Source organism: Vicia villosa, linkage group LG1, assembly GCF_029867415.1.
Source record: "Vicia villosa cultivar HV-30 ecotype Madison, WI linkage group LG1, Vvil1.0, whole genome shotgun sequence".
In the NCBI taxonomy this organism is placed as follows: Eukaryota; Viridiplantae; Streptophyta; class Magnoliopsida; order Fabales; family Fabaceae; genus Vicia; species Vicia villosa.
The window spans coordinates 222,050,097-222,122,185 of record NC_081180.1 but is presented as its reverse complement, the minus strand read 5'-3'; the positions used below and the strand labels follow the sequence as shown (position 1 = coordinate 222,122,185).

The 72,089-nt window shown below is 36.2% G+C and overlaps 1 protein-coding gene and 1 long non-coding RNA gene across 2 annotated transcripts; one reads left to right on the top strand and one right to left on the bottom strand.

Moving 5' to 3' along the window:
- Positions 1-33,285: 33,285 nt before the first annotated feature.
- On the bottom strand, positions 33,286-34,463 carry LOC131595424 (macrodontain-1-like). The gene is made up of 2 exons (XM_058867772.1): positions 34,034-34,463; positions 33,286-33,946 (listed from the first exon to the last, which is right to left on the bottom strand). The coding sequence occupies exons 1-2, from the start codon at positions 34,461-34,463 to the stop codon at positions 33,345-33,347; spliced, it is 1,032 nt and encodes a 343-aa protein (XP_058723755.1). The 3' UTR covers positions 33,286-33,344.
- A 7,961-nt stretch (positions 34,464-42,424) lies between these two features.
- LOC131622920 (uncharacterized) lies at positions 42,425-43,599 on the top strand. The gene is made up of 3 exons (XR_009290041.1): positions 42,425-42,492; positions 42,945-43,069; positions 43,325-43,599. It is a non-coding gene; the product is annotated as an uncharacterized LOC131622920 (long non-coding RNA).
- The last annotated feature ends 28,490 nt before the right edge of the window (positions 43,600-72,089 follow it).

Genomic DNA, 72,089 nt, shown 5'->3' with positions numbered 1-72,089 from the left:
GGCAGAAGCAATAAACACTGCATGCTATATTCAGAATAGAATCTCTATCAGACCTATTCTAAATAAGACTCCCTATGAATTGTGGAAGAATAGAAAGCCCAACATTTCATATTTCCATCCTTTTGGATGTGTATGCTTTATTCTGAACACTAAAGATCATCTTGGTAAGTTTGATTCCAAAGCACAAAAATGTTTCCTTCTTGGATATTCTGAACGCTCAAAAGGCTACAGAGTATATAATACTGAAACATTGATTGTAGAAGAATCAATCAATATCAGGTTTGATGATAAGCTTGGTTCTGAAAAACCAAAGCAGTTTGATAATTTTGCAGATTGTGATATTGATATATCAGAAGTTGTTGAGCCAAGAAGCAACGTATCAGAAGCAGAGCTTCTCAGAAGCAAAGAATCGGAAGATCAAGTATCAGCTTCTCTGGAGAATCTAAGCATTTCTGAAGAACCATCTGTCAGAAGATCATCCAGACTCATCTCTGGTCATTCAGAAGATGTCATTCTTGGAAAGAAGGATGATCCAATCAGAACAAGAGCATTCCTTAAGAACAATGCAGATTGTCAATTAGGTCTTGTATCTTTGATCGAGCCAACTTCTGTTGATCATGCTCTAGAAGATCCAGACTGGATAATTGCTATGCAAGAAGAACTGAATCAGTTTACAAGGAATAATGTTTGGGATCTTGTTCCTAGACCAGATGGATTCAATATTATTGGTACAAAATGAGTCTTCAGAAACAAGCCCAGAATTAGAAGATGAGAAGTTCTTATATATGGGTATCTTCTGAAATGAAATCTTTTTCTTAAGAAGTTCTGATTAAAATCAATTAGAAATTGTGATTCAGTTACCACTAACGTTTCATTGTCTAAGTTGATTCAGAATCTCTTTAAAAGCAAAACAGCTGTAACTGGCTATCCGGATGGTAAACACGTGTTCACTACTCCTGGACAAGCGTGCGTGCAGTTGAGGGGACGTCTACTTAGGTAACTGTGCAAATCACGTTTTTTGTCTTTATTATCTCTCCTCATGTCACGTAACATTAAATGCTTTTCATCATTAACTCCCTTTCAGTTTTCTTTTTATATTCTTCAAACGTTTCTTTTCCCTCTTATATTTCTCTCACTTTGCATACAGTTTCTTTTTCGTTCTCTCTCTTTGCTTTCATATCATAAACCCTAGCAGTTTCCAATATCTGCAAATTCATCATGAATCCATCGTCAAACTCTGGGAATCAAGATAATGATCGGAAACAAAAGAGAAAGGCAACTGTCGAACCAGAAACCAAACCAAAAAGAGTAAGGATCACTCCCTTCTCAAAGACCTCCACCACCTCTTCCTCCTCATTCACCCTCTCGGAACCACCGTCTTCACCATCTGATATCTCCTCCCCTTCAACCCTTCCATCAGATATTTCTTCATCTCTCTCACACCCTTTTCCCACCAGAACACCTAATCCCTATAGTGTTGTTCTTCCCGACTCAAGGTTCACTGTCAACCCTCCAACCCCTACCACTCAATCATATCTGGAGCTTTTACATTCTGATGTAAATGGCTGGTTGGAGATTCTAGGTGCTGCTCACCTTAACCATCTGGATGAGTATGCTACAAACAACCTTTGGAATACCTTTCGTCAGGATTTTCTGGATAAGGCTACAGACACTCAGAGAAGGATTATGTCTGAAGCTCCTGGTGTTCGTGGTCTCCGGTTGGAAGTTGGTGAGAGCAGCCATCACCATCTCATCAGGAACAGAAGTGTTCTTGAAAGGAAGATACCAGCAGATGAGTTGGAAGAAGAAAATCTCTGCAGAGACATCGTGGTGTGGAGACCATGGTTTCCTGTGCTGACTGGAGATTTTCAGTGGCTGTTCAACTGGTTCAGAATGAACCCTTCTGAAAAAGCACCTCACATGGTCTTTCCAGTAGTGGTTTATCGTGCTGAAGTTGCTGGTCCTACTCCTCCAACAAACCTAGCAGCTATTCTTCAAGCGTTGGAAGCTGGAACTTCTGAGTTGCCTGAACCAGAATATGCTAAGGCTACTTCTGAGTCAGACTCAGATGAGGAAATGGTAGATGCACAAGCTGTAGATCTCCCAGAAGATCACCCTGCTGAGATTGTTGTCCCTCTTGGCAGAAATACTGGTGCCTCTTCTTCTGGTGAAACCTCAGCTCTGATGGAGACCTTGGAAACTCTTCATCAGAATCAAGCTATGCTGGCTTCTTGCTTGGACGCGCAAGAAGCAGCCAATGCTGAGTTTCGCTCCTTCATGACAAGGCAAGCTACAAGCACTGACGGGATTCATGATGTTCTGGCGCGGATTTTGCGTAGGCTAGGATCTTAGTCTTTTGGTCTTTGTAGTTTTCTTTCCTTGTTGCATCTGTTTTCCTGCATTCCTCTCCTGTAATCCTTCGTTTGATTATCAATGAAATATTTCCTTGATTTACATTCCAGTAATTTTATTTGTCGTTTTATTCATCTGAATCTTTTGGAATATTCTTTTTGATGTTTTGACAAAAAGGGGGAGAAGATAAATGATAAATGATTTGATTAATCTATCAGTTGCTGGGTAAAGCTCCCACACATTTTCTGACAAGAACTGCAAGTTCTATATGGTTTAAGTGTTTTGCAGGTATAAAGAAGTGAAGAGAATCTTCAAAGCAAACACAAGAAGCAAAACCATGGAATCTGAAGCAAGCTGAGTGCTGTCAAGCTTCAGAGATCAGAAGCAAGAAAGAAGAATGAATCAGAAGCACTGATAATAGAATTTGATCCATATTTGTCTATTTGATCTGACAAAATTCTATTTGCTCTGATACATTATTTTAGCCTATATGGCTCTGATACATATAATGTGTTCGAATATACATTTTATGTTCTGACTCGTTCATGCTGACTTTTGTCGTTTAGTTTTTGTTCTGTAACATTTCAGGATGTAGAGATGCTCAGATGATGCTCTGGTACATTCAACAATGTTCTGATACAAATCTAGCATGAAGTGATGTTGGTAGAAATTCAAAGCTCTGAAGCTATCCGAGGGAAGCAGAAATCAGAAGCTGCGAATGTTCTAAAGATCCAGAAAACTCAAGTTCTGAAGCTGTCCTGAATGGAAGCAGAAGTCAGAAGCTGTGAATGTTCAGAAGATCAAAGAAATTCAAGTTCTGAAGCTGTCCTAGATGGAAGCAGGAATCAGAAGCTGTGAGTGTTCTAGGGATCTAAAGAAATTCTAGTTCTGAAGCTGTCCTATGGAAGCAGAAGTCAGAAGCTATGAATTCTCTGAAGACAGAAGCTTATATGATCGTCTCTACCGAAATAATCAGGGAAGTCTTTTATTAAAGTTCTTCGAGTATTTATTTCAGGGGGAGATTATTTATCTCAGGGGGAGATTGTTAATCTCAGGGGGAGACATATTCATATGCTTATGCTATAGCTGTGTAATTTGTCTTTTGCCGTCTGTTCTTTCTGATCGCAAATTCATATCATTTATATATGTTTTTGTCATCATCAAAAAGGGGGAGATTGTTAGAACAAGATTTGTTCTGATCAATTATCTTAGTTTTGATGATAACAATAATATGAATTTTGCTTAAGATAATATGGTACTCTAATCCAATGCAATTTCCCTTTCAGGAAATATATAAAGAGTACGCATAATTCAGCGCTCAGAAGCTTTGTCTCAAAGGGTTCAGCATGCAACATCAGAACATGGTCTGGCAAGACATCAGAAGATGGTCGAAGAAGAATCAGAACATGGGTCTATGGAAGCATCAGAAGAACAAGAGAACAGAAGCACTGAAGTTCTGATGGTATCACGCTCAGAAGCACTTCAAGGTCAGAAGATCAGAAGATGCTATGCACCAAGCTGTTTGACTCTGATGATATTCAAACGTTGTATTCACAAACATCAGATCAGAAGAAAGTACAAGTGGCAAGCTACGCTGACTGACAAAAGGAACGTTAAAAGCTACTAAAGGCTACGTCAGTAGACACAGCGTGAACAAGGCTCGAGGTAGTTGACAAAAGCGTATAACATTAAATGCGATGCTGTACGGAACACGCAAAGCATTAAATGCACTCAACGGTCATCTTCTCCAACGCCTATAAATATGAAGTTCTGATGAGAAGCAAGGTTAACGATTCTGCACCAAAACAACTCATATCAAACTTGCTGAAACGCTGTTCAAAATCAAAACTCAGAATCTTCATCTTCATCAAAGCTCACTACATTGCTGTTGTAATATATTAGTGAGATTAAGCTTAAACGATTAAGAGAAATATCACAGTTTGTGATTATCGCTTTTAAGAAGCATTTGTAATACTCTTAGAATTGATTACATTAAGTTGTAAGGAACTAGAGTGATCGTGTGGATCAGAATACTCTAGGAAGTCTTAGAGGTTATCTAAGCAGGTTGTAACTAGAGTGATCGTGTGGATCAGTAGACTCTAGAAAAGTCTTAGAGGGTATCTAAGCAGTTGTTCCTGGAGTGATCAGTGTGTGATCAGAAGACTCTGGAAGACTTAGTTGCTGACTAAGTGGAAAACCATTGTAATCCGTGCGATTAGTGGATTAAATCCTCAGTTGAGGTAAATCATCTCTGCGGGGGTGGACTGGAGTAGTTTAGTTAACAATGAACCAGGATAAAAATAACTGTGCAATTTATTTTTATCTGTCAAGTTTTTAAAGCTACACTTATTCAAACCCCCCCCCTTTCTAAGTGTTTTTCTATCCTTCATTTTTGTCTCTTTGGATTTTAGAACAGCTCATTTTATCCATGAGGTTCAAATTTTAGGGGTAGGTTCCCAGAGAGATCAGCTAAATACCAAGTCCTGCCCTCAACAAAGTCAAGCTTCGTATCAGACGTTTCCGGATATTCAACCCACTATGAATGGAATTATAAAAGACTCGTAAGCGATGTAATTCCCCTCTACGCTTAAATATAATTCCCACGCTTAGGTTTAGCAATAATTTATATATCCTCAAAATGCGATAAAATAGCACATATTCAAATAAATAAATATTTAATTGAATGAAATTGCGGTAGATAAATGTAATGGCTAATAAATAAATAAATAAAATTTAAATATTTAAATATAACACCATAAATCTTAGAAACTGTAAGTAAATATATAAATAAAAATTTGAATATTAAAATATAAAAAGAAAAGAAATAAAACCTAAATCTTACTCCAAAACCCTAATCTTGGCAAATTAGCCAAACCCTAAAAATTTCGCCAAAAACCTAAACCTTGCCTAAACCTATAGGAGCATAATAATTTACAGTTTTGTTATCACTATTCCCCAGCAGAGTCGCCAGCTGTAGCAACCTTCCCTAAAAATTAAGGTTTAGAGTTGCCACCTATTCTGAAGGGCGAATAGGAAATCCTACACAGTATAAAGATTCAGGGTAAGATTATTATAATCAGGTCGAGGGAAGGTGTTAGGCACCCTCAACCCTTTCCAAAGGTTTGATCTAAGATGAAGGTTTATGGAAAAATTATAGAGGTTAATAGCTAATGAAATGAGAAGGGCGACAAGTGAGATTTGAACTGAATGGAGGTTTTAGGGAAGGGGACTAGCCTTGTTACCAAGTGCCTACGTATCTCCTTATGGAGAATCAAAGTCAACGTAGTTCGGGCACAGGGTTGTACGCCTTTGAATTTGATTTGATATGGTTTGAAGGCTTTTGAAGGCTTTTTGAGTGGCCTATCGTAGTTTTGAAATACGAAGTTCGCAAGGTATTTTGAATTACCTTATCGTAGTTTTGAACATCGCAGTGTTGAAGAGATGAAAATCTGTAGTTTCGTGGTTTAGTGTATTTTTGAATGTTTGGGCGTACAACCCTGATTTAATATGTCACCGTTAGTTGCGATGATCAATAGGTTTGATCATTATAGTTAACAGATTGAATTGTGTATCGCTGGTTACTCTGACCAATAGATTTGATCGTCGCGGACAGCAAATGAAATGTATTTTAGTTTTGTAATTAAATTTTATGTTTTATTCTTTTATCTCTCGTCATTGCGACTAATAGATTTAGTCGGATCGAGGAGAGAATTAGTAAAGAATTGATTAAATTAATATTTGATTAAATGAATTAATTAGATGAATTTTATTCCTCGTTAATGCGACCAATAGATATGGTCGGATCGAGGAGAAAATTAATCGAAGGTTAATGTTTCGCCAAATGGCAGTGGGATTGGGCAAACCCTAATACTTACACCATTATAGAGTTTTTGTGATTTAATATTTAAAATTTATTAAATAAATTAAATCGAAAATAATCGAAATAATCGGGAGATAGATCCTAAATCCTAGTATTGGCCTAATCCTAATTTATTAATATTCTAATCCTAATTATAATATTGACTAATAATCTATTAATTAATTTTAAATCAATTACTTATTATAAAAAAAATAGATAATAAAATTTTTAAAGGAACCTGGGGAAGAATCCTGTGCGAATGATTTCTGAGGCTCCATGGTGAGCCTTCAGATTTGTGTACGTTGGTCTTGATCCTGATATGATCCTAGAGCCCCAGGATGAGGGTGCACCATGGACTCCTTCTGGCAACGCACATGGGATCTGCAAGTGGGTTAATTCAACAAAATATATGTTTGGGCGAAGGGTCGAACTCGTGCCCCTATCCTCATATGCCAGCTTCCTTACCAATTCACCAACGCGCCTCAATTGTTAATGATATGCACGCAAATTATAATATAAGAAACCTGGCAATTAAATAAAAAGACGCGCGCTGATTCAAATGACCGAATGGAGAGAGGCCACATATTGTCTTCTTCCCTGAGACTGTCGTTTTAGATACACAACTTTTACCCACGGCCGCCTTCCATAGCCATAGCCCCTGTACACAAGAATCTTGCAAATAATAAGAGAAAATTGACAAGAAGATAATGTTCCGATTCGTGTTTGCACCCTGAATCTAATGGTGATCTCCTTTTTAGCCAATTTTGCCTGCAAGAAGAATCCCCAATACGGAGATATAAACCCTAGCAATGGCATAATTCTATTCTTGCGGTCAATCATAAATTAAACCACCCAAAAACTTTCACAGCATCATGACAATCATAAAAACGCAATCGAAATAGCTTAATAAGGCATGAATGAATGGATTCAAACTCAAATAAAAGTGTGCAAACAGTGGCTATCTGAAGATGATTCTGACCGCCTCGGTGCTTTGCAATGATTTGGAAGGCTTCAGAGATGTCCAGGGAATATGTTTGGAACCTCAGAGTGCCCCGATTCCTTCTCTAACTCTAAATTCGATCTTCCCCTATTCTTGATATTTTATCCATTCGGTTAGGGTTTTGGAGGCTAGAAAGAACCTCCCCTTGTGTCTGCAATTGCTGTTGACTTATATATGATTGCATTAGGTCAAGAAAACTCAATCCAAATCCTTTGAAGAATCAAGATTTTCCTTTCATGGATTCCCCCTTGCCATTTTCACGTTTCTTCTTTTTTCTTGGAGTCTTTGGACTTTTAACAACAAAGCCCCTTTTTTTTTTATTTCTATAATTTTGTATTCTACTTAATATTTTAAATGAGTAAGAGAAATTAAATAATTATAAAGTAATAATGATAAATAACAATAATTGAAACTAATAGTAATAATAATCCTATTAAAATTAATACCAATCAATAGATATTAACCCTAAATAGTAATATTAATACTAATTCTAATAATATATAATTAATAAAACTTAGTTAAAAATAATAAGCCTAATTAATTAAAGCGTAATACTACCTAATAATAATCCTAATATTAATAAAAATTAATAATGCCAAATACTAATAGTTAGTCGATGAAAATAATAATAATCAAGACAAATATTAGTAAAAACCCAAAATACCCCCAAAAATGATACAACCCTTGTAATAATTGGGCCCAACGTTTGGGGTCCTAAACGCCTATTAATTACGCCTTTGTTTTAATTCAACCTGGTTTATAAGAGGGCGAGTTTGACAATAGGAATGTCAAACCCTATGACTCTAAAATTTTGAACCTTGATGGATTAACGGACGTAGATTTAATTTGGCAAATTTTGGGGTATGACAATAAGCATGCTCCCTAACCATTAGTAGACTGCTCCGACTTATTCTACTTCTTCACAGCACAAGGATCCACATTATTCATTGCACTACGACTGATTCATTATGCGAGGACACCACATAAGTGAACCCAAGCAATAAAGAGAAACTTCAAAAAAAACACCAGGACACTTTAATCCTTTTATCTCAGAACCGTGTTTCCTCATTGCTTCAGCTGAAATATCCATCCTAGGAGATTTGGAATACCTATAGTTAGTTAATGTGTTTCCAATGCTTAACATCCTTTGAAAGACTTTTCCAAATGGAAAATAGTTCCATCCTTTTAGGGACTGGATTAATGAACCATGCATGAGCATACGACCTCCACACTATTCATGAACACTACTACCAGACATATTGAGAAAAATAAATTCTCAATGAACAGAAGTCAGGACATTATGTCTTACAAAACCTTCAAGTTCTTCTAGCTTTAGATTAAGGACTCCCCCTTTATAATTGCTAGGAAGTACATGAGAACAGCAATCTCATATCTTGGAAATTGTAAGCACTAGATAAGTTTCCATGGTCATTACCCAGGTTTCATCAAATTGATTCCTTTGATCCAAGGAAACCTCCAGGCATAAGCTCATCCTTCATAAGGGCTCCAGTGGTGATGCCTTTATGAGTTCTTCTCAAGAGCTCGACTATTGTACATCCATATAACTTGTTCTAAAATAAACTAACACAGAGGTAGACAGCTGATCAACTTCCATAAATCAGATGTCTCCTCTTCCGGGTCAGGAGTAGGTTCCAAACAAAAATATTCACAACATTTTGTTTAGGACCCAAAACATCTGTTCTCCAACCGGTAGCTGCATACCGGCTGAAGTAATGTTCTAACATTCCATAGAACATCAGTTCCTTCCATACAACTGAACTTGGTGCTGAGAATATTACACCATCCTTCGACCAGATCCAATACAGACGGCCCAGCTATACCTCGAATAGCCAGATTCAGAGTTACATCCTGAAAGGAGTCAAGAGATATGAAGACTCTAATTGAGACCAACTTGAATGGTTTCAATCTTTCTTCATGTTACTTGTAGAAGCAACCTATCAGCCATACTAAAGTGCCTTTATCAATGGACTTGAGAATCATAACTCAAGTATTGTTGGCTACTTTGTTTGAACCAGCTTTGTTCATACCCTAGCATGAGTGCAGTTTCTGAGGAGATCAAACCCTAATGCTAAGAGAACCAGGTTTGAACGAGATACCATGCAGCAGAATTACCTTAACAGCTCCTCAACATCTTCTAGGCACAGTACCTTGTACCTAATCACCACATCCCATGATCTGCAGCACGACCTTAGGTTTGAAAATAAATCAAACCACCACCAAAACATATCGCAGCTTTCAATGCTCAAAATAGTCCATCCTCCACTTCAAGGGGCCATGTACACATCGACGTTCAAACAATTTTTCATTACAAACCTTCCTTGCCAAACCAGAAAGTAGCCTCCCAGGATCTCATCCAAAGACAGAACACGATGCCCGCTCTGATACCAATTGAAATTCTGGTGTAACAGACCCAGATGTCTTGAAAGATGTCGAGACATATGTTCTGTCAAGAAATATTAGCAAAGTATATACAAAGATTTATGCCAAAATGAAAGATAAATGATACCAGTAATTGTTGACCCAGTTCGGTGACAAACACACCTACTCTGGGGGCATACCAACCCAGGAATGAAGTCCACTATCAGCAGTATTAATTCAGAGCTAAACATCCCTGTTTACAACCCTTCACTTAATCCCTACCCAATGACCCTTCTACCTAGATCCTCTCTAGATATGGAATATCCCCATCCCACTTCTTATTACCACAGTAATGTTGTACAGTTCTCCAGTCCCAGGAGCTGTAGCAACGACCTAATTCCCAATGCATTCTGATCAGACAGACAAACATTTTGGAAGACATACTTCCATGACAATCCCTAGCCAAGATTCTTGACTATGAACAACAACTTGGAGTTACTTCAAAGCTTCCTCCAAGAACAATATTCCTCTTACCTACAGGCTTCGAGGATCACATGGTAACCTTCCCACAACCCCGAAGGTTTACCTTGACAAACCCTAATGATTACATCTTTGAATACTTGGTTGTCTCTTTTTTCTTAGGTTACAATGCTTCTATTTATAACCTATACCCAACTAGATTTGGGCTTCTAATCGCAACATATTTGCTGTTACAAACTAGCAGTAACTTCTGCTACAAACAAGGTCTTCAATATTTAGTTTCCTGAAATATCTCAATATTTAAAAACTATATAATCTTCAAATATCCTGACTTCATTCTTCTGATTGATTCCTCAAATCTTATTATTGATTCTTCTGACCTTTAGAACATATAACACCTTATATGATTTTCATAATATTCAGAGAATATTCTGCATTCTTCTGTAAATCAAACAGATTTAATTAACACTCATCACTTCAGCTCAGACATGATGTCGTGACATCCTGTTGTACCCCAATTTTTGACCACTGAGATCCCACCCTATTTGTGCATAGTAGGATCTTCATCATTATCATTATCATCATGCATACATCATTCGCTAAACAAAATACCAAAAATGTTGTTGTTTGTTGCTTGTGTTCCAAGACAAGAGACTTATCAAAAGGCCTAAGCTAGATTAGGGTTTTGAGGCCCACAAAGGATCCCAAACATTCTCATATGCCCAAGTGATTATCACCATCAAAATTAAAGCCCAAGGTTGGCTCAAATCAAAATCAACAACTTTCAAATTCATCTGGTGCCCAAATTAGGGTGTTGACCTAATTCACCTAGAGAGTTGACTTTTAATCAGGACATAGCTCCATAGCTCAAACTATGATCCAAGGGTCTTAAAGTCAACATTATAGTCCATTCATACCAATCATTTGAATAGGAGATCTAGATTCATGGGGAATCCCCAAAATTGCAATTCATTTGAAAAAGTCAATTGTGTGGGTCAACCTTTGACTTTTGAGAAAATTGGTCAACTATGGACTTTTGAGAAAATTGGTCAACCATGGACTTTTGAGGGTCAAAATCATCAATATATGATTATTAAAGTCATTTGATCACGAAAAAAATAAGAAAATCAATCAAAGATCAAAAAGTCAACAAAAGTCAAAATTAGGGTTTTAAGTGATTTTGACCTCATTTTGGGAACTTCAAATTTCACCTACAAACTCAAAAATCTCCCAAAATGAAAGTTGTAGATCTTGACCAAATAAGCAACTTTGTCACTAATAGCATTTCTTCAAAAAGTGATTAATTTGGAAGATAATGATCAAGAAGTTTATGTTCAAAAGACATAGAGAAATTTTAAGTGTTTAACATGGATTTCTTCCAACTTTATGGCAATTTTTCACTATGATCCAAAAGGAGTTTGAGAAAACTTTTAACAAGTGGATTAAATTATGTAGCAAGGGCTTTTCAAAGAGACCATTAGCATGCAATTTCATTACTTGAGCTATGAGATATGATTTTGCAACGAGGGCACCTTAACACTAGAATTCAAGCCATGAAAGTGAAGAACCACGCAAACTCACAAAATCTGCAAGATCCATGAATTACAGGTCCTCTAACTTGTTCAAGGCACCAAAATCAGAAGATTACACACTCTTTTGAGCCATTACCCAAGTGTTTCAAGCTTTGTCCAAGAATCCATTCCATTTCAAGACTAAAGTGGTGACTTCCATTCTTCTAAAGTGGCTTTAATCACCAACAACTCTTTCATTGAGCCTCTCCCATGTCTCTTCTGCACCAAAAGCAATTTTAATATCACAAGCAAGCCTCCCATCTACAGAAAAAGTCCATACAAGCATGCTTAAAGCCTTGTACCTTCCATTGGAACCATGGATTTCCTATTTCGTCACAAACAAGAAAAGTGGTACAACTTTCACATGTGACTTCCATTTGATTTTATTTTTCCCTCCATAAACCCTAAATTATGCCTATAATTAGAGAGCAAGGCTCATGGCATCAAACACACTAGAATTCTCCAAGTCACTACCCAACTCGAAAATTCTCATTTTTCCATCTTTGCATTCTTTGATTGATTTTTAGTTCCATAAATTCTAAGTGTCTAACAACCATCCAAACAGCTTTTATACATCATTTAGAAGTTGTTCATCATAATCACCACCCTCAAAAACCTCCCAAACTCAGAATCACCACTTTTACCTCCATTAACATACCTTTGAAGCCTTAAACTTCAAACTCTCATTAAACTCATACATTGCCCAAATTAATCATCCAAACACCTTCTATATACCATATAGAAGCAATCACAATCATCAAACAAGTCCTGTAACACCTATCATCAAATCCACCATCTCACATTTCTTGTTTTATAGGTGCTATCTGGTTTGAAGTTCCAGGTACTTTCAGTTCATTCCAGGCACTCAGTTAGCATCCCTAGGACCTAAGGAAGCTATTTAGATCATAACAATAGTTCTGTAACACCTCTAAGAAACAGTTCATTATCCATTTCCAGAGGTAAGGAAATCAAACTCGAGCTCTATGGTTTAAGCATCAATTGTTTCATTTCTTGATACCATTCCACTCAGAATAATGTAGGGATTAATAGCCCTAAGGTTTTAGGGAATGATTGTGTACATTCATCATTTAATTTTTGTTTGAAGTTTTAGGGTTCTTGATTGATTTCTAGAAATTCATGTGTTTTAGTTTGAATTGACTTTTGAAAGTTATGTGGTTGAATTCGTATGAAAAAATGACACAACTTTGATGTTTATATCTTTGAAAATGATTGTGTTCTGAAGAAGTTTGAATTTTGAAAAATCATTGTTGTTGTTGTTCCAACAAAGAAGATGAAGTTCATCTTCAATTTTTCAAACTTGTTTCATTTTATCTTTAATGCAAGGTGTGTTATTGTTGACTACATCGTTTGGCTAAGTTGGTTTGTGTGTGTGCAATGCGTGTCCATAAGGGTGTGGGTTCGTGAATTATTTTCATTTTTAAGCACTTAGAACCTGTCTTCATATATTATTTGCTGGAAGCGCCTTATGATCACACATAAGCACTTGGCTCAGATGCTAAGGTTTTAGCTTTTAAAGGTGAGGGCGTGGGTTCAAACCCCATTGACAACATTTCCTTAATTTTTAGTACTTCTTTATTTCAGTTTTTATTCAACTGTGATAATTTATTTGAAATAGCAAACTAAATCCTTTTGACTTGAAATTTAGCACACTCCTTATTTAAGTTGTGTATTTTATGACTATAATTTAAAATTCCAAAAATATTATTTATTTTATTATTTAAAAATTAAATCAAAAACAAGTCTTTTTATATGTTTAAAAATCCAAAAAAGTCATTTCTTTTTGATATTTTCACTAAGTAAGATCTTGTATATTTTTGTGCGAATATTTTTAGGGTTAGGATAATGTTTCCTTGACCATACCATATACCCTTAGACCTAATCTCTTTTAGAGTATGGTACTGTAATCATTAAAATCAACTAGGTTTAAATGTGGTTCTAAAACCATAATCTTCAAACCTTAATCTGAAACCCATGATCTTTAGCCTCACTTTGTTAATATTACTTGTTGCTTTGATCGTTGTCTTTGTTTATGTACATATACTTGTTGATTTTTATCCTTGTACACTTGTACTTTATTCATTGTATATATACTTTGTTTACTAACCTTATTGCATGAGATATTCATACATCCATTCATTTATCATCTCCATTCATACATGAAATGATTCCAAGGTATAAACATCCTTTTATCTATTTGAGTTTGCATTGATCTCTTTGTTATACTCGCTTGTTTGTCTTTAGTGACACATGTTATCACACACACACTTGAGGTATCCATTGATTGATTGCTTAAGTTATTGTTGAAAATCCAAAGGAATGGGAATGGTATTGACTAAAATTTTCAAGGTACTCAATCTCTTTTCCAATCTCTTTTACTTTGTGCTTAGTATTGTTAAAGCTTTGCACTTGTTTTTGAAAATGGTTTTGTATTGTTAAAGTTCAACCCTTTTAAAATCATCCCTTGGTTTTGTATTGTTAAAGCTCAACCAACCCCCTTCTTTAAAACCTTGGTACTAAGAGGAGACTTATTCCTAGTGAAACTACTCTTAGACCATTGGACCTTGTATTGTTAAAGCTTGACCCATTTTTAAAAAAAAAACTGTTAAGTATTGTTAAAGCTTAACATTTTAAAAACCCGTTGAATATTGTTAAAGCTCAACACCCAAAATGATTTTTTCCATTTGGCTCTTTTATTTTCCTTTTAAGAGGAACTACAAAAGCTCTGACTTCTCTATTGTTAAAGGGGTATGTAGGCCTAATATCCGATATCTTATCGTGCTCACTTTTAAAACCTTCTTTTCTCATCTCCCCACTCTATTTAAACAAAATCACATAAGCATTTTGAAAATAATAGTAACAGAAATAACAATATTTTCAAAGAGGTTCCTATGGAGTACCATATAGATGTGAGGGGTGCTTAAAACCTTCCCCTTGCATAACAAACCCCCCATACCTAAATCTCTGTTTACTTTATTAGTTTTGATCTTTGGGTTTTATTCGCTCTTTCTCCCATTTCCTTTGGAAACAGTAAAGCGCAGTGGCGACTCTATTTAAAACATATGAGCTAAGTCTATTCAATGGCTTTAGTCTCACAAATTTCACTGTTACACATCCCATGTGGCATGTTATTCCAGATGTTGAATTACTTCAACATAACATGTTCGATTATTTCAGTGGGACTTCTTTGTTGTACCTGTTCTTCTTTTACATTACATAACTGATACTATTATTTGTTTTACAAAAATTAAGCCTATCCTAAAAACAGAGAACTAACACTCTTTATTCATAGATTAGATGAAATACAAAGCTCAAATTTAAGAAAACAATGTAATCACACATTATGCTTCTTGGTTGTGTCACTTAAAGTCTTCCGAGTTAAGCTAGTGAAACCACTCTTCATCCCATTCAAAATCGGAATCATGCTCTTTAGCAACACCTTTCTCCTTCAAAGATTGTGACCTGGTCCTCATAGTGTGACTTATCTCAGAATGAGAAACGCCCTTAAAAGGTCCTTTCTTCTCCACAACACGAGACTTCAATACTTCAGAGGGTTTCTTGCCTTCGGGGTTGCCCATTTCTAAAAGATTAAAGATATATTTGAGAAGCAAAAGAACCTTACTCGTCCCTTTTATAATAAAAATGGGAAACAGGTTCAGCACAGGTAATATCGAAATGCATTAAATGCCTAAAAATTTATGGGAAACAACACGCACATAAATCCATGCATTAAACGCCTAAAAATTTACGGGAAACAGCGTGCACATAAATCCATGCTCAGGCCGACCTAAGGCTACCTACTCGAATAAAGTGTTGACTAAAAAATAATTTATAAGGAAACTGAAATTAAAAAAGGGGCAAAGACCCCATGATTGTGTATGTCACCAAGCCATTACCGCCAGGACGGTAAATAGTACTTACATCACCAAAAGGGGGGGCATATCCCCCCATCAAAGACAAAATCCAAAACAACATTGCACGCAGGCCAAAATCTTAAACAAAATTACTAAAACTAACTCAAGATGTTTCATCCATCTGCACGACTAGGTTCTCCTGGCCAGTGGACTCCTCAGCTCCGCTCTCATCCCCGAAGTCTGGAGACACGATCCAACCATTCTCAATCCTATGGAGAGACCCACTACCTTCGGTCACCAACTCCACCCCTGATTTTTTTATCTTCAACTTAGCTAGGGTCGAATCATAGGTGTCCTGACTGGTGGCAAGGCAGTCATCACACCATACAGGGTCCGGACGAGTAGAGCATGCTGCAAGCTCAGGTCCCTCAGAGCAGCTTCCTCCACGGTCAAAGCCTGGGCATTGGTCCCCTGTTCAGCTTTTACCTAATCCAGATATTCATTCTTGGCGGACAACACCCCTTTGTGGTCCTCCTCCAGAGCGGCCTCCTTGCCATTGTAGTCATCCGCGATCTTCTGCAGCGTATCCGCGGAATGGGGGGCAACATCAAAATACAAGACCGCCAGCTCGAGGACCTACATCACTATAGTAGCATCCTGGGCCAAAATCCTTCGCTTGACCGCCGCATCCATCCCCTCAATATGAAAAGACTCAGCCCGATGGATGGTGAGGGAGGGCCCGCCTTCTAAGAAGTTGCGCTGAAGGGAACCAGGAAGGCAGCCGATAGTGGTCGGGGGAATCATCCTAGGTCAGATCTACACTGTCCACAAACTCTGCCCGAGTGCGCTTCTTCTAGATCAGGACATCTCAATCGGCTTGCTGACGAGGAGGAGAAGGCTAAACAATGGGGGGCACAAGAGGAGACTGCTGGTCTACGGCCGGAAGAGGCGACTGAGCGCTTGCTGGAGAAGATGAGGAGGTCCCTAAGCTAGTTCCAGGAGAAGGTTGCATGTTAGCCAAACGACTGGTGGCGCCCCTCTTAGCCGCTTTGGCCTTAGCTTGGGCATGCTTCCAGACTCGGTCTTTCCTGCTCGCCGTCGATCCTAAAAAACAAACAAACAAGAGACTGGTTAGTAAAAAGCTCTAACGGGAAAATACTTCTGCAAAAGTTGCACAAATAAAGTAGGTACCCAGGAGAGACATGGCCTTCTCAACTGAGTTACACTCGACCAACTTCTTAACACTAATGTAACGAGGCTCCAGTTCTGGATCCCTGTCAGCATCAAACATCGGTCTCCCAGCCCGATCCATCTTTTGGACCTCAGAAAAGCTATACACAAAATCGAATAGCTCTTAAAAGCGGTCCGGTCATCCTCATCCAGCTCCTCAACTCTAGTGATGAACTAGTCAGTACTATATTTAAAATGATCCGGTGACCACTGAAACTAGAACATCCGCTTCCTCATCATCCTTGGGTCACCGATATCGTTCAAGATCGGATGATCACGAGCATTCATCATCGGCACATGCCAGAGAACCGAGTCCCGAGCTACCGTCGATTGAGGCCGGAGGAGAAACCCAGCCGTACCGCCCATGAGTCGTCTTGCGCTGCACGTGAAAACAGTAGAAGAGCAGCGAAACAGTGACCCCAATCTCAAGATATTGACACATCAACTCAAAATCCCGGAGAAAGGCGATGGAGTTTGGGTGAAGTTGGTTGAGCGTGAGTTCCAAGTGGTTGAAGACGGAAATTTGAAAATCTGTGAATGACACTCAAAACCCCGTCTCCCTGAAAACGATTTCATACATTGGGATTAGGTCCGGGGGATAGGTACCGGACACCCGTTCGTTTATATCGGGCACAGAGACGACCCACCGACATTAGTATGGACGTCCGAGCTATCTTTGGCAAAGTGACATTTTGAATCGAGCACCTGGATCGTCACCCAATCCTATACAGTTAATTCCCGCTCGGTTGGAGGAGTGGTCGAAGACGATGCTGAAATGGAGGTTAGCGTTCGATCATCTACTGGTTTGGCCATTATCACCTGAAAAGCAAAGGAAACAAATGAATTCGACGATAAAATCAAATCCACCCTTCCACCGCTGATCAAGTGAAAGGGTATAAAAATGAACTGGGGACGAAAAACTCCCGGTCATACCCTTACTCGAAAAGCCGACCACCAAGTCGTTTCTCTAGCCAAAACAAACGGCCAAAGCACACAACAATGCACCCGATCCCACCATAAAAAATGAAGATAAAACCTCAATGGTAACCCAGATTCCGATTGAAGTTCCACTGGAGGATGCATAACACCCATCAGATAACGCATGCAATCCATCAAAGGGAAGAACCTCAATCGGAATTCAACCAAAATCTCATAAAAATAGGGTCTAGAACACTATTCCTAACAGAGAACCTACGGTCTAACTCTAGTCGACGATGAAGAATACGACATCGCCGTTGTAAACCACCAACACATCGTCAGAAAATAACTGTCAATCACTCTAAGACTATCCTACCGCATACATTTCTAAATCAAACTTAAGAAATACATTAAAACAGAAAAGACAAGGGGTAAAACTAACTTGGAATGAGTGGAGGAAAGCATGAAACGTGGGAAGAGGAAGCACTTGCAGCGGAGATGACGGCGGAGGAAGCAACGAACTGTCGTAGAATACGAGAGTGTAGAGAAAGTGTAAAAGTTCAAATGAGGGAGGTTCCAGATATTTATAGGCACCCAAAACCCTCACGTGCCCTGCACGCTTAACTTGGGAAGGGGAAAAGCCATCATTAAACCCTAAACCCTATAGGCTAGGCTAGTCATCATGGCGCATTAAATGCAGCACAAAGCTCGAGGCAGACACACACACACGCTACCTCTCCACTTCCAAACAAATTGTTCATTTCCCCGTCCAACACCCAGTCCACTCGAGCACCACTATCCCGTCCGGCAATAGCAACACCCCTCCTCGGAGGGTCTCCTATGCTCGTTCCTGGCGACCTTAAGTCATCACTTCCATGATCAGAATCAACGACTTGGGGGGATCTTGTTATGGACTAGCCCAATTATTCCAATTGGTCTAATCCACTCATGGTATAAACCGGTCCAATAAGCATTGGGCCAATCCACATACATACTCCGATCAACTTTGTTGAATTAAATGAACAATTTATTTACTCATTTCAATGAATATAGTCTAATGTTAATGATGTTTTTATTTAAGGTTTTTGTATGACAAAGTGATGCGCCACGTGGATTGGAAGAAAGATTCGCTTTCTTAGCTCCCAACACTATCAAGTTAGGGTTAATTATATCAAAACCAGATGATGTCATAGCGTATGTAATCAGTTTATTTATGGCCAACAAAGATACATAAAAGTTGTTCTTTTTACCATATAATACTAGAAACAAGTTACATTTTCATCCTAACTTCATCTATTATAATTTTTTAGTTTTTTCACGTTGTGTAGAAACTTTCCATCTAACCTTTGTTTAATCTTACAGTGGACACTAGTTATTGGTTGCGATTAATCTTGTAAGAGAAATTGTATATTATCTGAATTCGTTAGATAATGATTGGACAACATACTCAGATTTGAAGACGATGATTGATATGTAAGTGAGATTGTTCTAAATATTCGTGTGTATATTTATTTATCTATGTGAGGTTTTTCTAAATAGTAGTTTATTTTTTATTATAGCGTTCTCCAAGCTTTTTGATCACAAAGAGATATTCAAGTACCAAAGAGTAGAGCCAACAACATTACATGGATCAGAGGCAGGTATATTTTCATAATTTTGATTATATTAGTGATGATACTTGATAAAACAAGTTAAGGGGTATATCCTGATATATATCTGTATTTTCTTTCCATGTGTAGTGTCCTAGTCAGCGTAATGGTATGGATCATGGTTATTTCATCTTGAGGTTTATGAAAGAAACTCTTCTTTTGGATCGAATAGAGATTCCATCCACGGTATGGATTTCTAAATTATTTTAATATTTCTCATAAAATGGCATAGTGTTTTAACTAAATCACATACTATGTTATATTATTATGTAGTACTTTGACGAATTCAAGTGTGCTCATTACTCAAAAGATCAATTGGATGAACTTATGGAGGAATGGTGTCAATTTATTATGGAGTTATGAATTTTATAAGGTATATTGTCTTTCTTTCATTTATGAGAATTTTGAGTATAACTTTCGAGTTTTAAGTATAAATTCGAATAAAGTTTTGTTTTATTATGGTATGAATTTCGATCTCTTGGTTTTGTTTCACGTTATAGGTGCAGATGTAGAAGATAGATCTAACAAGTTCATTGTTGTTATTTTTTAGAAATTCTCGAAGATAGTAATATGTAGATTTAACATCAATTTAGCATTTTATATTTTTCAAGTTGTATCATCAATTTTCAAGTTGTTGTTGTATATATCATCAATTATATATATGTAGATTTTTGGTATATGCAAATTTGGTGTATATTTATTGGATTGAAGCTACCAAATCTGGTGCAAAATATGGTGAAAACCTGGTGCAAAATATGATGAAAATTTGGTGCAAAATGTGGTGAAAACCTGGTGCAAAATATGGTGAAAATCTAGTGAAAGTTTATTGTATATATTGGACAGCGCTTTCTTTAAGTGAAAATAAGTTTTATATTTAAAAAATTTTGTGAACATTAGACAATGCGTAAAGAGAAAAACGCTGTCTGAAGTGGGGAAAAACGCTGCCTAAAATGGGAAAGCGCTGCCTAAAGTGGGGAATAGACAGCGCTTTCAAAGAAAAGCACCATCTAAAGAGAAGGCGTTGCTAAAGGAGTACTTTCCAAAGTGTTGTCTAAAGATAAAGGGGCGCATAAGAAAGCGCTTTTAAAGTCAAAGCGCTGCCTAAAAGGGACATATAGCAGTGCTTCTACATTAATCCAAAGCGCTGTCTTTACTTATAGCAACGCTGGTTTAGGCAACGCTTAAAAGCACTGTCTATGGCCAAAAAAAGCGATGTCTATGTGCTTGTTTGACATAGTGAATGACCATGAAAGTATAATATAATGTAAAAAATTGAGTAGGATCCAACGTTTTTCATCGCCAGCGGGTCCTATTTTCAATGTTGAAAGTATAATATAATGTAAAAAATTGAGTAGGATCCAATTAAAGAACTCAAGTATGGTTGATGGGTGTGGATGTTCTAAGAAAATCGGATTTGAAATTCTCAGCAAAACCATTCCACGAATTTCCATTTTCTCAGCAAAATCATTCCACGAATTTCCATTTTCTTGGACAAATCACTACAGACAAAAACGGAAATAAACTTTTACCAAAGGAATATTTGCTCACGCGTTTCCTCTCCATTCACCCACGAAGTCAGCTCCAAATCCTAACAAATTTTGATTCCCTCTGATCCTTACTCACTCACAATCTCTCTTTTACCCTCACCAGTTCTCATCTATAAATACAGTGCTCATTACACATAATTAGGGGGAGAAAATTATTGTTACTCTGCTGAAATATTTCTTCGATCTTCCTCCAAGCAAATCCTTCACGTTTTAGCTCCACAAAACTCATCAACCTTTAACCAATCCACTTCACTACACCAAATCATCTTCACGATCTGCAATCATACAAACCAACTCACCATCATAATCCACAAATTGGAACCGCACAGCCACCAACACCTTCATACCAACTGATCAAACCTTCATTAAACGCCACTGAACCAAGCAAATCGTGGTAGCTTCCAATCCGCGGTGTTCATCACCAAAAGATCACCGCAGCAACACCGATTCAGAGCTCCACTTGGTATCGATGATCAAGGCCAATCCTAACTTTTTAGAGGCCATGACAATAATAAAAATGGACCCATAATAAAAAATTAAACAATTAACTTTGAATTTTGATTTTATGAAAAAAAATTTAAAAATATTAGAAATTATTTTCAATTATTTTTTATGAATTAAAAAATAGTTTTAACATCTAATTATTTAAATATATTATTAAAAAATTTCATATAATCAAAATTTCATAATTATAATCAAAATCACATAACTTTTTACTATGATATTTCTAAAAAGTAATCTTTTATAACAAATTTATTTAAAATTACATTAAATTTAAGTGATATTTTAAAAATTAAAAATCTTAACACAAAATAATAAAATATTTAAAAATTAAAGAAAACTACACTTTATTTGTTAATTCTAGGATTCTATATTTTTAAAAGATAATTTTAAATAATTTATAAATTAATTTAAAATTTTAAAACAAACTTAAAATCTTTATAAAAGACATTAAAAATAAAACAATTATATTCCAAAATATAATTATATGGGAATTGAACTCAGGTCTTTCCACGTGAGAGGTTACTTTAAATTCCCTTCCGAACTGCACTGCCAAGCGCTGCTTTAGTATTGTCAAACATGCTTGCTCTGGCTCTGGCTCAGGGCCGACCCTGATGATACCGACGAAACTCAATGATTACGCCCAACATCAATTTCATTAACAATTTTCGGTTCCCTTTCCTTAAACTCTTGTCGCCGATTGGTTACTTGTATTGTACTGATTCTAAATCTCACGCCAATTGATTGATTGTGTTTCTATATGCCTGTCATTTTAGTGTTGAGGTTTTAGTTTTATTTCTGTGGTATTGAAATGGAAAAGAATAGAGGTCGAAGGATTTCGTTTTGTTGAGAGAAGGTTTGAGTGTTATTATTGAGAAATAGAGGAAATATTGTTTGATGAGAGTGAAACAGAGAGAAAACGAGAGATGTTTGAAGAGGAAGAAGAATTAAAACGGAGGAAGACCGAAATTGGAATAGGAGGCGGGTCACTATTTTGACTCTAGGGTTTTGTTAACTATTTTTTTTTTTTTGAATTTGGGGCTTGTGAACTAAAGCCCAACAGATCTCATTTCAGCACCCAATGCCTGATTCGCTGCACCCCTTTCCTTGGGACCATTTTAATGGTTTGGGCTTTCTGATGGCCCTGCGCCGTTTTATTATTTAACACCCCCATTTTCCTGCTTGTTTTAACCCCATTTTATTTATTTTTAGGTTAATTGTTTCTATTTAAAATTCTATTTTAATATTTGTTTTGTCTTCTAATATACTAAAAATACAAAAATATGCATGTGATTAATTAATTTTTCTTTGGTAAAAATAAAAAAAAATATTTTAGTTTAATTCCTCATATTATAAATACCAAAAATATTTTAGTTGATTCTCTCTTTAGAAATTAATAATATCTTTTGTTATTTTCTTTATTAATTGTTAATATTTCTTTATCATTTTTTATCCATTATTGTTTATATTCGTACTAACATTTTCTTGTTTATGTGAGGTATCTTGAGCAATTGGGCTTACTTGTGGACATTTATGTTAGACGCTGGCCTGAGGATCTAGAGGGGGGGTGAATAGATCTCACAGAGTTTTTCGGAATTATTTTGAACTAAAGCGAAAGCGGTTCTGAATCGACTTGCGTCTATTCCGGACCGTTATTGCAAGGGTCGTATATGTGACAAAACCACAAGATAATTGAGATTTAACGATGAAGTGATATGTTATCGAATCAATACGTTTCACAGCTGAAAATCAATTAACTTCTAAATTGACAAACTTTGGTTTGCAATGCAGTAATAATGGAATAAGCAAAAAAGACAAACACTTGGTGATAATGTTCAAATTGATGATGATTCAAGATGTGGTGAATTGTGATGTTTATGCAGAACCTTAATTCACAATTTTAACACTTGAATCGTTAATCAATTTAGCAATTATGACCAAATATGAACAAAACGTAAATGAAAAGATAAAAGCAACAAGAACACGATATTTGTTCAGGCAGTTCGTCGATCGTCCTCGCTACGACTACGTCTGCCCCCAATTCCAAATTGAAATTGGGAAATCTTCCATTAATGTTGAAAGTAGTATATACAAAGAAGAAAACAAAGCGATAAACAATAAACCGAATTTGTCGATCCTTTGAATCTTCTTCCCCCTTAATCTTGAGTCAGATCAAGGTGATCCAAGAGCTTCACTTGATCCCTTTTCTGCAGTGTCTTGAATTGCCTTGAACCCTTGTTCTTCAATCTTCACACTCAGATGGATCCTCGATGAAACCTCTTGATAAAAACCCCCAAGAAACACCTATCTTGGAGGACAAAACCCTCGGATTTTATTCACCAAAAACCCCACAAATCTTCACCCACTAGGAATCTTCAATTCCGTTCCATGGACGTTATCGAACTCGATCACTAACCCTCAACGCAAGAATGATTATGTGTAATTGTGTTGGAGATGACGAAGAACGAAGATGAGAAGCCTTTGTGTATCTTTCAGTCTTTGGTGTTCTATTCAATAATTGAACCTTGGACAATATATATGAGAGCTTATCAGTTGGAGCAGAGAAAACCAGAAATTCTAGCATTTTTTATCAGATAGGTCGACCTCTTGTGATGCTTAGGTCGACCTAACAGAGCTGCATATTCTTTTTGATCAGATAGGTCGACCTCTTGTGGTGCTTAGGTCGACCTAACAGAGCTGCATATCCTTTGGATGTTATTTGTTCCCAGGTAGGTCGACCTGTTAAAGGAGTAGGTCGACCAGAATCCACTTCAGATGCGTTTTGGGGACATTTCCTCAGATTAGGTCAACCTAGTTGATGTGTGGGTCGACCTAGCAGAAGTGTATGAGATTTTCTCCATTTTAGGTCGACCTGGGTTGACAGTAGGTCGACCTAGCTGCTGCTTTTCTGCATTTTTCTTGTTTTGCTTGTGTTGAGTCGACCTATATGCATAGTAGGTCGACCTGCTCTGTCATAAGTGACCAATGCTTGCTTTTCTTTTGAGTTCTTCTGCTTGTGCCTTGTTGCTTGTATGCTTGTTGAGTTTGCCATGAATCAAAAACATCTTTGTGAGTGTGATCTTGTATTCACATACTCCCCCTTTTTGATGATGGCAAACCGGTAGTGGAAGCTTTGGCAATGAGTAGTAAAAGCTCCCCCGTACACTCAGCATCTATTCACTCAGCTGAGCTCCCCCGTACACTCAGCATCTATCTCCCCCTTTGACAACATCAAAAGAGATACAAGAAAAACAGAAGAATAACGAGAGAAACATAGATAACAATACCAGCATTCATAGTAATAGATAAAATGTAGATAGCGAAACCATGAGAATCAAACATGTTTAAGGGTACACTTTAACATACATGATAATCCAAGAGATTAAAAAAAACACAGTACGACAATATGTAAGAACATAACATAAGGATGATGAAATGAAATGTAATAATATGATGATATGATGGAGAATGCATCCTAACGCCTGCCCCTTCTTCCTCTTCCTCTTTGAAATGTATGAGGACGATCCTCTTCAACTTGTTCCAACAGATCAAGCACGGAGTGGTTTAGAGTATTGAAGCTTTGACTTATATTTGCATGACGATTCAGTGCAGTCTCCTCAAGCTGATTCTGTCTTAGAGTAGAGTTTGATGCAAACGTCTCAAAGTCATTTTTGTGGTCTTGAACCAGGCTGTATAGAGATTGATATTGACGTTGTTGTTCGTCATATCGATCTTGTTGAAGTTGTTGCATGTTCTGGAACTGAAGCTGCTGTGTGTCAAAGTGTTGTTGCTGTAGGAGTTGCATATTTTCAAGCATGGAGATGATGTTGGACTGATCCGGCAGAGATGGAGCCGTGTATCCCCAAGGAATTTCTTCCTCTTGAGGAGGTACATATTGCCAATTTGAGTCCTTGTCATGAGCTACGTCTTCCATGGTGTGATCCTCATCATTTGCTATTTCTTGATCATTTCCTTCTTCATTCCCTGCAATGTGACCAAATTCCGTAGGATCATCATAGTTGTAGATGATCTTTCCGGTTCCCTTTTGAATGAGATAGTAGGTTTTCTTATTTGGATCCCAATGGTATCCCATGAGGGTTAAGGTTGTTTGGGAGAAGTCTTGATTCTGTTTCATGTGAATGTAGGACAATCCATCGAGTTTCATGCCGAAATGGTTCACGATTGTTTGAATGATTGAGCCATAGCATAGAGCTGTAGTCTTCTGCTTTACCTCTTCAAACTTGGCGGTTAGAAAGTGTGGCCAGTGCACACGTGTCCTGTTTTGAATCAGGTACATTAACACAACCTCATTTCGTTCAATCCTTGAGAATCCGCCTGCTCGTGGTCGAATGACTCTTGAGATAATCCAGTTGAGGAGCCTAGGATCTCTTTTTAGGTGACCGGCTGTGATGGATTCATTTTGCTTGTCAAAGACGGCAGGGTCTTTGAGAATAGATTTCATGTAGGCGACATGATCATAGTTGGCCGGAAAGTCACCGTCTTCTATACGAACTTCATCTCCTAAGAGTGTAAGACCAAAGATACTTATCCAGGCTCGTTTGTCAACAATATGGGATCTCGACCCCATCTTAAACCTAAAATTACAACCTTCCTCTCTTGTGAACCCTGCATAGAAAGCCCTAACAGTGTTTTCACAATACGGTGTGGCACACTCCAAAAGGGGGTGAACATTTTGATGCTGAACAAGACTGACAACATCAGGAATGTGCATGTGCTTAGCAACATGTTGATTATAGATATATTGCTTGACTACCTTCCTTTTCATTTGCCATTTTTCAAAATTTTCTTTGCAATCAGGATGAACAAGGGCTACAGCACTTACCGGTTGAGAGGATGATCCAGATGCGATTTCCTTTCCCTTTCTTGATTTTGGAGGCATTCTTGCTGATGATTTGTGTGAGAGGGATGATTTTTGACAACCTTTGGGTTTGAGGAATTAGGGTTGGCCGTACACAATGATGTGAGAATGAGTGGGAAAGAAAGGAGGAATGATTATGAATGAATGGGGATGGGTCGGGTCGACCAACAGACCCAAATTTGGAAATTTTTGACGCAGTAGGTCGACCTAAATGAAGGCTGGGTCGACCTAACAGAGAAGCCTTTAAAAAAAATTGCAGATTAGGTCGACCTAAAAAGAGGGTAGGTCGACGTAACTGGGCATTTTTGGTTTCTGCTGAAAGTTTTCTTCTGTAGGTCGACTCAGATGCAGGTTAGGTCGACCTAAGTTGCTTCAAATGTTTGAAATTCCTTAGGGATGTTACTATATGATGCATTTATGCTTAGTTACTTGCTTGTATGCCCAAAACATGATATGTTATGAATGGAGATGATAGACATATATATGTAATTGAGATATATAGATAAACATATATGAAGTCACTATAAGCATGTTAATTGATAGCATATTATAGTATCAATAAAATTTTTGGAAGTGAACAATAAACATGTTACTGCTTTCTCAATATGTAGGTGTTTTGTCATCATTGTGTGGAATCCTCTTGTCAGTGTGCCATACTCCTAGATTTGATGATGAATTGTCTTGATAGAATGTTTCATAACTTGATTGCTTGATTTTGCGAAAAACTCATCTAGTATCGATTACTTGATGATCTCCCGGATGCGGGACAGGGTCCCAAACATTATTCTGCTTAGAATAGGTTTAAATTTCCTTGCAATGCAACTTGCCAATTGCACATCAAGTAATGCGACCTTTGTGTTTTTCGGGTTAACTTGTATTTGTGATGTATCTTATACATTAGTGGTGGCCAGGTCACCTACATTTTCTTTGCCAAGTATAGTTCTTCGATTGCTGTCTTCATAGATGACATACCAAGAGTGATATGTCTTCCTTTATGTGTCTTGAGCATCAGCTATCAAGGGATCATCACCTTTCGGCGATGTCAAGACACTTTTCCTGCAAAATTAATTTAGAATGGAAGGTCCCCAATCTTCATTGGGTCCTAGGTGGTGAGTACAGAGGTTGTTGCACTTAGGCAACCATTGAAATACTCCTTTAGGAACTAAAATTCTCCTAAATTTGCATTTTTCAATGGTATGTCCCTTTTTGCAACAATAATGACAGGTAATATGATGAGAATATGCTGTTTTGCTAGTTGATACTTTTGGTACAAAAGTGTATTTACTATGTAAAGGAGTATACGATCTTTTGAACTTATTTGGATCAACCGCAAAGGTCACTTTTGGTTGTAGAGCCTTGTCTAACTTGGCTTTTAGATCTCTTACTTCTTTTTGCCAAATGTGATATGTCTCACAACCAAACCATGATGTAGGATCTATTTCAACTTTATCCTTTTGAATGTCTAGCATAGATTGTTTTAAAGCTTCCATATCCTTTTCGGTTTTCTCAACTTTTGATTCAAGATATGAAAAGATTTTCTTATTTGAGGCCAAAAGTTTGAAAGCTTTAATTGCATCTCTATGTAATTCTTCAAAAGCAAGTTTTAGTTGAGAATGAGATACCTTATCTACGAGTTCAGGTTTAAGATGACTTACAGCTTTCTTTTTCTTGTGTTGATGAGCCATAAAACATAGGTTTGCTGATTTTGCTTCATCGCTTAATGAGCTTTCACTAGATGAATCACTTTCCCATGCTATGTAGGCTCTCTTAGATTTGTTATGACCTTTTCTTTGGTTCTTCTCTTTTTCCTTCTCAAGGTATGGACAATCCGGTTTGTAGTGACCGGCTTTCCCACAATTAAAGCAAGGGCCCTTGATTTTTCCTTTGTTGTTGTCATCTTGTTTGAACTTGTTTGATTGCTTTCTATAGTTGATCAAGCCTTTGTCAGAATGTTTTGCTCCATTTTTCTTTAGATATTTGTTGTATCTTCGCACAAACAGTCCCATTTCCTCATCATCGGAGTCTTCGTCATCACTTGTATCACTATCCTCTAGCTCTTGTCTTGAGGTCTTGGAGCTTGAAGCTTTTAGAGCTATTGACTTCTTCTCTACCTCTTTCTCCATGTTCTTTTCTTTCTTTGCCCTTTTCTCATGCATGTCAAGGCATTTAAGGTGTTGTTCATGTTCCTCTAGTTTACCAAAGAGAGTGGTAATGTCTAAGGTGTTTAGATCATTTGCTTCCTTTATTGCTGTAACCTTGGGTTGCCATTCCCTGTTCAAGCATCTTAAGATTTTGTTAGTAGCAACTGCATTGGAAACAGGTCTATCAAGAGAATTTAACCGATTTTTCAGGTGAACGAATCTCTTCTGCATGTTTTCTGTAACAGCCCGAGCCTTCGGCGTTCCCGGCACTATTACCTCATGATCTTCTCTACCCCCCTCACTAGTAGAGTTTTTGCCTTCCGTGGGAATCGAACCATGTACCCTGGGGTTCAAGTACATGTTCATTCCATTCCCACTACCAATTGAGCTAGTAGGAATTGCTATGAATATGTACTTAACCCCTAGGTACATGGTTCGATTCCTGCGGAAGGCAAAAACAATATTTCCTGGGCAGCCGATAAGCGGACCTAGGGGGGATTATTGATTAAGCCGGTAACATGCTCGGTTGGCCGACACGGTTGATGCGTGCAGCGGATATCGTGGTGTTACATTTTCGATGGATTCACCATCTTCCATGTGGAAGAGTTCGAACTCTTGAGTTAACGTATTGATCCTAGCTAGTTTGACATCATCCGTTCCCTCGTGGGCAACTTGCAATGTGTCCCACATAGCTTTAGCGGATCTACAATGGGAAACGCGATAGTATTCATCAACTCCTAGAGCTGAGATTAGAATGTTTCTCGCTTTCCAATCGTATGCATATCTCTTTTCATCTTCAGCATCCCAAGTATTTTCTAGTTTTGGAACAACTGCACCAGCTGCATTTGTCATGGTGATCTGAAAGGGACCATTGACAATAGCTGTCCAGATGTTCCTATCAATTGCATTGATGTGGACACACATACAATCCTTCCAATAGCCATAGTTTTCACCGTTGAAAACTAGAGCTCTATTCTGAGCCCCTTTAGGTCCGGAAGCCATCTTTCCAATAAGTGTTTCACGTAGCATGGAATAAACCAGAGCTCTTGATGCCACTTGTTAGACGCTGGCCTGAGGATCTAGAGGGGGGGGGTGAATAGATCTCACAGAGTTTTTCGGAATTATTTTGAACTAAAGCGAAAGCGGTTATGAATCGACTTGCGTCTATTCCGGACCGTTATTGCAAGGGTCGTATATGTGACAAAACCACAAGATAATTGAGATTTAACGATGAAGTGATATGTTATCGAATCAATACGTTTCACAGCTGAAAATCAATTAACTTCTAAATTGACAAACTTTGGTTTGCAATGCAGTAATAATGGAATAAGCAAAAAGACAAACACTTGGTGATAATGTTCAAATTGATGATGATTCAAGATGTGGTGAATTGTGATGTTTATGCAGAACCTTAATTCACAATTTTAACACTTGAATCGTTAATCAATTTAGCAATTATGACCAAATATGAACAGAACGTAAATGAAAAGATAAAAGCAACAAGAACACGATATTTGTTCAGGCAGTTCGTCGATCGTCCTCGCTACGACTACGTCTGCCCCCAATTCCAAATTGAAATTGGGAAATCTTCCATTAATGTTGAAAGTAGTATATACAAAGAAGAAAACAAAGCGATAAACAATAAACCGAATTTGTCGATCCTTTGAATCTTCTTCCCCCTTAATCTTGAGTCAGATCAAGGTGATCCAAGAGCTTCACTTGATCCCTTTTCTGCAGTGTCTTGAATTGCCTTGAACCCTTGTTCTTCAATCTTCACACTCAGATGGATCCTCGATGAAACCTCTTGATAAAAACCCCCAAGAAACACCTATCTTGGAGGACAAAACCCTCGGATTTTATTCACCAAAAACCCCACAAATCTTCACCCACTAGGAATCTTCAATTCCGTTCCATGGACGTTATCGAACTCGATCACTAACCCTCAACGCAAGAATGATTATGTGTAATTGTGTTGGAGATGACGAAGAACGAAGATGAGAAGCCTTTGTGTATCTTTCAGTCTTTGGTGTTCTATTCAATAATTGAACCTTGGACAATATATATGAGAGCTTATCAGTTGGAGCAGAGAAAACCAGAAATTCTAGCATTTTTTATCAGATAGGTCGACCTCTTGTGATGCTTAGGTCGACCTAACAGAGCTGCATATTCTTTTTGATTAGATAGGTTGACCTCTTGTGGTGCTTAGGTCGACCTAACAGAGCTGCATATCCTTTGGATGTTATTTGTTCCCAGGTAGGTCGACCTGTTAAAGGAGTAGGTCGACCAGAATCCACTTCAGATGCGTTTTGGGGACATTTCCTCAGATTAGGTCGACCTAGTTGATGTGTGGGTCGACCTAGCAGAAGTGTATGAGATTTTCTCCATTTTAGGTCGACCTGGGTTGACAGTAGGTCGACCTAGCTGCTGCTTTTCTGCATTTTTCTTGTTTTGCTTGTGTTGAGTCGACCTATATGCATAGTAGGTCGACCTGCTCTGTCATAAGTGACCAATGCTTGTTTTTCTTTTGAGTTCTTCTGCTTGTGCCTTGTTGCTTGTATGCTTGTTGAGTTTGCCATGAATCAAAAACATCTTTGTGAGTGTGATCTTGTATTCACAATTTATAATTCATTTTAATTTTGTACAGATTATTCATTTATTTTCGCTTTTATTTTTATTTGGGTTTGTAATAATTCGTAGTAAGTTTCATCCCCATGCATTTAAATTTGTAATCCCCCATCCCGAGGTCATGTAATAACTTTACCACTTTATTTTACTATGGAGCATTGCATGCATTTAACTATTTTTTCAAAAAAAAAAATTAGGTTCTTAGCCGTTTTGTACGATAAGTATATCGCACTTCACGCATCGCCATCAACCGTACTTACACATACACACTTGCACAACTTGATTTCGGGATTTCTTACAGTGATACCTTTTCGATAGATCGTTCCGATTGATCGTTTAGAAGGATAGCTTTTTGCTAGTACACTTACACTTTTACTCCTTTCATGTTCATTCCTTTATGTTTGAACCTTTTATGCTTGTTTGTATGGGTTTTACCTGCATGAGCTTGTATGTTTTCATTTACTCCTTCCATCTCTTCTTTTTAAATAAAATATACCCCCTTATTACTTGGTTCACATACCAAGCCCCAACCAACTCTTTGTAAGTCGATTGCCTTACGCATCGCCATCGACCTGTTTTCAAAACTCTTTTCATAATAACACCTTGAATTTTATTGAGTGACCTTATTTAAACTTTTTTGTGCACTTGCACTCTTTCTCTTTTAAAACTGTTTTCAGTAAACCCTTTTTCAAAAAATTTGAGCAAAACTACAAATGCTCTTACTTCTCGTCTTACCGAGCAAACTTTTGTAAATAACATTAGCAAACAAAAATGGTTTTAACATAACACATATTTTCAAAAGGTTTCTGTGGAGTGCCACAAATGTGAGGGGTGCTAACACCTTCCCATTGCATAACCAACCCCTTACTCAGATTTCTATTTGTGGGTTTTATTGATTTTTCCCCTTTCCTCTTTTTTAGAAACAATAAAGTTTGGTGACGACTCTTGCTTTTTACGAGTTAAGTTAATAAATAGCTTAAACCCAAATTTTGCACCGCTACACCTTGCACTTTTTCTTTAAAAGCTCTGGAATTCCCAATTGAGTGCCCTATTGAATTGTCATGATACTCACATTAAATGTCCGGGACAACCCATTTTAGAGACGACTTCGATGGTTTAATTGGTTGGACAACCAATAGTAACTCCTACTTTAAGCATTGTAGCAATTGCATGTATGTCATGTGGACTAGGTCCAAACACATACGCTTTCCCTCTTGATTAATCAATGACTTGCACAGAGCTTGATTATGTCTCTGTATTTGGTTTCTCCGACCTAATTAAGGAATAGGAAAAGAGTGTTAGATGATGAGCAATGACAACATGTCATCATCATGGTAGCTCCTTTTGACCTAACCAACAACAAAGATCATAGACGATACTAGCTTGGAGGATTTGAGGGTTCTTCGAAGACACTTCTCAAATTATATTTTCTATTTTAACTTGTTGGTACGACTATTTGGATTTTGAATCACACGAGATTTGATTGCGGAATTTCACAGGAATTAGAAATTGATTCCCATAGATGGTGCCACTATTCTATCATGGAACAAGAACATATGGATCAACGCGATGAACTCCTGACACGATGGTACATGTTTTCAGAGCGGCAGCATGAGAATGAATTTGTAAAGTTAACACTTCAAAGATCAAGTTAATAATTTTTTTCACCAATGGCACTAGAGTGAAGTGTAAGAAAAAGTGAGCTTATCTTAGATCTCATATATGCCAATATATATGACAAATAACTATTGAGTCTTACACGGCTTGGACTTAAACCTTGAGAATAATAAATAAGCCTCTCTTACATTGGGCTCATGACAAGCCTAAAATAGTTTATTTTACTTTCTATGAGAATAAATATTAAGTCTTAATTGCTAAATTTATTGTCTCGAACATATATAAACAATTTTTTTAACAAGTAGATTGTAATATTTAGAAAGAAAATTATATAAGATATATCTTTATTTCCTTCTATATTAGTATTAGTATTGTTACAATATTGATTCAAAAGTGAATATTGATATTTTTATTTCTATAAACATCTTCCCCTGTTGATTTAAATAAATGAAATTTCATTATTTTAAATTTTTAATTTGTGGGCTAACATGATATTTAGCACCAAGCACTGCATCGACTCGGCCGACTGGTTCTAACCGTGATGCTTATATAAGTGTGACACGCATCACACAAAAATACGATTCATTACATATTTGCAAATTCATTATATATTTGCATATTTTTTTTAATTCATTCACTATAAATATAGGTTGAATCCCAATATCAATACAAACCAGAATGTATAAAGATATTTTATTTTTCTTTCATATATATTTTTTGAATCTCAATATCCATCCTCTAACTGAGGAAAAGAAGCATAATTAGCAATGCCACAATGACCTTCAGGTTTACCAGCTGGACCTTCTCTTATCAACCTCATGTAACCTTTCTCTCCCCAGCCTTGACCCCAAGAATTTTTAATCAACCAATATTTCACTCCATTTTCATTTACACCATAACCAATTATAGCAACTGCATGATTTTCCGTAGGTCCGCATGTTCCTGCATAAACCCCTCCAGCGTATTCTTTAAATTCCTGTCCGGCATGAACAGCAGCCGCAACTGGTTGTCGTGACACAGCTTGAAGTAATTGTTGTTCATCATTCTCTTTTACCATTTTGTAAGATTTTATATAAGCCTCAACATCATCTATATTTACTGGTTTACAGGGTTTTTCACCTTGTGTATATTGATATTGAGATTCTTCGAGAATACCAACGCTTCCTACCATGTATTTGAAGGCACTAACAATATCACCACTGGTACAACTCTCGCTATTCGTATCACAGTCAATTACTTGTTGTTCTGACAATCTGAGCAGCGTGCCCCTCTTTATTTTCCATAAGCCTTCTACCGCCGCCACAGCTGCAAACGCCCAACAACCTCCTACAACACAAACATCAATTAAATTAATGTTTTTCTTGATAAGCAAGTTATATTATAGAGTATAAGGAATAGAGTTATAATAGTTACCACAAAATCCTTGTGCTTTAATATCGGTAACTGCTCCATTGTCTCTCCAATCCATCCAATCTAAATCATCTAAATTTGATGTGATGTTGAAGAGTACTGAACTTGATTTTAGTTTGGAGGAAGAAACTCGGCTTGGGACATTGAGTCCCGTATAGGAAGCCATAAACTCTTCAGTAGTTAAATCAGAATATGGATTTAAGCCAAGCGTGTAACTCTTGTTACCAGAGTTATTAAACTTCTCTATGTATTCTAAATTCTCTTTGAATACCTGTAAACGTTTCTCCATCTCAAAATTATTTGAATATGTGATTCCATACTTCATCATCCATTGTTGGTGTGCTTTAACAACAGATGATTCATCCAACATTCTAGACATACTTTGATATGCATATGCCCACAAGATAATGATGCAAATACTAATAAGATGCATTTTTTGGATGGCCAAATAAAAAAGACAATGTAAATATAATATTAACACTGGTAGCACAATTTATAGTATTCAAATTCTTTGTATTAAAAAATAAAATCCATTCTTTATGATATTGGATTTGATAAATTTCCTTTTTTAAGATATTAATTAAAATAAAATTTCCTTGAATAAAATTTAATTATTTGATTATTTTATTGAATAAAATTTAAATAAAAAATAAGTTTAAAAAATCAGATTTGACATTGTATATAGAAATATTTTATTCGAAATAATTTTTAAAATATTTCATCACATAAATTATTTAATCACGGATATCTTACTTTATTTTATTGAAGTGGTATGTAAAAACATATTTTTGTATCATGTAATTGTGGTAGTAATTAATTATTTATTAATATTAATTACATGATTACACTTGGTTATTGTGGAAAAATCATCCCTGAGCATTAAATTTTGATTTAATGAATTTAATAAACTAGATTGATTTTTTTTTCTCAATAGTCCTCTTCAATATCATCACAAAAATTCAATTGACAATATATTTGATAACTTTTAAAAATAATGATTACCACATTAAAAAAAATATGTTTTTTAATTTCTTTAGGGATTTCTTATTATAATTATTTAATGGTATATAGTTATTTTAATTATATAATACAATGATAATATATATTTATAGATTTATTTTGAAATAAAAAAATTAAACTTTAAATACATAAGTATTCATGAAATTGAAAATAATTTTACAAAGATTCATGTTTTAAAATTAACATGTAACTATGTATTAGTGTGCTCTCAACAAATTAGAATAATATTATAGTAATTAAAAAAAAAAGTATTTGTTGATTAGATTTATCAATTAATAAATTATTTATTGATTAAAACTTTTGTTATATCCCAAAAATTTAAATTAATAAAATTACATTGTAATTATTAAATGACAAATATAACTTATATCTTTAATTTATATTACATTGTATCCCAAAGATTTAAACTAATAAATTACATTGTAATTATTATAATTATTAGATGCCAAATATATTTTATATATTTTTTTATTATATTATCATGATATTTTCAAAAGGAAACAATTGATATAGTTAAATATTAACATTTGTAATTAATTTAAATTTTTTCGAAATAATTTTTTGGATATAAAAATTATAGATATAACTGCTTTTGATTATTATATACTTATATTAATGTTTTAGGTCAAAATTATATATGCGTATTTAATTCTATTAACTATATTATTTAATACATAATAATATTTATGTCAAAACTAGACGTCTACCCGTGCGATGCACGGATAAGTGTTATTCAACAATTATTGATAAGTATTATATCATTTAAAAGTTAATCATGATATGTTAGTAAGATTTTTTTTCTATTGATAGTTTTCCTTATAAAAAAAATTATCAAAATGTAATAATTTATATTTCCAATACAATTTTAAAATGAGGGAAAGTATAAATATTTAAAAGACTAACATTGAGAAAGAGAAAAATACTAAAAATATTGTCCCTCTTACTATTGGTATAAAAAAATCACATATTAATCTATTTTTTACAAATGAGCTGATAATATTATAATCAACTATCTAATATCTTTATCATTTAACAAAATATTTATAGAACTGACCAATAAAATAATATGGCTTTAATCCAATCCTTAGATGAAAGAAATAAATACAAATAATATGGCTTTAATCCAACCCATAGATAAAAGAAATAAATACAAATAAAACATAAGTAGGAAAATAGATATAAACAATAAAATATATATATTAAAGTAAACAATATAAATGAAAACTATCATTACACCAAATGAAATTCTTCCATAAATGACATGTTAATAACTGGAAAAAAAAAAGGAAAATAAAGAAATGAATAAAAACATAAACACAAAATAAATAAATAAACAATAAAAGCAACAAAAAATATAACAATATAGTTAATTGATAAAAAAGAAATTTTTAATACATAATTGAAAAATATCTTATTGTCATGAGCAATTCCTCCATCCTTAACATGTTTATACCTGCAAAAACAAAAACAAAATGAAAATAAAACATGTATATAAAATTAGGGTCAAACAATAAAATAATAAACTTCATCCATAACAATAATCTTGAAAAATGATAGAATGAAATTTGTCAAATGAAATATTATTCCAAATATATATAAAAATAGAGGAGATATTATAAGAGTTTAAGTTATTTTATCATGAGTAAAAATTTATGAAAAGTTAAAGTTTATATTTTGAGGAATAGATGATTACTAAGTCATTAATTTCTCAAGAAAATTTGTTTAAGAATTTCTAAGAGAGAGAGAAGAAGATAGTCACTAACATGGGGAACGATTGTCAAAATAGAGATAGTGGAAAGGAGTTTTAAATGGCAAATTAGAGATGAAAAGTAATAGGAAATATAAACCACTAAGCCACGTTTTCTCCTACACTCCCCCACTCTTTTATTATTAGTTAAAAAAGAAAAGAAAATGAAATAAGTGAAAGGTGAATTAATTAATGCTTAAAAAGGTGATGATTTTTAGTTAGTGGAAAAAAATACTATGAAACAATAAGTAATAATGTATTAATTAATTAAAAATCAATAAAAATAAATAAAAAAATTTGGTGGGAAGTTTTTGGAGGAGAAGATTTAGGATTATAATTTAGTAACTAATTTCAGTTTTATATAATCTCTTATAATTTCATCTTGTAATCTTCAAAAATGTTGTACATCCTGGCCCTTGAAAAATAAAAAGTTTAAATCATGTCATACTTTAAAAGAAAAATACCACATAAATTCATGCTTAATATCACACACCATATCAATAAAAAAAATAATAGAAAATATAAGAAGCTTACATGATAATTTTATAATATTTAAACAACATTAGCAACATCAATGAGAATGCTAATGAAAGTTGTAGTTCCTAAGTCAACTCATATAAAAATTGTTGACATAATTTATTTAATGATAAAGTAAGCTACACTTGATTAAAATGCAGATTTCAATGGTGAAGAATTGCTAATTGTATCATGTATTGAAATGCTTGAAAGTAATAAACAAAAGAATATTATGTTTAGCATGTAACACCGATAAGAAATCAAATTAACATGCATTTGATGAAAGAATGTAAATATTTTTTAATTAACAATGAAATTTTTAATGAAAATTAGACTTCTCTAGGTAAGTACAATCGGACCTTTGAAAGACAATATTTGCTGTATTACACCCCGCTCTCACACATTCTTCAATAGGCATCTCCTGCAAATATACAAACAAAAAAGTATTATGTTTAGCATGTAACATCGATGAGAAATCAAATCAACATGCATTTGAAGAAAGAATGTAAATATTTCTCTATTTAGTGTCATACAGAAAGATGCTCACTTCTTATTATTTATATATTTAGGTAACTGGCCAAATTACATTACATGCAATGTTAGGATCCACGTTTTTAAAAACTTAAGATTTAGTGGGTGTCATGTCCACTACTTTAATTGATTTAGTGGGCTTAATCTTAATTGAATTATTAATTAACAGAAATTAAAAATAAATAGTTGGCATGTATAACAATGTATAGCAGTTACAAACTAAGTTAATTGGGTGTTGAAGTGGAATATGCATCTATTATAAGAAGAGAAAGTGGTGAGAATGAGATATGTTATGCATTATCTTTTATTTTTATTATTAAATTATTATTATTTAATGGAAAATAACGTGGGATTATTTGAAGAGGTGGGTTAATATTATTATTATTATTATTATTATTATTATTATTATTATTATTATTATTATTATTATTATTATTATTATTATTATTATTAATATTATCCTTATCATTATTTATTTATTTAATTAATTGAAGAAGTGGAGAGATCTATAGTAATTAATTAATTAATTAATATTATTAAATTAAATTTTTATTTTATGAATTGGTAAAAAATATTTGGCGGGAAATTTTGGTGGGAAGAAGTTATAGGATTATAATTTATTATTATTATTATTAAATTAAATTTTTATTTTATGAATTGGTAAAAAATATTTGGCAGGAAATTTTGGTGAGAAGAAGTTATAGGATTATAATTTAGTATGATTATACAGCTTTGAAAATAAGATTTGACATTATATATATAAATATTTTATCGAAGTATATGTTAAAATACTTTATTGTATAAATTAATTAATCACAAATAACATACTTTTTTTATTGAAGTGGAATTTAAAAAAAAATGTATCTGATTTGTGGGAGTAATTAATTATTTATTAATACTAATTAAATGATTATTTTTTTAGAACATTTTATTGAGGATTTCTGAGCATTAAATTTTGATTTAATATATATTTATATAGAGTTTAATGGTTATGCACTAACAGTGTAAAAAAGTTTTACAGTGTCATCCAATTAGAAAATAACGTTCTGCCATGTCATATCAGTTTTTTTAAATTTTCAGTCTGACTTGTCCTGATTCATGATCGTCATTGGTTGACAGTGTAAAACTATTTTATACTGTCAGTGCATATCCTTTTTTTCCATTTATATATTAAATTTGAAATTAAAAATTAGGGAAAAAAGAAATACACCGACCGTGTAAAGTATTTTACACTGTCAATCAATAAGAGACATGCATCAGAATAAATTCTATTTTTAATTATAAAAAACTGAAATTACATAACAAATTAAAGTGTTTTGATTGGTATAAAATTGTTTTATACTTTAAACTCAAAAAGTTAACCTTTAAATGCGTAAGTATTCATCAAATTAAAAATAATTTTACAAAGATTCAAGTTTTAAAATTAACATGTAACAATGTAGCAGTGTTCTCTCAATAAGAATAATCGTATAGTAATTAAAAAAGGTATTTATTGACTAATAAGTTATTATTTAAATAATATACAAATAATTATTATCATTATATATATATATATATATATATATATATATATATATATATATATATATATATATATATATATATATATATATATATATATATATATATATATATATATATATATATATATATATATATATATATATATATATATATATATATATATATATATATATATATATATATATATATATATAAAAGAGGGATCAAATTACACCCAAAGAGTTACACCACGAGTTTCACCTGCTCATAACTTCATTTCGAATAAATAATTTTTAAAACCAATCGTTGGATTGAAATATGTTATCATATAGATCATACATATAAAGTTAGAGATTAATCTATAATAATTTACTATGTCAATGAATCACATCAAAATTAACGTTATATGAAAGTTCATTTTGACATTAATCTTGATGGTATAGTAAATCATTATAGATTAATCTCAAACTTTATAGTGCAGGAATCAACGGAGTCGAACAGACAAGTGGTCGATCAACTCACTCATTTGTGCAACTTCCTGGGGGCACCTCAAATGTCTGGTCGACAACCCCCTCAAGCCCAAAGGCAAGTTGTTGTGCATACCCCTGCAGGAGAAGATCCAATGGATGATGAAACAGTGCAACAAAATCAAATTCCTAGACTGCGACCAAATCAAGGTGGAGTACGAGGAAGACACCAACAAGTCGTGATAGTGGGTCAACAATAGGACGCTGATCAGTTTGTCGAACAATATCAGCATGAAGAGGCGGCCATGGAAAATAATCTAACTACGATTATCGAAAGGATTATGGCTAGAAATGGACTGAATAGCCCACTACAAAGGCCAACATACTCTTCCCCGTTAGCTAAATACATTGTGCAGACAGAAAATCCTAAAGGCTGGAAAATACCTAAGTATACAAAGTTCGGAGGAGAAACGGGAGAATCAACAGCCGAACACATCGCCAGATATCTGACTGAATCAGGAGACATGGAGAACAACGAAAGTCTCAGAGTTAAACATTTTCCATCATCTCTCACTAAGGCGGCGTTCACGTGGTTCACCACGTTACCTCCAAATTCTGTCGACTCATGGCCAAAATTGGAAAAACTCTTCCACGAGCAATTTTATTAGGGGAATTCGAAAATTAGTCTGGTCGAACTGTCGAACATCAAAAGGAGGTTTGCAGAGATCATTGACGACTACCTAAATAGGTTTAGGTCACTTAAGGCAAAATGTTTCACGCAGATACTAAAACATGAACTAGTTCAGATAGCTGCAGGAGGTTTAGATTATTCCATTAGGAAGAAAATAGACCCAACTTTTGTCAAGAGTATGTCACAGTTAGCTGATAGGGTTTGACACCTCGAGCGCCTACGACTGGATGCATGCGGAATGTAAACATGATATGCAAGCATAAAGTAAACAATGCAAAACATAAACAATATATAAGCACACCCAATAAACAAACAAAGGCTAGGATTGACTCGCTAAGAATGGACCAGCATAGGTCTATCACATCCCCAGTAGAGTCGCCAGCTGTCGCACGCTCGCGAAATGATGAACAACAGAGTCACCACTAACATATCTATCCTAAAAATAAAGGAACTTCAGCAAACCTAAAACGAATAAGAACGAGGTCTTTCGACCAGAGAAAGGGTAAGGAAGTCGGTTACGCAAGGAGAAGGTACTAGCACCCCTCATGTCCATCGTACTCGATGGTATCCACCTATGTTTGTTGCTATCTAAAGAGTGTGTATTATAAATCTAAAGCTTAAATGCGAAGGGAATACATGCATAAGAAAGAAAAGGAAACACAGAGAAAATAAGGTTTATAAATAGTTGTGCTCGCTTAGGCTCCATGACCTAATTCCTATGTATCCTTTTGAGGAATTAGAGCGCCGTAGTTCGGTTGAATAGTTCTTGTTTGTTTGTGTTTTTTAGTGGACGAAGTTACATTCGTAATCTAGCATTAGGATAGCAGTTTGTTGAGTGGAGTCTTATGCGTTACCTGTCTGCAATCGAAAGGAAGCAACGTGTCTGATTAATGGGAAAGAATTCCCTGAAGGCAGGAGAGAGAAGAGAGAAATTTGTCGAGCATTTCAAGTACATCCCTTAAACAAGTGAGGTTTGAGCTACTCTTGTTGGTGCTTTTTATGGTTGGGAATTTCCACTCAAGTGATTCCCTTAAACAAGAGATACGAGAGCTTCCATTCCCTTTTTATTATTCTGACCTTTATTAGATGTTTTTTAAGGTGTTTTCTTGGTATTTTTTAAAGGGAATTAAATCAAATATTTTTTAAATGTTTTAAAGTTGAAAAGGAAAAGAAATGGGAAACTAACCTAATATGAATTAACTAGCCTAATGTTAAAATGAGAATTTCTAGATCCTAATGTTATCATGGTTTCTACCTAAAGCGTTAGGGTTTTAAATGGGGAAAGACTAGCCTTAGTGTCATGTGAGAATTATAAGTCCTAAAATCTAAAGGAATGTACAAAATAAAGTCACAATCATAAGCAAGAATTAAGTAACACAATGATACAAAAATTGACATACAAGCATATAGGTACAAGTCGAAATATAGCACAAAATTGAGTTAAAGAAGCTATTATTTTTGTGAGTTTTTTGTGTGAAAAATTACCTAAAAATCTAACAAAATTTTAATGGTTTTTATTGTCTTTAGAACCTAAAAAATAATTTAAGAAACTAGAGAAAAGAGGCCTAACTCTAATTAGAAAATAAAGTGAATCAGGGGGGTGAATATTGAAATTAATGGTCCATGAGTAATCTTGGGCGCAGGGCCCAATCAATGGCCCAACAGAGTTCTTTTTTGTTTCACAGATTTTGTTTGCCAAAAATGGATAGCATGGGCCTCAGGGGGGGGGTGTAATCAGCAGTGAATGTGTTCCTGGCCCAATGAGTTTTTTGTTTGTTTAGGTTCTTAACCCAAAAACAACTATGGTGCGCTGGGCCACTAGGGGATGAAAAGAAATCTGGCCCAAGTTCAAAGATCCGGATTGATTATTAGGTTCTGTTATATAGATGATTCTACTGCAGATTCAGTTACCAAGTGAAGGGATCTCGACCTTTGATTGGAGAGGTTTGCTACACAATAGATGGAGAGGATTGAATCTGATTCAGAGGTAAAATCTAATCCCTTGATTCTCTTTTTGTTAACTGAATGGTTATATGTAGTTAGAGTTTGTTATAGGTTAGTTAGGGAAATTAAGTGAATTAATTTTCTGTTACACAAACTGTTGGGGTTAGTTATAAAATTGGTGGTAACAGTTATAGATTGGTTTTTCTAACAGTTAGGTTAGTTATGAGATGTTTAGAAGTTAGTTAATAGTTGTTACATTCTGTTTTTTTGTTATGAACTGGGCTGAATCTTTTGAATGAATGAACTATGTGCTGAGTTTTATGTGAATCTCTGAGGTTGGATGGATAGTAGGTATGATAGGCAGAATTATGTGATGTGGTACTTTGGTCTTTTTAAGCATTGTATAGGACTGGATTTTTTGTGTTAATTGATAACTTGAGGCCTTTGTTTGATGCTTGCATGGTATGATCTGTTTCTCGTTTTCTCTTTTGACAGATTTTTAACAAATGAAGGTAAGGAAAGTGGCTGCAGGTTTGTTGAAAGATCTTGAACCGGTTCGGAACTGATGTGGGTCTTGAAGGCTGGTGCAGTAGGTTTTTTCAAGTGCAGAGAGCTTAAAGGTAATTGGTTAACTGATGTAGGGACTGTTAAAAAGACGGTTAGAAGAAAATTTTAGGCTTAATAAAACTCTGTTTGTAATTGCATAAATGTTAGAGGTTATATGGTTTATGTGCATGAAGTATTGGTGTTATTGGTATAGTGTGGATTGAATGAATATATGAATATGGAGTGTATTATCAAGGCTGTATGTATGTTGCAGGGCTATAGGTTGCTGCTCATGGAATGTTTGGCTGATTACTTTGTTTGATAACTAGTTAATGCAGGATGGACATGGCTATGGATAGACTTTGCACTGCAAGTGGCAGGTAGCCGTTTTTTGGGACTATGCTAATGGTGCAACATGAAATTATGATGGGAACAATAAGCTTTAGTAAGTAGGAATCTAATATACTTTTGTATAACTTTTCTCCTTTGCATTTGCACTTGGAATTTGTTATGGATTTGGATTTTTGTAATGAAATTTGTAATGGAATTTGCACTTGGAATTTGTAGTGGATTTAGATTTTTGTAATGGAGTTTGCACTTGGAATTTGGATAAATGTGAATGATGTTGAACTTGAATGATGTTGCCTTTGTATCTTGAATCTTCTTTTCGAATTTAGATTCACGGCCAAACTCATGTCCTTGAATAATTAGATTCACGAAATTGATTGAACAACCCTGAATCATGTAGCCTTGATAAAGAAATTTGGATAAATACCCCAAATCCAATTTTAAATCAATGGGATCTCAATTCTTCAAACTAGGTTAACTTGCTTGACAAGCAATTGATGATTGAAAGAATAATTATCAATTCCATAATAATACTTTGAAGAATCTTTGGAGATGAATCAGACTTGAAGTATAGAAATAATGAAAACTTAAAGTCCATCCTCCAATTAATGAACTCCAAACACACTTAAGTAATGATCCAAGAACCTTATCCTTCCTCGAGATACGCATTTAATCTCTTTTTTTCTTAGAGATCTTGATGAAGATGCTTATTGTAGCTTGATAACTTTGAATGGAGAGTCTCAAAACCATAGAGAAACCCTTATTACTAAGATCCTTGATCCCAATGCCAAGTTATTGATTAACGATGCATGATGTGTTAGATGACCTAATAGAGGTATGCAGATGAAATGCGAAGCTTAAGCTAGATAGTATCAAAAATTAGGAGGGAAAATTTTGGGGTGCAACAGCTGCCCCTATTTAATCATCTTAAACCTGAAGATGAGATTGGCGCTAGCCTTTCGAGCATTCAAGGTAGAAGAAGATTAAATACCCAAAGAACCTGAAAATTTTCCTGAATAAAGGTGAGATATGCTGGGAAAAAAGAATATTAACTCCACTGGGGAAGGAAGTATCAACTTTGGGTTAAAACGAAATAGATATCAACTCTGGGTTGACAGAGGAGGAAGATCAACTTTGGGTTGAAAAGAGATGGATATCAACTCTGGGTTGAAAGAGAAAAGGAAAATCAAATCGGGATTAAATAAGAAGCGACCGTACGTCAACTCCGGGTTGAGTGGGAAATAGGATTTAACTAGAGATAATCGTCAACTCAGTGTTGAGTGGGAAAAGAGAAAAGATAACCGTCAACTCTTGGTTGAGTGGAAAAGAGAAATCAACAAGAATCCGTCAACTCTGGGTTGAGAGGGAAGGAGAAATTCGAGAAGTCAACTCTGGGTTGAACAAAGGATAACCATCAACTCTGGGTTGAGTGGGAAAGGAGAAACAACTATAAGTAACTGTTTACTCTGGGTTGAGTGGGAGAAGACAAGAGATAACCGTCAACTCTGGGTTGAATGGAAAATGAGAAAAGATAACCATCAACTCTAGGTTGAGTGGGAAAAGATAAAAGATAATCGTCAACTCTGCGTTGAGTGGGAAAGGATAAAAGATAACCGTCAACCCTGGATTGAGTGGGAAAAGAGGAAAGATAACCGTCAACTCTGGGTTGAGTGGGAAAAGACAAAAGATAACTGTCAACTCTGGGTTGAGAGGGAAAGAGGAATTAATTAGAGATAACCGTCAACTCTGGGTTGAGTGGGAAAAGAGAAGGTCAAGGAATCAACTCTGGGTTGAATAAGAGATAACCGTCAACTCTGGGATGAGTGGAAAAGGGAAATCAATAAGAAATAGCCGTCAACTCTAGGTTGAGAGGGAAAGAGAAAGTAACTAGAGAGAGCCGTCAACTCTGGGTTGAGTGGGGAAAGACAAAAGATAACCGTCAACTCTAGGTTGAGTGGGAAAAGAGATATCAATTCTGGATTGAATAGGAGATAACCATTAACTCTGGTTGAGTGGGAAAAGATAAAGGATAACCGTCAACTCTGGGTTGACCGTCACCTCTGGGTTGATAGGGAAAATACAAAAGATAACCGTCAACTCTGGGTTGAGTGGGAATAGAAATTAATTTTGGATTGGGAAAAGGATAACCGTCAACTCTGGGTTGAGAGGGATAGGGAAATCAACTCTGGGTTTAACAAGGGATAACCGTCAACTCTGGGTGAGAGGGAATGAGAAACTAACTAGAAATAACTGTCAACTTTGGGTTGAGAGGGAAAAGACAAAAGATAGCCGTAAACTCTGGGTTGAGTGTGAAAGGACAAAAGATAACCGTCAACTCTAGGTTGAGTGGGAAAAGGAAAAGTCAATTCTGGATTGAATAAGAAATAACCGTCAACTCTGGTTTGAGTGGGAAAAGGATAAAAGATAACCGTCAACTCTGGGTTGAGAGTGAAAAGAAGAAAGATAACCGTCAACTCTAGATTGAGTGGGAAAGAGAAAGAGACTAGAAATAACCGTCAACTTTGGGTTGAGAGGAAACAAGGAATTAACTAGATGGGTTGAGATGGAGAGAGAAACAAAAGACAACCTTCAACTCTGGGTTGAGAGGGAAAGAGAAATAAAGGGTAGCCGTCAACTCTGGGTTGAGTGGGAAGATACGAGAGATAACCGTCAACCCTTGGTTGAGTGGGAAAGATAATCAATTCTGGATTGAACAAAAGATAACCGTCAACTCTGGGTTGAGTGGGAAAAATACTAGTATGAGCTAGGTAGTAAAACATGGGATACCAGTCTGGCCTAGGCTTGGAGAAAGATGAGCATGATTGACTTTGGAAGATGACATCACAATGGTAACTCTGAGTGATCTAGTGGAATATCAATCAAATGCTTTGTAGGGAACTCATTCGATGAGTTACTTGGCTTATGCTTCGCATGCAATGTTTGATTTATTTTATGCACTTCTAGAGATGCAATGCAATGAATTCTATATGCAGTATATTGGTTGGATGGTCAGGGTTTCTGCTTTTCGTGGAGAATAGATTAGACGAAGCTCTGGTACTCTGTTTGAGAATTAAGGTGGGGTGGATGCCCCTGCATTACTGGTGATTGAATTATTGTGGGAGATTGCCAATGAATTGGACTCTGGTGCACGGGGACCACCAATGATGGATCGGATTTTGGATTTATGAGAATGCGATGACATGTATGATGCGTGTATGATTATGGATGGAATGATTATTTCCGAGATATAGGAAATAGATGGCGAGTGCCTTTGCAGAAAGGTTATTGCTTGTGGAAATGTTGGTGAAGGTGTTTGGTTTGACTCCTCAACACATGTCTCGATATCTGACACTTGATTGAAGATAAGGAAATGAATTATTACTAATCTGCCCCAACTTGTAGGATCTTGAGAAAGAAATCTGATATGCTTGAATCATGGAGACTTGCAATGATCTGCCCCAGTGTCGATCATGAGATGACTGAGTGCCCCAGATTGAGAGGAACTATTCCACCAAATGGATGCTTCAGGGATTTGCTCAGTGGATGGCCAACCTTTTCCCTTGTAATACTACTCGATGGAATTTCAATGTTGAACTTTCCTTGGTATCAAGTACTTACTTTCAAGTTAGAGACAATTCTGTTTTGAAAAAGATAATGAGAATGCAATGCACATGTTAATCTCAAAAGAAAAGTTTTTATTTTTCTATAATGTTGTACTAACACTAACACAAATGACAAGCAACATCAGGAGTCGGTTTTTGACATGATTTTACAGTTTGTATGCTTTCAGAATGAATATATGAATATGGAGTATATTATCAAGGCTGTATGTATGTTGCAGGGCTATAGGTTGCTTCTCATGGAATGTTGGGCTGATTACTTTGTTTGATAACTGGTTAATGTAGGATGGACATGGCTATGGATAGACTTTGCGCTGCAAGTGGCAGGTAGCCGTTTTTGGGGACTATGCTAATGGTGCAACATGAAATTATGATGGGAACAATAAGCTTTAGGAAGTAGGAATCTAATATACTTTTGTATAAATGTTCTCTTTTGCATTTTCACTTGGAATTTGTAATGGATTTGGATTTTTGTAATGGAATTTGTAATGGAATTTGCACTTGGAATTTGTAGTGGATTTGGATTTTTGTAATGGAGTTTGCACTTGGAATTTGGATAAATGTGAATGATGTTGAACTTAAATGATGTTGCCTTTGTATCTTGAATCTTCTTTTCGAATTTACTAAGAGTCGAGTCTTAGTATCACGGCCAAACTCATGTCCTTGAATAATTAGATTCACAAAATTGATTGAACAACCCTTAATCATGTATCCTTGATAAAGAAATTTGGACAAATATCCCAAATCTAATTTTAAATTAATGGGATCTCAATTCTTCAAACTAGGTTAACTTGCTTGACAAGCAACAAATGATTGAAAGGATAATTATTAATTCCATAGCAATACTTTGAAGAATCTTTGGAGATGAATCAGACTTGAAGTATAGAAATAATGAAAACCTAATGTCCATCCTCCATTTAATGAACTCCAAATAAACTTAAGTAATGATCCAAGAACCTTATCCTTCCTCGAGGTACGCATTTAATGTCTTTTTTTCTTAGAGATCTCTATGAAGATGCTTATTGTAGCTTGATAACTTTGAATGAAGAGGAGGGTCTCAAAACCATATAGAAACCCTTATTACTAAGATCCTTGATCCCAATGCCAAGTTATTGATTAATGATGCATGATGTGTTAGATGACCTAATACAGGTATGCAGATGAAATGTGAAGCTTAAGCCAGATAGTATCAAAAATTAGGAGGGCAAATTTTGGGGTGCAACAGTGGGCACGTGCGGATGGAGTTGGCGGCAACCTTCTGGGTTTGGCCGGATCGAAGTAGACGGTTCTATCTACGGAATCAGCGGTGGCAGTGGATCGATGTTGGAATGAGTCAAAACAGTGGATCAAAGGCAAACTGAATTTGGGACATTGTTTATCGAAAAAATTCTCACCGAAAGACAGTGGATGAATCAGAAAAAGCACGATAAATGGTTGTTTCTCAATACTCTGGATATTATGTAAAATTATGAGAGAACAAGAAACATTTGAATAAAATTGTGTGTTTGAATAACCCTATATGCTAAAGTGTATTCTATTCTATTTTAGAATGAGGATAAAGAATATTCTATGAAGACTATGTGTGTGAGGATTTTTTATAAAGGGGAGGAGATGAAGAGGCTACCCTAGTGCGTAAAATAAAAGCTAAGGAAAGAAACGGTCTAACCGAAAAAGAAGCCAACACTTGGGATTAAGAGTCTAGGTAGATTTCTCATACTTTGGACTACCAACACTAAGCCAACACATTACCACTCGGGGATCTAGATGAACTTATCGACTTTAGCACAACTTTGCATTAAGCACATTACAATTCTGACGAAAATCGGGCAGAGTAACGACTGTTTTCAGGTAAAATCCTTATCTCAATGCCTTGGAATTAACCTTCAAGGGCTTTCGAGGAAATACCTGCACACACAAACAGACAAGAATCCAATGCCAGACAGACAGAATAACGACAGAGTAACAACAAAATAATAGGGTCTAGAGGTACTAAGTCCAAAAGTCCAAGTCTAAAAAATGCTCGGGATAGTAACCAATAGTCCATAGAGAGCCTAAGGTGTTTTTTTAGATTTTTAGTTATTTATTAGTGTTTTAGCACAAAAATAGAGTATGGTCCATATGGACAAAAAGAAAATAGCGGAAACATGAACAAAACGTCCAAATGGAGAAAGAGAAAATAGCGGAATGTAAAAGTCCAAATGGACAAAGAGAAAATGGGGGAATGTAAACGTCCAAATGGACAAAGCAAAAATGGCGGAAACATAAACATGATGAAATGATAAAATAAAGCAATAAAGCGAGAAATATAAAGAGCAATATAATAAAGTGAGGAAATTAAAGTTAATTGTTAGGTGTTAAAGATAACCATCTTGAAACTTGTCAAGTATGTTATCAAAGTTAGTAGTAAAGATCGATGGTGAGTGAAGGATGTTCTCAGATTTAAATTCAATGGAAATTTATCAGAAGCTTGATAAAATCATAGCGACTACACGATAAACTTCCATAAGTCTTAAATCAACCGCATACAATTCTCTTCCATGTTTGATCTTTTTTATTCGGGACACGAAATATTGCGCTATGTTAAGCAGATCGCCAAGTGGTTTATGTAGAAATCGCACTACAACGAGGCCGGTCAAAACTTTATGTGCTAATGCATGCGAGAGAAGTGATATATAGATCACTCTCCGAAAGCAATACCGCACGAAAAGAAAATAGGTAGCGATCTCATCTTTACCAAGAATCCATAAGAATTCTCAAGGTATCAAAGAATTTCATCAATCAAAATAAAAAGAAATAAAAGATGGAACCACATTCAAAAGCTCCTTTCATCTCTACGCTCAATCACTTAATATTGCGGATTCGAATTTTCATCCTATCGACGCCCTAAGTCCATTGATATTAGAGAGAAATTAGGCCTCTAACTTGTGATTCAAAGAAAATAACAAAAGAAGGGAGTAGAAGATGAGTTAGAACCAAAACAAGCTTTAAAAAAGGTAAAAAATACAAAATTCTGTCAATCGATTGTTGTTTTAGTGCAATCGATCGCACTGCCTAAATTTAGAGAAAAAATAGTTGGTGCCATCGATTGTTGTTTTGGTGCAATCGATTGCACCTTCTTCAGTTTTCAAAAACAGCACACTTTTACACCTCTGCAATCGATTGCAGCAAGAGAGCCACCGATTGCACCATGCATTTTTTCAAAAAAGCAGCAAAGCAAAGGGAAAAAAACTTGTTTAAACATAAAATGAAACACCTTGTGATCTTGGATCAATTTGTGCATGAAAATGTATCAAGTAAGCAAGCAAAACTCAGCAATGTAGCACCAAAGGTGCATCAAACATAAACAACAATGGATCACATCTTGAATTATGGAAAGGATCTAGAATTTTACCAAATCTTTCACAAAATTTGAATCTTCTTCAAGAATACACAAACACAAGCCTTGATCTCTCACAATTGATGAAGGAAATAGTGTTTAGATGAAGGTTTAGCTCAAATTTAGTGAGGTTCAAGATGTAACTCACTAACTTTTATGGAAGAAAAAAGCTTTGAGTGGGTTTGGGAGGGATAAGAAGAGAAAGAGCAAGATTTTCTTTGGCTTTCAAAGCTTGAGAAATGAAGAGGGGAAAGCCTCTATTTATAGGATTTAGGCTTGGGATTATTGGTGGTTTGGAGTTAGGATTGGAAAATAGATTTAGGTTTGGTAAGTGAGTATGGAGCCAAAATTATGATCCAAGGGTCTTGATGTCATCACATGAGGGCTTATGATAAGATGATGTAGGAAATCAAATATAAGAACTAAGTCACGCTTTCCATATTTGCAAATGATGTCATCACTTTCAAAAGATGAAAAATGCCTTCGTTTTTCCAATTTTTGCATTGGTGCAATTGATTGCTGTTTTGGTGCAATTGATTGCACTACCTGAATTTGGTGAAAAAACAGTTGGTGCAATCGATTGCTGTTTTGGTGTAATCGATTGGTATCTTTGTGCACTCGATTGCTTGCTGAAGAAAGTTAAAAAAATGCCTCTTTGATGAATATTTTGACTTGATACCTACAAAATACAAACATGCAAAAGCATAACGCAATATTTTTGATATTTTGGTTTAGTAAAACATATACAAACTAAAAAAAATATTGGTGCTCAATGATCCCTCATACAGATGAAATAAGCATAATACCATCAACAGAGCTTTAAGATGAAACTCTTGATTGATGATTGAGATGCAAATGATGTATGATCTTAGGGTCAAAACTTGGGGTATGACACTAGGAAGAAGCATCCTCCAGATGTGCTTTTTCTGTCATCAGCACTTCCAGCCCAGTCATCATCACAATATCCAGTCAAGACAGGGTCACTTCTGTTAGTATACAATATGCCATAGTCAGAAGTTCCATTTACATATTTGAGGATACTTTTGACTTGATTTAAATGACTTACTTTTGGCTCTGCTTGATATCTGGTACATACTCCAACTGCAAATGCAATATCTGGTCTACTGGCTGTTAGATATAGCAAGCTTCCAATCATGCTCCTATACAAACTCTGGTCAACACTTATGCTCCCTTTGTAACACCCCATATTTTCTAATATTAATTTAATCGGAAATTAAATTATTATTTAGAATTATTTAGTATTTTCGTGGAACTAATTGGACGAATTATGGAAGATTGGTCTTTGGACCAAGTGTGGTATTTATTAATGAGGGGGTGTTAAGTTGTTGAGCCCATTATTAAATAAGTTATATTATCATAAAACAAGGAAATCAGAGTAAATTGAGAAATAGAAGAGGAAAACCTAAGAGGGAGAGAAGAATAACTCATGGACAAGACCATTTTCGTATTCATGGTGTAGCCTTCACAAAACGAGTCATAAATTTCTGCTCGTAGCTCCAAGTAAGGTAATTCTTGAAGATTCGAATTCTACACAAAATTTACTTCGATTTGATATATTAATTCAAGTCAGGAAAGTTCTTGATGAGGGAGATAAGCGAGTTTGAAGATTGGAGATTCTTGCTGAATTTGGAGAAAAAAGGGCTTACGGGTTTTATGGAAAAGAAGGGGAAAAGTCCAGATTTTTGGCTAAGGTAAGGGGGGACTCTTCCTGTTAATTTCTATTGTGCGATTATAGGTAATATGATGGATTAACGTATGATTCGATTCGATTGGGTATATCAGGATTTAAAATTGTTAGGTTTAGGGAAACTTGATAAATTTGTATGAATTGATGATTAATAATATGTTTATTTGATGTTTGATGATATCTGATGATGTTCGTGATGATTGTATGTCTGTAAATAACGTTTGGAATCGATTTTGGGTGAAAGGAGTGTGAAATCGCATGTCTGTTGCAGAGATGAAAATTCTGCAAAATCGCACGTCCGTTAAGCGGAGGTAGGTTCGCTAAGCGGAGGTCCCAACGTAGTTCGCTTCTGTCAAGGGTCGCTGGTGGTCCGCTGAGCGGACCCTGCTGTGCAAAAAAATTTCTAAACTCCGAAATTGCATAACTTTTGATCCGTGTACTCTTTTTATGGGTCGTTTTGGGCGTTGCAAAGCTAATTAAATATTTTATAATATAAAATAGAAGTATAGGCGGTGTTCGACTTATTTTTAAAATTGATTCAATTGCTTTGTATAACAAAATATTATGCATATGTGTAATTGTGTGAATATGACATTGTTTCGGTGTGATGATGGACGAATTGCAATTATTATTATTGGGATGATTGTGTAAATAATTGAATGTTTGTGATTTATTTGGTTAATGTGACAATGTGATGAGGTCGTAATGATATAACTGTGATTTTGACGTTATATGTGGTGTGAATTATATATGGTATAATTGTAGATGAAGTTGAAACCGAATATATCATTCGGTGTCGCTTTGGTGAGTTATTGGTGATGACATTGTTCATTTTGATCTAGTAGTGATGTTGTGACTACATGATCATAATATTGATAATGTGTGTATAACATGATCATGTGGTGATTCTTTTGATCGTATGATGATGATTGATTTGTTTTGAATGATGCATGATACATGTACATACTTGTTGGTGATAACTATGGTGTGTTATGGTGAGATGATGCGATGCATCAGATCGGCGATGTTTTTAAGTATGTTATATGTGTGCATTCATTCATATGCATTTGGTGATGGATCCTGGTGATATTTGGATCGATGGTGGACATAATTCCCATTGTGAGGAATTTGTATCGGTGGGCCGTATCTCGATGAGACGTAGATCGGTCAGGTGGATTGATTCCACGGATTATGGTACCACATGCATAGTGTCAGTTGGTCATATGCATCTTTTTCATAACACGATTAAGTTGATTTCAGTGTTATGTTTGGTGTTGTATTTGTTGTGATTGATGAATGATAATTGAATATCTGAATATATGCCAAATTGGGTGAATGATATATTATGATGTTTTACTGCTTATGAGTGCATAACATTGACTAATTGAGAATGAGACTCACCCTTACTTGTTGACATTTTTCAGATTTGAGAAGTAGCGGCATAAGCGCTCGGTGAGGATGACTCGTAGAGTTTATCTGTGATTTTAGTTCGAGTCGGTGTCATGCTCTGATATTGTAACACTGGGGGAAGCGCTTGTATAGAGTCTTGATTATAACTCTATATATTTGTTTTGGATTTATTTTGTGGGATATTGCATAGATGATGTTATGCTTATCCGTTGAAGAATGTTCCGCTGTGTAGAAACATGATTATGGTAATTTGATGATTTGTTTCTAAGTGTAGCATGACAATTGACTTATGATAAATTGATTTATTTTAATTGTGGCACCCTTGTTTTTATGTTTTACTCTGAATTTTATTTAATTGTCGCGGGGTTTAGAAGAGTGTTACAATAGTGGTATCAGAGAAGGTCGGTCCATCCGGCCAATTGTCGAGTCAGTTGAGTTGCATGAGAGTTGGCTACTGTCGGCGTATTATCCCTTGGTACGCGACATGTGAGTGAATCACTATCGGTACTTGTTTGTTTTGTTGCAGGAGTTGGTTTGAGCGAAGTGGGGGAGAAGCTTTGCTTCTCAGAAGATGTTCAGTTGCAAGTTTGCAAAGAGGATTGCTGTCGTGATGCTTCAGAAATCGAACTTCGACGAAGGAATGTGTCGCTCAAGTTATAAGAAGTTTTGGAGCAAAGAGATATGATTAAGGGCTATTTGGAATGTGATTGAATTGAAGAGGATGAGTTTTGGAGCGAAATTTCCGTAAGCAAAACGCAGGAAAATTGCGGAATCGTTACGAAACTTCAAAAATTCATAACTAGAGTTTTGGACATCCAATTTGAGTTCTGTTTGAAGCTTCGGAAAGCTAACGAGATGAACTTTGTTATAAAAATGGTTGTAGAAGCTGTAACATATTTAATTGGGACAGGATGATGTTGGAAAGAGGTGAAGTTGCGGTTACGCTTATTCTTAGAACTAGACTTGTTGGTTGGTACTACACGAGATGTCAGTGTCAGAGTTGAACGGATTGAAGGAATAATTAAAATGTTTGTTGAGAATAAATTTTAGGAATTAAATGTACCATTTTACGAGTTTGGAGATATCGTTTAGAGTGTCGTTGCATGGTGTCGGTGTTGCATTTTCGGACAACGATTGAAAAATTCATATCTTGAGTTTCGAGTGTCGGATTAATGTGCCGTTTGAGGCTACGAAGAGGTGAAATTATGTTCTACCTTATGGGAGAGTTATAAATACAGTAGAGGTGATCCTATGAGTAGAGATTCTGAAGTCGGTTAATGAAGTGTGAAACTTGTTGAATAGGAATGCCAACTACCGCGATTGTTTGAAACGAAGTTGAGTGGAACATGTTGTTGATGAATAAGTTGATGAAATGTTCAGTAATAAAGATGATTTGAGTGCTGATGCATTTTAGTGAGGAGTGAATTAGTGGTAAAGGTGAAATAAATTTTAGAACAGTTGAAGTCGTTTTTGTGATGCCAAAGTTACGACAAGTATAAAAGAAGAATTGTACAGGATTTCTAACACCTATTGATGTGAGGAAAACTTTGTTGAAATTCCGATTGGAATGATGTTTGGGCGCGAAAGATGTCATGGAATTTGGAGTAAAACCACGACTTATAGATGTTGTCACGGTCTTTTGCTACGATGAGGATTTTGATTTGGAACAAGATGAATAGTAATGTACGAGTATATTAGTGATTCTAAAGTTGAGAAGTACCTAACAAGTGTGAGATGCTAAGTGTCTATGAAGCAGATTGTGTAGTATGTTTGGATGTCGGTGTCTCACAAACAAGATTAAGGGAGATGGAAGTATGCAAGTTGTAAAGACTCAAAGTGAATTATTGAGCTATGACGATGTTAATGAGTTTGGGTGCAAACTCAGGAAGGACACTATTATGTAGTAACGACAGTTTATGCTTAAATATGGTTGTCGGCTATCTATTGACAAATTGAGGACTTGATCACCCTTAATATCTTGTTGGTAGTAGACGAAATTATATAGATGGGATGAGCTTGCTTGTTACCTTAATGGTATAAGATGTGATGAATACTAAGCCGTGAGAATAATCACTCACCATATTGTGTGAAATTATGAAGAAGTGAATATAAAAGAGTGCAACATATTGGACGGTGACTTAAGGCGAGTAATCGGAGTCGCACAGTGAAAGTGTGATATGGAGTGGTGTTATGAGTACTGCTCGTGAACAGTGAGGAATTAATATGTCAGGAACCTACGTAGAGAACATGTATTGATCTATATGTTGGATTTAGAATCTAGTGGATGTAAGGATACCGTGTCAAGGAATTAGAACCCTTTTGAATAATTGTCGAGATGATGAATATGTTATTGTGGTTGTACATGGTTGACAAGTATGTATTCGGTGAAGTTAAGACGATGAGTTGATACTATATGATGCTATAATAATTTTGTGCTGTTGTAAAGTGTTATTGTAGATTTCCAAATATAATGAGGAATTATACTATATGAAGGACGAAGTTGATTTAATTCTTAGAGAAGAGTGGGACTCAGTTTGATCTATTTGTAAGCAATGGTATATTGAGGCTGATGAGTGTAATTATAATTACTTGTGTGTACTCGTTCTAATGGTTATAATGTTTAAATAGAGGAAGTAAATAAGGAATTTGTTTTTTTTTATGCGAGTAAGTATTGCTGAATGGTGAATTAGTACCGTGGATGGTAAATAATGATTATTGAACGAATGAGTAGAGAGAGCCATAATTGGGTAAAACTCAAATTCCTAATTGGTAATAATGATTGTAACCGGAATGTAACGGGTTGGATAATTGCTGGTGTGACTTGAGAGGAGTCAGGTAGTTGAAATTCAATGATATAGGAATATGATTTTCGAGTTTCTTGAAGGAAGCAGTTGGTGAAAAGTGTAAGTATTATTTTATCGCTCAGATGAATTTTGAGGATCGCCTATGGAAATGTTACCTGGGAATTGGAGAGTCAGAAGAAAGACTCCTATCTGAAACTTTTCACTTGAAGTATGTTTTCGAGGACGAAAACTCTTTTAGTGGAGGAGAGTTGTAACACCCCATATTTTCTAATTTTAATTTAATCAGAAATTAAATTATTATTTAGAATTATTTAGTATTTTCGTTGAACTAATTGGAGGAATTATGGAAGATTGGTCTTTGGGCCAAGTGTGGTATTTAGTAATGAGGGGGTGTTAAGTTGTTGAGCCCATTATTAAATAAGTTATATTATCATAAAACAAGGAAATAAGAATAAATTGAGAAATAGAAGAGGAAAACCTAAGAGGGAGAGAAGAATAAATCATGGACAAGACCATTTTCGTATTCATGGTGCAGCCTTCACAAAACGAGTCATAACTTTCTGCTCGTAGCTCCAAATAAGGTAATTCTTGAAGATTCGAATTCTACACGAAATTTACTTCGATTTGATATATTAATTCGTGTCAGGAAAGTTCTTGATGAGAGAGATAAGCGAGTTTAAAGATTGGAGATTCTTGCTGAATTTGGAGAAAAAAGGGCTTACGGGTTTGATGGAGAAGAAGAGGAAAAGTCCAGATTTTTGGCTAAGGTAAGGGGGGACTCTTCCGGTTATATTTGTCGCTACCGCAAAAATCAACAGAGTCGCCACTAACATATTTATCCTGAAAATGAAGGGAATGCCAGCAAACCACAAAACAAAACAACGGTCTCACGACCAGAGAAAAAGGGTAAGGGAGTCGGTTATGCGAGGGGAAGGTATTAGCACCCCACGCGCCCATCGTACTCGATGGTATCTACGCTTGTGTCTAAAACTATGGGTGTGTAAGCAAACTGCGCTAATCTGGACTAAAATGCATGCAAAATGTAGGGAAAAGAAAGAGTTATACTCGCACGAGCCCTACCCCGCTGCCTACGTATCCTTTAAGAGGAATCAGAGGTACCGTAGCTTGGCTAACTAGTTTCTGTTTGTTTTGTGTTTTTTAGGTGAACGAGTTACATTCGCACTCCGCTGCTCGACCTTTGGAGACATAGGCTTGGGAATGGAGCGGAAATAACAAGCTCTTAAGACAAGAAAATCAAAGAGTGTGGTTTGTGTTTTAAAGAATGCATGAGGAAAACCTAAGCTAAGGGGGAAAGCTTGCTACCTAATGTTATCATACAAAGGGTACAAGTATAAACTAAACTAGCAACCTACGAGGAAAAGGGAAAGCAGACAAGAGTATCACACAAACGGGCTCCGCTCGTAAATCAAACAAACTACTGGCACTGGCCAAGTAGTAGAAAAGCGGTCCCGCCATAACCAAGGGGAGCGGATCACCCGAGTCAACCAAGCATTAGACCTTGCAAAAATGATCGGGCCATAGACAAGAGGAGCGAGTCCCTCTCAGCAACCAAGCCGTCACGAATCCAAAAGGAAAACGGTGCGTGCATACACCGAGCATCAACGTCGGTCAACGCGACCTATAGGAAATGCGGGGGTCCGGTTGCATGAACCCTTTTCCTGACATACTCGATAACAAGATCTTGTGCAGGTTCGGAAGCAAGCAACTCGTAGCGTGCGCATACTGAACGAACTTGATGAGACTGGGTGAGGGTTGATTACTAACCCTCTCCGCATGCCTTCCAAGAGGACTTAAGGGAGTGCCATATAGGACTTATTACACCGTGACTCCCTGCCGTAAAGCACAAATGTAAACACACCAACAAAAACAGAGCCTCTTTCGAGGGCTTGGCCAGATGCATGTCTAAGTCCTACTTCTCGTGTTAAAGGATGATGCAAAAGGGCGGTAAAGTGCGAGAAAGATAAAATGAAACGGGATCAATACCAAACGGATTATGATCCGTAAACCGCAGCGAAGAGAGAAAGAAAACTAAGGATCCCGCGAGCGAGCTAGCAAAGGCAATAACAAATGGTCAGCACACCGATTATCCATGTAAGCAAACAAAGGTCGACATGTGCGTCGAGCATAATCACAATACACCTGCAAGAGGAACAAGCAATCCAAACTAGCAGATATAAAGTAATAGAAACGTGTCTCCAAGATGAGAACACGACACGAGTGAATGAAACCGTGTCCCGTAAATAAAACGGAACACTCAATTTATAAGCGTCGATCAGTGACTTTCCAAATGCCTTCCACACTAGCACACAAGTTAGAGATAACAAACACCGCAATCGGAATTGCGTTATTGCATTATAAGCTAAGAAAATGAACGATTAACGTAAATACGAAATGGAAACAAATGTCAAAGGGAAAACAAACATGAATAAACTAAAATCAATCAATACCAATCATCTCATGATATATCACGTTTCACAAGCTTTCCAACGATATAAAGAACGCACAAATCGGAGTTACGAATGAAAAGATATGAAAGATTAAAGTTAGGAAGTAAAACAAGCAAAAAACACCGCTATGCGTCGACCTGAACAGGGCAATGCTTCGACCTACTGGGTCGGCGTGCGCATACCCGAGACAGGCAAGAAGGATATGTGTCGACCTGCAGAAAGCATGCGTCGACCTACAAGAAACTATGCGTCGACATGCAGAAAGCATGCGTCGACCTACAAAGTGCATGCGTCGACCTGCAGGGTTGGCGTGCGCATACCCGAGGGTCACACGAAGGCAATAGGTCGACCTACTAGGGCCATAGGTCGAACTACACAGGCAAAAACAGCAAAAAACCCAAATTCTCGTTTGAGCAATCGGAATACAAACCACCACAAACGACCGTCATGCGAGCGATGATAAAACATGCAATTAAGGACCAAAATCCTTCATTTTGTGCAACAAATGAGATTCACCTTAAACATGAATAAACTACAAGAGATATGCCAACAATCGACGTGTCGGTGTCGCACCAAGAGCATGAATTAGCCTGTATGGGCATCGAAAGCAAGATCAAGCATTCAAGATCAACCATGACTTCACATATCAATGAGTGCACAATTTAAACACCTTGTTAACAAACATTTCATCCTTTGGCAAATGTAAACAATGGCAACGAGTCGACATGCGACATTCTAACATGAACAAGTATGGTGCGAGTGATGAAGAGAGATTTCAACCGATTTCGGACTTGATCATTATCAACAAGTAGCAACAATTAAGGTCCAAAAACCACAAGGCTCCGTGAATTCTCACTCAAAGATATCAATTAAGCATTTCAACAAACACTTATCATGCAAAAACTAAAAATTAAGCATAAATGCTTCAAACACTCAAATGATCCAACACTTAACATGCAATTTCTTGGATCATAAGCAACATGCATGTATCATCAACGACAATTCCCCGGTAAATCTCGAATTCAATCAAGTAATCAAGATCAACACAAATCAATCAATCAACAAGAAATTATCATCATCAATTATCATAGATCTATCATCCACAATCAAAAATCATCATGATCAATGTCGAATTAAGCAACAAAATCGATGATCTAGCAAGGTTTGTAGTGAATTTACCGGATCAAACAAAGAGAATGAGATCTGGTGAACACGAACGCGAACACGACGCGAACACGAACGAAATCCGAGAGATGTGAGGGAGAGAGTGTGTCGCAAGGCACTAGGACAGGGAGAGAGATGCGCGGTACTTCAATCGGAGGAGAAGATCTTGATTCGTGCTTCGATCTTCATTTGTTCTTGAGATTTGATCTTGAATTGATGAAGATTGATGAAGGTTTTGTGAGTTTTTATGGTTTTGATCCAAGAAAATTGAGAGAGAATTTAGAGAAAGTGTTTTTGATCTTTTGGTGAAATTGAAGTTATGAGAGAAAATAGAGGGAAAATTCTTATATAGTATGAGTGGTGAAATGTCCAAAACGCCCTTAATTATCTCTTTTTTGCTCGTTTTCGAGGAAACGCGAATTGGTGCGAAGTTCAGAAACGGGATCAACGTCAACTCGAAGATGACTAAATTTGTGACTCGTAGCCGTGAGAATCGTCTCAATCCGATAAGCGATGAAGAAATTACGCGCGTTTGAATGACGAGAAACGCCGATTCATCTGGCGCGATTGTGCAGAATTTTGTGCATACCGATCAACGAACTCGATAAAACTCCATCTTCGGCTCGAAATCTGAACAAGCATGTGTGACGAAGAATCGAAGCTAACGAAATTTCCAAGAGAATGCCGCCAGAATGGACTTCGTACAATAAAAATCGAAGAAGTTATGAATTTTCAAACTTGGCGCGACATACCCGAAAACACACTTTTTACCGAAAGATTACGACGTTCTTCAAAATGCTGGGAAGTTTCAATGCATAATTGGTCGACGGTCCTGACATATGAAATCTCGTTAATAATGGCACGGAGCTCCAGTTAAATTTTCGAGCGAATCCGATTGGCGGATTATGAGATATGAATTTTCGGAGATCCGAAACACTACATTTAGCACCTTTTTTCTCTATAAAAATGCAAGTAATTTGCCGATTCAACCACCTTCCTCAACGAACTAGCTTCCGAGCCGAACAAAAAAGTTGTAGATATCGTCGAAACAGACGGGGCCACGTGGAAATTCAGCTCATATCACTTTCCAAATAAGACTTGTGAATTTTCTCGTATTTTCACCGATTAAACCATTCTTCACGTCGCACTTCTTTAAAACCACAAGAACTCCTTATTGTTTTTTATTTGATTTTTGAATGACGAAATAAACGTATGATTCGATTCGATTAGGTATATCGGGATTTGAAATTGTTAGGTTTAGGGAAACTTGATGAACATGTATGAATTGATGATTAATAATATGTTTATTTGATGTTTGATGATATCTGATGATGTCTGTGATGACTGTATGTTTGTAAATGACGTTTGGAATCGATTTTGGGTGAAAGGAGTGTGAAATCGCAGGTCTGTTGTAGAGATGAAAACTCTGCAAAATCGCACGTCCGCTAAGCGGAGGTCCCAACGTAGTTCTCTTCTGTCAAGGGTAGCTGGTGGTCCGCTGAGAGGACCCTGCTGTGCAGAAATTTTTCTAAACTTCGAAATTGCGTATCTTTTGATCCGTGTACTCTTTTTATGTGCCATTTTGGGTGTTGCAAAGCTAATTAAATATTTTATAATATAAAATAGAAGTATGGGCGGTGGCCGACGTATTTTTAAAATTGATTCAATTGCTTTGTGAAATAAAATATTGTGCATATGTGTAATTGTGTGAATATGACATTGTTTCGGTGTGATGATGGACGAATTGCAATTATTATTATTGGGATGATTGTGTAAATAATTGAATGATTGTGATTGATTTGGTTCATGTGACAATGTGATGAGGTTGTAATGATATAACTGTGATTTTGACGTTATATGTGGTGTGAATTATATATGGTATAATTGTAGATGAAGTTGAAACCGAATATATCATTCGGTGTCGCTTTTGGTGAGTTATTGGTGATGACATTGTTCATTTTGATCTAGTAGTGATGTTGTGACTACATGATCATAATATTGATAATGTGTGTATAACGTGATCATGTTGTGATTGTTTTGATCGTATGATGATGATTGATTTGTTTTGAATGATGCATGATACATGTACATACTTGTTGGTGATAACTATGGTGAGTTATGGTGAGACGATGCGGTGCATCGGATCAATGATGTTTTTAAGTATGTTATATGTGTGCATTCATTCATATGCATTCGGTGATGGATCCCGGTGATGTTTGGATCGATGGTGGACATAATTCCCATTGTGCGGAATTTGTGTTCGTGGGCCGTATCTTGATGAGGCGTAGATTGGTCAGGTGGATTGATTTCACGGATTATTGGTACCACATGCATAGTGTCAGTTGGTCATATGCATCTTTGTCATAACATGATTAAGTTGATTTTAGTGTTATGTTTGGCGTTGTATTTGTGTGATTGATGAATGATAATTGAATATCTGAATATATACCAAATTGGGTGAATGATATATTATGATGTTTTATTGCTTATGAGTGCATAACATTGATTAATTGAGAATGAGACTCACCCTTACTTGTTGACATTTTTCAGATTTGAGAAGTAACGACATTAGCGCTCGGTGAGGATGACTCGTAGAGTTTATCTGTGATTTTAGTTCGAGTCGGTGTCATGCTCTGATATTGTAACACTAAGGGAAGCGCTAGTATAGAGTCTTGATTATAACTCTATCTATTTGTTTTGGATTTATTTTGTGGAATATTGCATAGATGATGTTATGCTTATCCGTTGAAGAATGTTCCGTTGTGTGGAAACATGATTATGATAATTTGATGATTTGTTCCTAAGTGTAACATGACAATTGACTTATGATAAATTGCTTTATTTTAATTGTGGCACCCTTGTTTTTATGTTTTACCCTGAATTTTATTTAATTGTCGCGGGGTTTAGAAGGGTGTTACACCCTTCATCTTTGTATAGCTTTTGATGTGTTGGTGCAGGAGTTCTTTTGTGACTTGCATTATCCATTCCCAACTTTTTCACTATGTTCTTGGTATATTTGCTTTGAGACAAGAAGATGGAGTCTTCCATTTGCTTGATTTAAAGACCAAGGAAGTAAGTCAGTTCTCCAACCATACTCATTTCAAATTCAAGCTGCATTTGACTAACAACGTGCTTTACCATTGTATCGGACATTCCACCAAACACTATGTCATCCACATATATTTGTGCAATCATGATTCTTCCATCTGTATTCTTTACAAAGAGGGTTTTGTCTATTCCTCCTTTCTTATATCCATTAGTGGTCAGAAATTCAGTTAACCTTTCATACCAAGCTCTAGGAGCTTGTTTCAATCCATAGAGTGCTTTTCTTAGTTTGTAGACATGATTAGGTAGATTTGGATCAGCGAACCCTTTAGGTTGTTCCACATATACTTCTTCATTCAGATATCCATTTAGAAAGGCACTTTTTACATCCATCTAATATAGCTTGAACTTTAGGATGCAGGGTACTCCTAGTAGTAGTCTGATTGACTCAAGTCTTGCTACAGGTGCAAACGTCTCATCAAAGTCTATTCCCTCCACTTGAGTGTATCCTTGAGCTACTAACCTGGCTTTGTTTCTTGTTATGACACCTTGTTCATCAGACTTGTTCTTGTATATCCACTTGGTACCAATGATATTCGTTCCTTCTGGTCTAGGTGCCAAATCCCATACTTCATTTCTTTTGAACTGTGCAAGTTCATCTTGTATGGCATTGATCCAAAATTCATCTGTCAGGGCTTCCTTTACCTTTTTTGGTTCGGTTTTGGACACAAAGCAGGAGTTGGCTATAGTTCCTCTTGATCTGGTCATTATTCCACTGTAGAGATCTCCTATTATAAGTTCTTTGGGGCGATCTTTCTGAATTCCAATAGATGGATCTTTGCTGATTGCCTCAGGTTCTGGTTCTGAAGGAGTCTCATTGCTTACTTCAGGTTGGTTTGTTTGTTCAGCTTGAATTTCAATGAATGTTTCGACATTCTCTGTGACATCGAATTCACCATGTTGATCATTAATGATCACATTGATGGATTCCATGAACACTTGTGTTCTGGTGTTGAATACTCTATAAGCTCTACTGTTTGTGGTGTATCCCAATAATATGCCTTCATCACTTTTGGAGTCCATTTTTCTTCTTTGGTCTCGATCTGTCAAGATATAGCACTTGCTACCAAATACATGAAAGTACTTGACACTTGGTTTCTTACCTCTCCAGAGTTCATAGAGAGTGGAGGACGTTCCTTTTCTTAATGTTACTTTGTTATGGACATAGTAGGCTGTGTTAATAGCCTCAGCCCAAAAATACATGGGCAGCTTCTTAGCATGAATCATTGCTCTGGCTGATTCTTGTATAGTCCTGCTTTTCCTTTCTACAACTCCATTTTGTTGAGGTGTAATAGGAGAGGATAATTCATGACTGATTCCTTCAATTGAACAGAATTCAGCAAATTTGGCATTCTCAAATTCCTTTCCATGGTCGCTCCTAATTCTGATAACAGCTCTCTCCTTTTCTCGTTGTAGTCTAGTGCAGGGCTCCTTAAACACTTCAAATACATCTGATTTTTCTCTAATGAAGCTTATCCATGTGTATCTAGAGTAATCATCAACCACTACATATGCATACCTTTTTCCTCCAAGACTTTCCACTTGCATTGGTCCCATTAGATCCATATGCAGTAGTTCCAAGGTTTTAGAGGTAGTGAGTTGACTGATCTTTGGATGAGGAGTCCTAGTTTGCTTGCCAGCTTGACATTCTCCGCACACTTTCCCTTCATCAGTGTGTAGTTTTGGTATTCCTCTCACAACTTCCTTGTTTATGATCCTTTTCATCCCCCTCAGATGTAGATGACCCAGTTTTTGATGCCACAGTCTAACCTCCTTTTTCTTTTGCCATGGAGCATATAGATGAATGACTTGCTGTTTTGGGTCCCATAAGTAGAATTTGCCTTTGGATCTCACTCCCATCATGACCTCTACATTTTCTTCATTAGTGACCACACATTCATCTTTGGTGAATCTGACTTTTAAACCTTGATCACACAGTTGACTGGTGCTATGAATAGAAATACATCGACGTACCACTGACGATGAAGATACAACAATATACACCAACGTTCCACTGAAGGTGAGCTACCAACGTGCCACTGCAGGTAAAAAAAGAGATGCATCAACGTACCATTGACGGTGAAGATATAAAATACACCAACGTTCCACTGAAGGTGAGCTACCAACGTTCCACTGAAGGTAGAAAAGAGATAAACCGACGTACCATTGATGGTGAAGATATAAAATACACCAACGTTCCACTGAAGGTGATCTACCAACGTTCCACTGCAAGTAGAAAAGAGATACACCGACGTACCATTGACGCTGAAGATATAAAATACACCAACGTTCCACTGAAGGTGAGCTACCAACGTTCCACTGGAGGTAGAAAAGAGATGCACCGACGTACCGTTGATGGTGAAGATATAAAATACACCAACGTTCCACTAAAGGTGAGCTACCAACGTTCCACGGGAGGTAGAAAAGAGATACACTGACGTACCATTGACGATGAAGATATAAAAAGATACACCATCGTTCCACTAAAGGTGAGCTACCAACGTTTCACTGGAGGTAGAAAAGAGATGAACCGACGTACCATTGACGGTGAATGTATAAAAAGATACACCAACGTTCCACTGAAGGTGAGCTACCAACGTTCCACTGGAGGTGGAAAAGAGATGCACCGACGTACCATTAGCGGCGAAGATATAAAAAGATACACCAACGTTCCACTGAAGGTGAGGAGCAAACCCAAGTATATCAATAATACTTTGCTTTTCTTTTTTCAAAGATTGAGAATGCAAACACAAATGCACAATCTCAACAACATCACCCAACAACCAAAATTCAATCCATGACCAAATGGAAAGAAACTGTCAAATAAGACCAGATCCAGCGAGGGAATAACTCCCTGGATTTTTGTTTGTAAGCATTTTGAACAGAATAACTGAAACACATTATCCACATAGAATTAAATTTAGTGGGGATTTCAATGAAAGTGAATATTTTCTGCCTAAAGATACTCTAAATGAAGGAGAAATCTGAGGAAAGTGAATTTTTCACGATGGCAAATATGAATGTATGACTGTTTTTGATGCATGTTAATGATGAATATGCTGCCAAAACTTAGCACAAGGATTGACTCAAGAGATAGAGTACAAAAAATAATATAATCAAGCATGTCTCAAGCTGAACACTCGAGGTACCATTCACAAACAGTTGCCACAACAGGCTTTTGATGGCTTTGGAATAAATGCTACTCAACATTGGGGAATCACCGAAGCTGAGAGAACATAATAACTGAGTTCTACATCATATTCGAACCAAGCCAAGGATACACCAACTGGAATATGTTCTTCCTCTTTTGCACATGAATACATCACCATATCCATTCCTTGTAATATACTCATGAATAAAAATAAAACTTCTTTTATATTTTTCAAAAAGGATTTTGTTGAAATCAATTTTCTTTTTGTTTCAAAAATTACTATCAACAATAAATGACATTTAAGAGATATGAAAGAAGTAGGATTGCAAATAACGGGTAAAGGCTCAAACTTTATTAATAGAATGGTAGCCTGCAAATGGCAAGACCCCATGGATGATTATAAAGTTTGGAAAATGGTAATTTTTTGGAAAAGGTACATTGAAATGTAATGACCCCATCCTCTCTTTCAACCTTGAATCCCTGAGCAAAGGATTCTGTTGAAATGTGTTGTGTAACACCCTTCTAAACCCCGCGGAAAATTAATTTAATTCATTCAGAGTACGTAAAAAACAAAGGTGCTACAATTCAATAATCAATTAAACATCGTTCAGTTATGTCATGCATTCACTGAGGCAATCATCATCAATTAAAAACATTTCATGTAAACACATCGAAAATTGAAATCACACGGATTAAGTTTAACAACTTTTAAACTTATCCTTCAAAACATCAAAACATAACCAAAGTTGTAAAACATAAACTCTAAACATCACGTCCCCAGTGTTACAAATATCAGAGCATGACACCTGACGCTAACTAATCAACTGACTCATGAGCTAATCCTCACCGAGTCGAACAACCGCTATCCTCAATCTGAAAATGACAACATGTAAGGGTGAGTCTCATCATAATTAACAAATGTTATAAGGTTATAAAGCTATAACACATCATAGTCGCATCATTCACCCAATTGTTTCACAAACAGACATTCAGACAAGTTTCATCATCACAAACAATCAACCAACACATCATCAATATTTATAACACTGGAAAACATCCTATCATGTTATAAAGGCGTGAATATGAATGAACTGACGCTATGCATGTGGTACCAACATCATCAATGGGAATAACCCATGACCGATCCAACATCATCAAGATACGGCCCTACCAGCACAGATTCCACCCAATGGGAATCATGCCCTTCACTGATCCAACACATCATCATGGATACAACATCGAAAATGAATATGAATGAATGGTAACATACATGAACATACATATACCATCGTCATGTCTATGAGTAACATCATCAAAATACTCATTTCATCATAATCATCATCATCATCAAAGCATGTTTATATATATATATATATATATATATATATATATATATATATGTATGTATATATATATATATATATATATGCATCATTCAATCACAATCACATCATTAATCATCACATAGATTATTTCACAAGGTTCGTTTAGCTCGAATCGGCACACGGAACAGACCAACGGTTCAAAAGTTATGAGTTTTACAAAATATTTCATTTTTCAAAAATCTTCAGTGGTAATCGGTTACCCAAAGGCCAATAACCGGTTACCCTGTTTCACGAAACACATCCCCTTGTTTTTTGCATGGGTAATCGGTTACACTCCTTTCAGTAACCGATTACCGACTCCCAGCCAACAATCTTTGCCATTTTACACTGCAGTAATCGGTTACCCTGCCCCCGGTAACCGGTTACTGCGTACCTGCAACCCCAAATCTGCAGAAATACAGCATTCCACACATTCCAATCCCACTAAATTCATACTGGTACGATTTCAAGGAAATGGAACACACATATAACACGAAATACACATCATAGTACATCAATTAAGCATCAATTGAAGTCATAACAACACAAACATCATGGATTCTAACAAAATGATCAATTATCATCCAAAATGACTGAAATCCCTAACTCTATCATATGACTCAATCGAAATGAATTCTACATCTATTCTATACTATCAGCCCCTAACCCGATAATAGATGTTAACCAGATAAGTCCCCTCTTACCTTAGCCAAATTCTTGAATTGGGTCTTCTTCCTCTTTGGTTCTCTTTCACGTTCTTTAGCTCTTCTTCTCACAACTTCCTTTTCACGTTCTATTTCCAATTTTCCTCTTTTCCTTCTTTTATGAAAAATAAAACTTAACTTTAGTAAAAGGCCTCATGACTAACACCCCTCCTTTTACTAAACACTACCTCGGCCCAATTATATTATTTTCCATAGTTTTCAAAGAAATGCCAATTAATTCCAACAAAATAATTTAGACTCTAATTAAATTAATTTAAGGAAAAATACGGATGTTACAACTCTCCCCCACTAAAAGAGTTTTCATCCTCGAAAACATACCTCAAGCAAAGAGTTCTGGATAAGACTCTTTCATCTGGCTCTCTAACTCCCAGGTGACATTCCCGTCAGCCGGTCCTCCCCAAGCTACTCTGACCAAAGCTATCTCCTTGCCACACAACTGTTTTAGTTTCCGATCTTCAATCCTCACAGGTAAAGTTTCAACGGTTAAGTTATCCTTCACCTGTACATCATCTAATTGAATCACATGGGATGGATCCACAACGTACTTCCTCAATTGAGATACATGAAATACGTCGTGCAGATTTGCAAGCATCGGCGGCAAAGCAATACAATAAGCTACTTCTCCCACTTTTTTAGAAAATATGAAATGGTCCAATAAAATGCGGAGTCAACTTCTTTGACTTCAAAGCTCGACCAATACCCGTCATAGGAGTAACTCTCATAAACACATGATCTACCTCTTGAAACTCCAGGGGTTTCCTCCTCTTGTCATGATAACTCTTCTGACGACTTTGAGAAGCTTTCATCTTCTCTTGAATCATCTTAATCTTCTCTGTAGTCTGTTGTACAATTTCTGGTCTGATCACAGCACTCTCTCCAGATTCATACCAACACAACGGAGTTCGACACCTCCTACCATACAACGCCTCAAACGGAGCCATGCCAATACTCGAACGAAAACTAATGTTGTAGGTAAACTCAATCAAAGGCAGATAACTATCCCAAGTACCTCATTTTTCCAGCACACAAGCATGCAACAAATCTTCTAACAATTGAATCGTCCTCTCAGTCTTTCCATCCGTCTGTGGATGATAAGCAGAACTCAATCTCAGTTTAGTAACCAAAGCCTTATGCAAACCTTCCCAAAACTTCGACGTAAATCTCAGATCTCTGTCAGACACGATACTCGAAGGAATACCATGTAGGCTAACTTTCTTCTCAATGTACAACTGAGCCAACTTCTCCATCGGATAATCCATTCTCACTGGTATAAAATGTGCATACTTCGTCAACCTGTCCACAACAACCCAGATAGCTTCACAATTCTTAACCGTTCTCGGCAAACCAGAAACAAAATCCATTGATATACTATCCCACTTCCACTCAGGAATAAACATCGGTTGCATAAATCCAGATGGCTTTTGATGTTCAACCTTTGACTTCTGACACGTCAAACAAGAGAATACAAATTCCGCATTTTCTTTCTTCATTCCAGACCACCAAAATAGCATTTTCAAATCATGATACATCTTGTTTGCACCAGGATGAATACTTAATCCACTACGGTTTCCTTCTTCCAGAATATTCTTTCAGAGTTCCGCAACATCAGGAACACAAACTCTGTCACCAAACCTCAGTATACCATTCTCGTCGACTCTAAATTCACCGCTTTTGCCTTGACTAATCAAAGTCAACTTATCCACCAACTCACTAGTCAACTTCAGCATTCCCAATTTAACACTAGTAGGAGTGTCTTCACATACCAAACTCAAATCTCTAAACTGTTCAATTAGATATAACTCTTTCATCATTAGCATAGACATATGCAAGGTCTTCCTACTCAACGCATCAGCAACCACGTTTGCTTTACCAAGATGGTAATTCAAACCAAAATCATAGTCCTTAAGGAATTCTAGCCACCTTCTCTGTCTCATATTAAGATCTTTCTAATCAAAGAGATACTTCAGGCTCTTATGATCACTAAACACCTCGAATCTCGAACCATACAAATAATGTCGCCACAACTTCAAAACAAAAACCACAGCTGCCAACTCCAAGTCATGAGTCGGATAGTTCCTTTCATGCACTTTGAGTTGTCTTGACGCATACGCGACCACTTGTTGATTTTGCATCAGTACACCGCCTAAACCCATCAGTGATGCGTCACAATAGACCACGAACAATTCTGTCCGATTTGACAAAATCAAGATAGGAGCACTTGTCAGCCTCCTCTTCAACTCTTGGAATCCCTCTTCACATTTTACATCCCAAATAAAAGCCTGACCCTTCTGGGTTAATTTAGTTAACGGCAATTCTAACTTCGAAAAGCCTTCTATAAACTTCCAGTAGTAACCTGCAAGACCAAGAAAACTACGAATCTCTGACACTTATTTTGGAGCTTCCCACTAAGATGTCGCTTCTATCTTCGTAGGATCAACATCACTACCATTCTTAGAAATCACGTGCCCAAGGAAACTAACTTCATCCAACCAAAATTCACATTTTGACAATTTGGCGAAAAGTTTCTTTTCTCTCAGCAACTCTAACACAGTTCAGAGATGTTCCGCATGCTCTTCTTCGTTCTTGAAGTATACCAAAATATCGTCTATGAATACCACTACAAACTTATCAAGATAAGGATGGAAAATCCTATTCATATACTCCATAAGAACACCAGGTGCATTTGTAACTCCAAATGGCATCACCGAATATTCGTAATGACCATACCTTGTTCTAAATGCCGTCTTCTGAATATCGTCTTCCTTCACTTGAATTTGATGATATCCAGACCTCAGATCAATCTTACTAAACACATAAGCTCCCACCAGCTGATCCATCAAGTCATCAATCCTCGACAATGGATACCGATTATTGATAGTAACCTTGTTTAATTGTCGGTAATCTACACACAGTCTTATAGAGCCCTCTTTCTTCTTTACCAACAATACCGGCGCACCCCACGAAGAAACACATGGACGGATGGATTTCTTCTCAAGCAACTCTTCCAATGGTTTCTTCAGTTCATCCAACTCTGATGGTGCCATACGATATGATGCCATCGACACTGGACTAGTTCCCGGAACTAATTCAATAGCAAATTCTACCTCTCTTTCCGGCGGTAATTCATTCACATCTTCTGGAAAAACTTCCGGAAATTCACATACTACCGGTAATTTAGTACGTACTACCTTCTCTTTCAGGTCCATCATCGCGAATAACATAAACAGCGTTGCACCATCCTCAATGGCTTCTTTCACTTGTCTAGCTGTCATGTTCAGATCATCAGCATTAACAGCTTCAGGAAATATTACCGTTTTCAAAAAACAGTTGATATGAACACAGTTGAATTCCAACCAGTTCATTCCCAGGATTACATCAAGTTGTTTCAATGGAAGACACACTAAGTCCATTCCGAATTCTCTACCAAAAACATCGATAGGACAATTCAAACAAGCAGATGAAGTAGTTACTGAACTCGACGCAGGAGTGTCAATAACCATGCTTCCATTTATTTCAGATATTTCTAAATTCAGTCTCTTAGCGCAATCCAAAGAAATAAAAGAGTGAGTTGCTTCAGTATCTATAATTGCAACCAAAGGTGTGCCATGAATGAAACACATACCTTTAATTAGTCTATCCTCTGGAGTAGTCTCTGATCCAGACAAAGCAAAAACATTTCCTCCCGCTTGGTTCTTCTTCAGTTTAGGGCACTGTGGGCTAGTATGACCTTCTTTACCATAATTGTAACAAGTCACAATTTTCTTCTTACAATCAGCAGCAACATGACCCACTTCCTCACACTTGAAACACTTTTTCTGGTTCAGCTTGCATTCGTTCCTACGGTGCCCCGT

What these genes read in the sequence shown, in the direction of transcription:
- LOC131595424 (XM_058867772.1), bottom strand. Translation starts at nt 34,463, where the DNA reads ATGCATCTTATTAGTATTTGCATCATTATCTTGTGGGCATATGCATAT. An exon ending in TAAAGCACAAGGATTTTGTG is followed by an intron (nt 33,947 to 34,033) that starts GTAACTATTATA and finishes TTTGTGTTGTAG; the next exon opens with GAGGTTGTTGGGCGTTTGCA.